This window comes from Pelobates fuscus, chromosome 9, assembly GCF_036172605.1.
Source record: "Pelobates fuscus isolate aPelFus1 chromosome 9, aPelFus1.pri, whole genome shotgun sequence".
NCBI classification, from domain to species: domain Eukaryota; kingdom Metazoa; phylum Chordata; class Amphibia; order Anura; family Pelobatidae; genus Pelobates; species Pelobates fuscus.
The window spans coordinates 153,321,931-153,394,019 of record NC_086325.1 but is presented as its reverse complement, the minus strand read 5'-3'; the positions used below and the strand labels follow the sequence as shown (position 1 = coordinate 153,394,019).

At 43.3% G+C, this 72,089-nt stretch overlaps 2 protein-coding genes and 1 long non-coding RNA gene across 3 annotated transcripts; all 3 read left to right on the top strand.

The window, feature by feature from the left end:
- Positions 1–21,203: 21,203 nt before the first annotated feature.
- On the top strand, positions 21,204–34,997 carry LOC134573213 (histo-blood group ABO system transferase-like). Its single transcript, XM_063432797.1, has 4 exons — positions 21,204–21,247; positions 24,042–24,077; positions 25,253–25,387; positions 34,299–34,997. Exons 2-4 carry the CDS (start codon positions 24,043–24,045, stop codon positions 34,987–34,989), a joined length of 861 nt encoding a protein of 286 aa, XP_063288867.1. The 5' UTR covers positions 21,204–21,247; position 24,042; the 3' UTR covers positions 34,990–34,997.
- Positions 34,998–41,255: 6,258 nt separating this feature from the next.
- Positions 41,256–61,132, top strand: LOC134573209 (uncharacterized). Its single transcript, XR_010085308.1, has 3 exons — positions 41,256–41,295; positions 46,932–47,006; positions 60,926–61,132. It is a non-coding gene; the product is annotated as an uncharacterized LOC134573209 (long non-coding RNA).
- A 2,139-nt stretch (positions 61,133–63,271) lies between these two features.
- On the top strand, positions 63,272–67,484 carry LOC134573208 (histo-blood group ABO system transferase-like). The gene is made up of 3 exons (XM_063432792.1): positions 63,272–63,306; positions 65,591–65,725; positions 66,687–67,484. The coding sequence occupies exons 1-3, from the start codon at positions 63,272–63,274 to the stop codon at positions 67,423–67,425; spliced, it is 909 nt and encodes a 302-aa protein (XP_063288862.1). The 3' UTR covers positions 67,426–67,484.
- Positions 67,485–72,089: the final 4,605 nt, after the last annotated feature.

Sequence of the window (72,089 nt, the reverse complement as noted above, 5' to 3'; positions counted from 1 at the left end):
TGCCCAGGGCAAATGCCTTGTTGGCCTTGTAGCTAACTGACATTTCGATCGGGCGGCGCTGGCGAGGGAGCACTTCCTCTGAGCTGCCTGCTCAGCTCCCTCGCGCGCCGCAGAGTGAGGCTGGGAGCCGGAATATGACGTCTTCTTCCGGCTCCCAGCCTCACTGTGCGGGCGGCGCGCGAGGGAGCTGAGCAGACAGCTCAGAGGAAGAGCTCCCTCGCCAGCGCCGCCTGAACGCCTGACCACCAGCCAGCGCACAGCAGCCTGTTCATCAGCCCCAGGGAGAAAGAGAACCACCCCCAGCATTACCACAGGTAAGGAGGCTGGGGGGAGGGGGGTTAAAAAAATGTGTTAATGTGAGTGAGTGTCTGACTTTGTGTGTTTGCCTGTGAGTGAGTGTGTATGTGTCTGTTAGTGTGTGTGTGTGTATGTCTGTAAGTGTGTGTGTGTGTATGTCTGTTAGTGTGTGTGTGTGTATGTCTGTTAGTGTGTGTATGTCTGTTAGTGTGTGTATGTCTGTTAGTGTGTGTGTCTGTTAGTGTCTGTTAGTGTGTGTGTGTGTATGTGTGTCTGACTGAGTGTGTGTGTCTGTTAGCTAGTGTATGCATATCTGTCAGTGAATGTGTGTATATTTAGAAGCCGCGGGGAAGGGTTGGGTGGGGGTGGCGTGGGGAGGGGTAGGGGGGTGCCTGAGTTTTGTCCTGCCTATGGCAGCACAAAACCTGGATACACCACTGCACCCAGGACACCCTTGCGGCAATCCTGGCCAACCTGCAGACCTTGAACAGCAGGTTAAGCAAGGTGGAGAGTCCCATGGCCTCCCCAGGTAACCTTCTTGACCTCTCAGCCCTCACCCCGGCAGTACCTATGGCACCAACACCCGCCCCTACACTTCCCCTTTCAGCTCCTGCCTCAGATACGTCTCCTTTTGTGTCACCAGCTCACTCCGTCCCAGACTCCATTAGGAAAGAAATCCTGGATGGGAAGGACGTGTGTCTGGTGTCATTGCTTATAGCCTCCCAAGACATGCTGGAGAACAGGCCTTATAACTTTGGGGATATTTCGGTGGTTCCAGAGACCCTATGCTCAACAAAAAACTATCTATTCCCAATTTCGTTTTGGCTTTCGGGATATACTGTGATGTCATCTGCTCGGTATATCCCCACAGGAGAGAGGAACTGGACCTCTATGTCCATAAAGTGGTGAATTTGGGCGTCAAGTACGTGGGCTCATCTTTTTATGAATATCATAAATCGATATCAGCGAAAGCGGCGACACATCTGAAACAATTTAACATAAGAATTAACTGGTGTCAGATGGATAGAATTATTCTGTCGCCACTTCGCTGGTCTGAGGCCCCTGTCTTGTGCCATATGTAATTCTTCAACTCACTTTGCTGATTTGTGCCCTTCTGTGGCTGATCCATCCACCCCCACTCCCACCCCTCAATCCACTTCCACTCCTCACAATAAACATGAGGGTGGTCAGCGGGATAAACTGGGTAGACCCATTTCCTTTCTAGGGAAAGCTCAGGTGTGCAAGAATTTCAATGCAGGTTCCTGCAGCTTCAGCGCCTGTAGATTGTTGCACATCTGCTCTATCTGCTTCAGGGCACATACTAAGACCATGTGCCCAGCCAGGTTGTCCCCTAGCAAGTGACTAAGCGACATTAATATCGACAACCTGGCTTTTTACTTGAAAACTCATCCAAGTAGACATCTAGTGGTTCACCCAGGGCTTTCTCACGGGTAGCCATTCCCTCAGGCACGCTGGAATGCCCCAATCTCCTATCAGCCTGTCTAGAAGGTTTCATGATCGGCCCCTTCACCTCCTCACCGTTTTCCTCCTGGCGCACTAATCCCATTGGCATAGCTGTACACAAATACTCGAATAAAAAGCACATGTATCGATTTATCAGCACTGCACTCTTCTTTTGTACCCAGCATTAACGCACTCGTTCCTGTAGCCCCATGTAGCTAGAGCGCAGCTAAGCGAAAAAAGGCCTTGACAGGGGTTAGGAGGCGGGCTTAGGAGGAAGTAAGCAAGGAGTGGAGTTATGGGTAAGTAGGTCTGGCTATTTAAATAGGCAGCCATTTTAGGTGAGTCATTTCTAATTTCCTACCTGGTTGAGTTTGTGTTCACTTCTGTGTTCACAGATTTGGCTTGGTAGGGTTTTTCTTCTTTTGTCTCCCTGCAGGGCCGATGGACGACGTGGAGCGTCTGCTGGAGGGGATCCGGTCGGCGGCGAGGCATCAGGGTGCAGACTGGCTGCGGGTCATTACACTCCAGCACTTTAGTTAACACACTTCAAGCACTACTCCACTCATTGGGGCGGGGGGTGACATGGGGGGCGGCATTGGTCAGGTATGGGCTCCGGGGGCTGGGGTCACAGGTTCTCGTGTTGGGATTTCCGCGGGGCCTAGCTCGGGCGGGGACGCTGGGGTGATGCCGGAGGCGGCGGAGACGGGGAGTGAGCGGGCGGAATTGTCTGGGGGTATTCCCGACGTGGCTAGGCAGCACGCGTATGTCTCCTTCGCGGGCCCGCTGGGGGTTCACCTAAAACAGGACATGAAGGAGAAGATCTGGAAAGGTGAGTTCTGCGAGATCTTCTCCCTTCTCCCCTTGGAGGACTTTATTGACCTCAAGGAGGACGATAAAAAGGATGAGAAGAAGGAGGAGGAAGAAAAACGGAAGCAGTATCGTAAGATTCCGAAATCCTTTGGTAACTGGTTGAGGGCGTTTTGCGAACTGGCCAGCGTGCTCGGCGAAAAATCGCCGGGGTTATGCTCGTCCCTGTTTTGCTACTTGGACGGCATTTGGGAAGCGTACCGTACCTATGGGGGGTTGGCTTGGTGGTGGTACGACAAGCAGTTCAGACAACGGCTGGCGGCTAATCCAGGTATAAGGTGGGATCAAATGGACCTGTCTCTTTGGATGAAGCTGATGATGGCGCAGTAGGCGCAGTCCTTTCAACACTCGGCCGGCACAAGGAGGCAGTCCGCCTCGTCGCCCGCCTTCCAAAAGGGCTTATGCTGGCTCTATAATGAAGGCCAGTGCAAATGGGGAACCACCTGTCGATTTAAGCACGAGTGCTCCGGCTGCGGGGGAGATCATGGGCTCAATCGCTGCTTCAAAAAGGGTAAGTCTGGAAACGTCGGAGCGGCTGCCGCGGCTGGAGGGGGCGCTTCCGCTGCCCCGGGGCCTAACCCCAGTGAGGCTAGACGCGATGGAGCCGTGGCTAAGCCGCTACGGTAATAGGGCTGATGCCTCAGTACTCCGGGCGGGTTTTGGGCACGTTTTTTTTCATTCCGTTCCGGGAGCGGGGGGGTCGGGGAGGTTGCACAACCTGAAATCGGTTGCGGACTTCCCGGGAGTGGGGCGGGAGAAGCTGGGCAAGGAGGTCAGGCTGGGGCGGATGCCGGGCCCGTTCACAGTACCTCCGTTGGAGGGCATACGGGTTTCCCCCCTCGGGGTGGTTCCGAAGAAGGAGCCGGGGAAGTTCAGGCTCATTCACCATCTCTCCTACCCAAAAGGGGAGTCGGTGAATGATGGTATTAGTAAGGATTTGTGCTCGGTCTCGTATGCATCATTCGACCGGGCGGTCGAGCTGGTTAAGCGGGCCGGGCGTGGGGCGCTTATGGCCAAGGTGGATGTTGAGGCCGCGTTTCGGCTGCTGCCGGTCCACCCGGACTGTCACCACCTGCTGGGATGTTTTTCCGACGGGGCATATTTTGTGGACTTAGGCCTCCCTATGGGTTGTTCCATTTCGTGCTCCTATTTTGAGAAATTTAGTACTTTTCTCGAATGGGTGGTGCTGGTGGAGGCGGGGAGCCATTCAGTAGTGCACTATTTGGACGATCGGGATGCAAAATTTTGCATGCCGTGTCATACCTATGGGGAGGGTCTTCAGCCGCAGCCTGTCGGCTGCTACGGCAGGGGTTCGATCCCCACGCCACTTCATTCGTGTGTCGGCGGCCATGAGGGCCGACTTGGGCATATGGGATGCCATCTTGCGGGATTTCAACGGGACGGTGTTCTTCCGGCAGGAGGGCAGGTCGGCAGCAGAGCTGGAGCTATTGACGGATGCGTCAGGTAGTGTGGGCTTTGGGGCATACTTTGGCGGGAGATGGTGTGCGGAAAGGTGGCCGGAGACATGGGGGTCGAGCCCACTCATTCGCAACCTGGCTTTCCTGGAATTGTTCCTGTTGGTCGTTGCGATGGCGCTGTGGGGCGAAGGGTTGCGCGACCGAAAGGTGGTCTTTTTCTCGGACAAAAGGGCAGTGGTGCACGCGGTGAATCATCAGTCTGCTGCCTCTAAGCCAGTGGTTAGGTTGCTACGGCATTTTGTGTTAATGTGTATGTCACGGAATGTTGTTTTTCGCGCGCGCCATGTCCCTGGGTACTTGAACGAAGTGGCTGACGCTCTGTCTCGTTTTCAGTGGTCCCGATTTTAGACGGTGGCGCCGGGGGCATTGAAGGAGAGTCAGGTTTGCCCGGACGAGATATGGCAGCTGGGAGCATCTTGCTTGGGGGACTTGTGAAGGCTTTGCTGGCTCCGGCCACTTGGGCCTCCTACAGTAAGGTTTGGGATTCTTGGGAGCGGTCGCTAGACGGGTTGGATCAAGTATTAAAGGGGGATTCGCTACGGGATGCTTTTCTGTGGTACACTTGTCAATTGCTGGCGAAGGGGGCGTCCCCGGTAGTGGTTGACAGGTCCATGGCGGCGATGGCGTTTTGGTTCAGGTTGCACGAGAAGGAGGATCTTACCAAGACCTTCGTCATCAGGCAGGCGTTAAAGGGATATCGCAGGGGCTGCAGGCTGGCTGACTCTAGGCGCCTGGTGTCGTTGCGGGTGTTGGGGGATCTGGTGGGAATGTTGCCTGAGGTTTGTTTCGACGGGTTTGAGGTCTCTCGGTTCAAAGCTGCTTTTCTCTTGGCATTTTTCGGGGCATTCCGCATAGGGGAGTTGGTGAGCGCCAAAAGGGTCGTGCCCGGGGGTCTGCAGGTTTCGGGAGTTCGTATTTTGGATGGGAAAGTGGTAGTGCACCTGGGTAAATCCAAAATGGATGTCCGCGGCATGGGCCGGGATGTAACGCTATGGGCCTTACCGGGCGCAGCATTGTGGCGCAGTGGCGGAGTACCTGGCGGTAGGGGGTTCTCTGTTGGTGCATGCGGATGGCTCTTCCCTTTCCCGGTTCCAATTTACGAAGGTTTTTCGATTGGGACTAGGTAAGTTGGGGCTTCAGTCTGAGCATTTTGGAACACAATCCTTTCGCATTGGGGCAGCCACGGAGGCCGCACAGTTGGGGCTGGGGGATGAGGTCGTAAAGTGGATAGGGAGATGGGAGTCGGTGGGATTACGTTCCTATGTGCGGTTGGGTTTATTGGATTTAAAAAAAAAAAAGACAGGGGGCCGGGGTGGGGGTCTTCCTCTGACTTCCCTCACCGTTTGTTTCTTCTCCTTCCCAGGGCAAGTTGCATGGATTGTGGGCCACTCCTTTGTCTTCTGGGCCGAGAGGAGGGCCGCAGCTTGAGCGCAGGGCCAGCAGCTGGGCTTTCCGAGGGACCAGTTGGCAGTCCGATGGTTTGGATATCGGGGATTTTGCTGGGGGGAAGTTTGTGGGGCAATGTTTAGGATGGTTGCAGGTGGGCAAACGCCGGACCTGCTGGTCCTCCATGCGGGGGGTAATGACTTGGGTATAACGCCACAACGCCGGCTGGTGAAGTGGATGAAGCAGGACATCAACAAATTGAGGGACCTGCTTCCTAGAGTTATGTTAGTTTGGTCGGAGATCGTCCCAAGGCGTCGGTTGCGGCACACGCGGGATCCGGTGGCTATCGATAAGTGCAGGAAAAAAGTGAACAGCTTGATGGCAAGCTTTGTTAGGAAGGTGGGGGGAGTGGTGGTGCGACACAGCGAGTTGGAAGGTGGGTTGCCAGGGTACTACCGCTCGGATGGTGTTCATCTCTCAGAGGTGGGTTGGGATCTGCTAAACTTGGGTTGGCAGGATGGTATACAGAAGACGCTATTTCTTCGGGGTGGCAGAGCTCAGACAGCTTAAGGGATCAAGGTCTGAGCTTGTGGTGGGATGGGGAGCTGAAGGAGAAGAAATAGGCTCCCCAGGATGAACGTGATGGGAAACAAACAAGTTGTGGTCATCGGTGGTTGATAGGTTTTGAGTCCTGTCGGTGGCTCAGAACCTGGTGGGGTAGGGGTATCCGGGTATACCCCTGCCGTGGTTAATGAATGGTTGGCACTTTAAATTGGGGTATTGGAATAATGTTGGTGTATGTTATATATATATATATATATATATATATATATGTGTGTTATTTATATGGGGGCCATTGCCTTTTATATGTTAATAGAAGGAATAGGATGCGAGGGGGGCAATGACCCATGTTTTACTTGTTAAGTTATTATTATCATTATTATCATTATTATTATTATTATTATTATTATTATTATTATTATTATTATTATTTGGTTAATAAAGCTGTGGACACATTTTACCATATTCCCTAGTGTCTGTGCGTTATTGAGTTAGGATATGGGGTTGGTTGTCCTGGATTCCGACTGCCCAAATGGCGACTATACACCTGTCATGTAGCCCCATGTAGCTAGAGCGCAGCTAAGCGAAAAAAAGGCCTTGACAGGGGTTAGGAGGCGGGCTTAGGAGGAAGTAAGCAAGGAGTGGAGTTATGGGTAAGTAGGTTTGGCTATTTAAATAGGCAGCCATTTTAGGTGAGTAATTTCTAATTTCCTACCTGGTTGAGTTTGTCCCACCCACCCTCCCTGTTTTTGTTATGTGTGGGGTTATCCTGTTTTTCTTTTCACAGCGGCGGGATGGGGAGCTGAAGGAGAAGAAATAGGCTCCCCAGGATGAACGTGATGGGAAACAAACAAGTTGTGGTCATCGGTGGTTGATAGGTTTCAAGTCCTGTCGGTAGCTCAGAACCTGGTGGGGTAGGGGTATCCGGGTATACCCCTGCCGTGGTTAATGGAAGGTTGGCACTTTAAATTGGTGTATTGGAATAATGTTAGTGTATTTTATATATATATATATATATATATATATATATATGTTATTTATATGGGGGTCATTGCCTTTTATATGTTAATACAATGAATAGGATGCGAGGGCGGAGTATGGGGGGCAATGACCCATGTTTTACTTGTTAAGTTATTATTATCATTATTATCATTATTGTTATTATTTGGTTAATAAAGCTGTGGACAAATTTTCCCATATTCCCTAGTGTCTGTGCGTTATTGGGTTAGGATATGGGGTTGGTTGTCCTGGATTCCGACTGCCCAAATGGCGACTATACACCTGTCACGCAGACGAATTCTCACTACAGTACGTAAGAATTGACGACGCTATACAAACCATCTGTCATGATCTGCTCTGCTCTGCTCTGTTCTGATGTCTGGACTTGGCTTCTGGTATCCAGTACTTTTGTTTCAATTCTTGTTTGGTTTTTCTTGGTTTTTGGTTTTCTATTCTATGTCTGGTTTTCTTTATGCTGGGATTTCTGGGTTCATTCCTATAGTTCGTCCCTGGATTTCCCACTCTCCAGGTTTCCTTTAAATGTTTGTTTTATTTGCCACACCCGTTTGTTTCCATCTTTCATTATGTTTCAGTGTTCCTGCAGGCAGCTGCTCACTGCTTTTGTCCTTTCTTGCAGGTAAGTGCTATATATGTGTTCTGTATCTGTGGTTATTTTAGCATACATTAGGCAGTGTAGGACCTGCCAGATATGGGGTACATTGGCGTTGTTGGCAGGCTTATGCAATGTATGATCATATAGTGTGACTAAATCCCCATGATTTCCCTATGTAGTACTTCGTTATTTCTCCTCTTGTTTTGCCTATGTTATCTTGTCTTGTTTTAGTTTGTATCCCCAGTCCATGTATAGTCCTGTCTAGTCATGCCCATGTTATGTTCATGTTTTCCTCATGTCTTGTGTATATGTTCTGGGTTTAGCTTACTATCCTTCTCTGGTTCTGGGTTTACTAGTTCTGTCTTGTTTTCATGTTTGGTGCCTATCTCTAGTCTTGCCTTGTTTCTAGTACTGGATACAATCCTGCTGCAGAGCCTCCCTATTAAGCTCCTGGAAGGTCTGCTTGTTATCCGCATAAGCTGAATCAGGGTCTTGGTATGTGGCTGCACAAACGCTGGTTCTCAACACCAGGGGGTGTGCGGTTACCCTGCACCAGACCCTGCTAATCCCCCTCCATGCTGAAGACTCCCTCTTAACATCAGGCATAATGGGTCCTGGTCCACGCCCCGCTGCCTGGACACTGTGTCTGGGTTCCGGGCTCCGGACCGCCACCCTGACACCATCATTTCAACTGGTAGCAACGCTTGGCTTAGTAAAACAGACATAACCAATGCATTCAAATTACTGCCCATGCACCCATCACTTTGGCACTTGCACGGTGTTAAATGGCGAAACAGGTACTATTTTTACACACGACTCACTTTCGGGTCCAGAAGCAGCCATAAAGTGTTTGATATTTTCGCAGAAACTCTATGCTGGCTGCTTCTGAACATTCTCAGGTCTCACACCGTCATTCATTACTTGGATAACTTCCTCATAATAGAACCGAGAGCACGCACACCCACTGATATCCTCAGCACCTCAGCACTTTTCTCCACTCTCTCGGGGTACCTTTGTCTCCCTCTAAAACGATTGGCTCCACTACTAAACTTACTTTCTTGGGGATAGAGCTGGACTCTGGTACCTTCCGCGCCAACCTTCCCCCTGACAAACTGGTGCGCCTGAGAGGGGAGATAGACATGTTCCTGTGGTATTATATTCACCAGGAAAGAACTTCAGTCCTTATTGGGGTCCCTGAATTTCGCGATGCGCATCATTCCGCAGGGAAGGTCTTTTGTGTCCAGGCTTCTTTGTCTGCTTCACGGGTTACCAATTGCGTTGTACCAGCACGCCAAAGCTGACCTACTCATGTGGGGGAGTGGAACGGTATCTCCATGTTTATTCCCCCTCTCTCCGACTCCTCACCCTGCATTTACATTGACGCTGCAGCCAACACGGTTTCGCAGCTATATTCGGTAATCACTGGTTTAGGGGTCACTGGCCTGCTTAGATGGATGCCTTGACGGGTTTTAGAGAGACTTCAGCCCTTTTTGAAATTTACCCCATCGTGGCGGCCGCACCTACCTGGGGTCATCTCTGGTCCGGCAAGGCAGTAAAATGCTATTCCGACAAGTCGTCAGCTTGCGATATCATTAACAAGGGGCGCTCTTCCTCCCTTACCATTATGCGGCTGATTCGCAAGCTGACCTGGCTGGCAGCAACCGTCCAGTTCCACTTAATTTGCTTTCACATCCCGGGTATTCACAACACAGCCGCTGTAGCACAAGTAGAAAGACCATTAGGCCTGAATTTGTGGGAGGAGTAAGTCCCCTACTTAAACTCCCAGCCCCTACTCACCTCTGACGTTCGAGTTCAAGTGTTCCCCACCCACCAGCACCCCTAGAACATACAATTCTCCTTGGTGGGCCCTCTTTTATTTACAGGCCTACTCGGACATTGGCTTCGGCACACCACAACCAACTTTCTTCTCAGACACTATCCATTACATATTAAATTCCGAGCACAAATATATATTTATATATTGTCCAAGTAATGTCCGCTCACACAACAAACAGTCCCACAAATAAGAACTCCAAAAGGATATATTTAGCCACAAAATGTAGCATGGTGTTAGCTAAGCACTAAGCTATGTGCATGGGAATACACAGGTGAAGAGCCCCTATGACTATGATATAATTTACTGAAAAACAATAAATAGATTAGCCAAAAATAAGTGAATAAAAAAATTAGAAAAAAGAGAAATAAGGAAGCAACACAGTACAGAATCAACTGTGTGCTAAAAATACAAGAATGAATAAGAAAGAAAAGAAGAAAAGTGATTCTTATAAAAATCCAAACATCTTTAATATATTAGTGATAAAATCAACCATAAATAATCCATAGCCAGATATATAAAAAAAACAAAGAGGTACCAGCAAGACCTCAGAATATGGTGCACAGTGATCGCTGCAATGATTCTCTTGGTGGATAAGATAGATGTGAGATGGAGTCCTCATTGTGTGTGGTCCGCCGGTGAGGTCGGCGTGTGTTCCACACAACGTTCCAGTAAGAGCCTCACTCCTGGTCTGTTCCACCAAAATAGACTAAATCTTTTGTGTCTTGAAGTAAGCTCGTGCACTGCTGTGTTGAGCGTCGCTAGGTAGCGTTCGTCCACTGAATAGTGGATCTGTTCGGCAGTATGCCTGGATGCCTTACGCGTTTCGTGAGGAAATAGCCTCACTTCATCAGAGGCTTGGAATAACTGACAAAGCATATGTAGGGATATTTATATACCCAATTAGATCTTTGAAACAAATTAACCAGCTGTTTCAAATGGCAATGTATCAACTATAATTTGGTTATGTGTCATAAAATTACGGATATCTTAAGAAGCATAAGTATGAAAAATACAATATAAAGATAGGGATTAAATATAAAATAAGATATAAAATAAGAGTATAGTATGAAAAGTATAAATAGAGAACTACAAATAAATAAAAATGAAAAAAAAATATATAGAGAGATAATAATCAAAAAATAAATAAAATGAAGATAACAAAAAATTATTATAGAACAAAAGTGGTAGTGGTGGAATCAGAAATGCATTTGAATAATATGCTAGTAGGAAGGAAAGACATTTTAAGAATAAAAATGAAACATTTTCCTGCTCTTTCTCTTTTTGCAGTGGATAAATTCTGTTTAAGAAGAGGCTGCCTATATGTTTTTTTCATTCTGATTATGTCTTCAATTTCATTCACCTGGTGAGTCTGTGATATCAACATTATTTAAAATAAAGCTCAACAAACACACACTGACCACGGGTGGAGGGACAGAAGGATGTCCCGCCATTTATTTTAAATAGCCTCTACAAGCTGGGAGCAGGGGGGTGAGCAGTGGTCTGTCCACCCCCATTACTTATTTGTAATGGCTGCATAAGGAGTTGTTATTGTAATATGAGGGTCTTATTGACCCCACCCCCCCTGGGCTTTTTATTTATTTATTTTATTTAAAAAACTAACAAAACTTTTTTTAATGTGGTGGCTGCCTACCAAGCACTGGCCAGTCAGCACATACTTTACCCTTACACCATCAAGGTTTTTTAACCCCTTAAGGACACATGACGTGTGTGACACGTCATGATTCCCTTTTATTCCAGAAGTTTGGTCCTTAAGGGGTTAAAGTAACACTATAGTCACCAAATTACTTTAGCTAAATAAAGCAGTTTTAGTGTATAGATCATTCCCCTGCAATTTCACTGCTCAATTCACTGTCATTTAGGAGTTAAATCACTTTATTTCTGTTTATGCAGCCCTAGCCACACCTCCCCTGGCTATGATTGACAGAGCCTGCATGAAAAAAAAACTGGTTTCACTTTCAAATCGATGTAATTTACCTTAAATAATTGTATCTCAATCTCTAAATTGAATTTTTTTTTTTTTTTTTAATTCTTTATTTTGTTCGGGTGATTCAAGGCAGGTAACCAAAATTGAAAGACAGTCGTGATAAAAAACATTGTAAACATACATGAGCAGTTATGTCTTTGTGAGATGGCCCGTTTTTCTTTATATACATCTAGGAGTGTGCTAGTGGTTCCCAGGAGTGGGTTGTCTAAGGGTATAGAAGGTGTCGACTATCATGTAAAGCTATGTGTAGGTTGCGGTCTAACCTGTGAGCGACTGTGCGTATTAGTTATAGCTCCTGTTCTTAGTGCTTTTGCCCCCTAACCTATGGGGTTATGGGGGGGGGGGGGGAGGGAGAGGGTGGTTTACATGTTGCTCGGTTGGTATGGCTAGTCTAGGACATGACGCGGGAGAGCAACGATTGTATTATGCTATAGCTCTCGTAGGCAGATCTTAGTATACCACTGAAGGATAGTGGCGGCAAGTGAGTTGTGTATTGATGTCGTGGGCGGATAACATGAGAAATTTGTATAAAACATTAAACATTTAAAATAAAATATTAAAAGATGCAGAAAGGAACATTATAGGAGGAAACCCAATATAAATTATTGTCCCGTTTTAAGTCAGGTCACTGGGTTACTGGGACCTCTGGGTGTAAAAGGGGTGACTCTGGATACGTCCCAGGTTCGGCTTGTGTCTGTCGTTGCACTTTGGCCTTGTACTCCGAGCGCCTGGAGGAAAGCAGTTCCTTCTGTGGGGTCTTGGGCCCTGAAAGTCTTTCCATCTTGAGTGACCACCAGAGCTCTAGGGAACGACCACCTGTAGGGGAGGCCAGCGTTTTGTAGTGACTTTGTGATCGGCTGCATCGATTAGCGCCACAGTAACGTGGCTCTGCTCAGATCCTGGAAGAACGTGAGCGTGTGTGTCTCGAATTGTAGAGGGGTCTTGCCTTTCACTGCATTGAGGAGCTGTTGTTTGTCGGCTTGAGTTTGGCAACGTAAAATAATGTCCCGGGTGGCCGTTGCTGGTGCCTGCGACGATTTGGCAATGCGGTACATGCCGTCAAAGTTGAGATGTTTTGCGTTTTTTGTGGACATAACGGTGGAGACTAGGCGCCTGACGAAGTGGGGAAGCTCCTCGACTGAAAGGGCCTCCACCACTCCGCAAATCTTGATGTTCCTGTTCCGTTCTCTGTCCTCTAGGTAGGCCAGTTTGACACCTTGGTGAGCCTGAGCCGTTTGTAGGTGTTGCACGGTGTCATTAATGGCGGCCAAATCCTGTTTCAGGTCAGTGAGGGCCTCTTCTGTCGTTTGGACCCTGTTAGTAACCGCCTGTACTTCTGCCCGCACAGTTTTAAGTTCTGCCGCAAACATTTGCTGTATGTGTACCAGCAGATTGTGTATGTCCTGTTTGGTGGACGGTGCATTTCCATCGGGTATTGCCGTGGTCTCTGGCGTGGAGGGGGTCCCTGTTGGTGAGTCAGTTGTTGCTACAGGGTCTGGCTGTGTCACCCCCCTGGGCTTCAGGGTGAGTAGTTGGCCGATATCTTGGCCTTCTCTGGGTGCAGACTGGGTCTGCTTCTGTGTTTTGCGTACCATGTCGCCGTCTGGAGGGGTCGGTCTGCAGTAATCTGTGCTCGTTCCGCTCCAGTAGGGGTCGGTGGTCGGCCGCAGGCTTTCCACGTGGTAGGCCCCGAAGACCTCGGCGCCTGGTTTTGGCGTGCGCGGGGAAAGTGAAGGGCATCCGATTGCTCGCTGGTGCTTCCCCCTCTCATCGGCGGTGAGTGAGCACCGATTTTAGCGGTTTCTGCGGAATTAATCCTTAGTTTTGCCGGGTTTTGTCCCGGAGCTGTCTAGAGATGCGTCTGCCTCGGAGCTCCGCTTAGCTCCGCCCCCTCTAAATTGAAATTTAATCACAAACAGGAGGCTCTTGCAGGGTCTAGCAAGATATTAACATAGCAGGGGATAAGAAAATCTTACTTAAACAGAACTTGCAATAAAGAAAGCCTAAATAGGGCTCTCTTTACAGGAAGTGTTTATGGAAGGCTGTGCAATCTGGTCCAAATTTAGGCCTGTTGGTGGACCTGAATTCCAGACCTTGCTAAATAGCATGGACACTGGCTGAATATTACAGTCCAAATGGCACTGTATGCAGCTGGATGGCTTTTTATGATTCGGTAAAGGGATTTAAATGTTTTTGTTTGATTAAATAGCCTCACCCACTAGCCACAGGTAGGGGCAGAGCATGGACAGTCTTCTGGTCACCCCCATTACATATTTTAAAGTTAACCAAAAAAAGTAAACAAGAAGCGCTTTTGCACAATTGATGATTTTAATTGTGCCAACTTGTTTGTGAGTGTTAATTTGTATTAGTTTTTAATCATCATTGCAATTAAAGGTTACACTATGATTCTTTTCATATTTTTATGTTACATGTGAGAATATATTTCTGCCTTCGGAGTGGTAACTATTCAATATCACTGTGATTTTGTATTTTGTATTGTGTGACTGTGGCGCCCTGTACTGCATTCTAACCTTTTGGGGTTTTTATACAGTTTTTTTTATGTGTTTACATATTTTAAAGTTCCCCCACCCTATCCCCATGGATTGGGGCATTCAGGTAACTATGTCCATTCAACATTAAAACGACTGAAAGGTGAAGTAAATAACAGTGGTTATATAATTACAATGGCACTTGTAAATGGGTGGGATATATTAGGCAGCAAGTGAACGGTCAGTTCCTAAATTTCATGTATTGGAAGCAGGAAAAATGGGCAAGCAATGTTCAAATAGTGAGGTATGGACAACTGGGTCAGGGCATCTCCAAAGGGCAAGTCTTGTGGGGTGCTCCTGGTATGCAGTGGTTAGTACCTACCAAAAATGGTGCAAAGAAGGACAACAAGCATTAGGATCATGAGCTCATTGATGCACATGGGAAGTGAAGACTAGCCAGAAGAGCTTCTGCAGCTCAAATTGCTGAAAATATAATGCTAACCATGATAAAAAGGTGTCAGAACACACAGTGCATCTGTGTATAGGGCTGCATAGACGCAGAGTGGCTACAGTGCGCATGATGACCCCTGTCCACCACTAAATGCACTTTCAATGGGACCTGAGCTTCAAACTGGACCATGGAGCAAGAGAAGAAGGTTGCCTGGTCTGATGAATCACATTTTCTTTTAGATCAGGTGGATGGTCGGGTGTTTGTTGTTTACCTGGGGAAGAGATGGCAACTAGATGCACTATAGGAAGAAACAGTTTGGTGGAGGAAGTGTTATGCTCTGGGCAATGTTCTGTTGGGAAACCTTGGGTCCTGGTATTTGTGTGGATGTTACTTTGACACATACCACATGCCTAGAGATTGTTGCAGACCACATACACCTCTTCATGGCTATGGTGTCCCGTAATGGAAGTAGCCTCTTTCAGCAGGCTAATGCACCCTAAAACACAACAAAAAATGTTAGGAATGGTTTGAGGAACTTGACAAAGAGTTCAAGGTGTTGACTTGACCTCCATGTTCCCCAGATCTGACCCCGATTGAGTATCTGTGGGTTGTGCTAGAACAACAAATCCGATCCATAGAGGATCCGCCTTGCAACTTGCAGAACTTAAAGGACCTGCTGCTATTGTATCGGTGCCAGATACCACAGGGTTCAAAGGTCTTGTGGGATCCATGCCCCAAAGCATAAAAAGTGCTTTGGCAGCATGAGGGGGACCTACACGATATTAGTCTGGTGGCTTCAATGTTGTGGCTGATCAGTGTATATGTGCATATGTCCTACATAAATAGGATCTGTTTAGAGTGAATCTTATTAAAAATGCTGTAACGGATCACCTGGCACCCGACTGGGCACCTCTGTCAAAGGACCGCTTCCTAGCTGGAACAGGGGACAAACCACAGCACTTCTTGCCCTCAGTCGCCATAGCTTGACTGGGGACCTGGAACCGCCACCTCCCTCCTGGAGCCGAAGGGGAAATTAGCTCTGAAACCTCCAGGCACTGGACGACACTCAGTCCTGGGAACTCTGAAACCGAATGGGGAATTAGCTCTAGTCCTTACAAGGATTCTCCCCATTGAATCTCCTGCAAGCTGGAACAGCCGACACAGGAGCAAATCTTCTTTCCCTCCAATAACTGGACGACACACAGTTTTGGAGTGTAAGCAGGAATCTCAATGGGACACACTGGCCTTTTATACAATTTTCCAGGCCAGAGGAACACCACCTGGATCTGATGGGGCACAGGAACACAAAGGACATAAACCAATTAGAACAAACATACAGTCTGTGACACGCCCATGTACAGCACACAATCCCTCAACTCTGCTTAGGAGATAATTGAGTAAAGTCCTGTAAGTAACTCAATTATCTCCAGGCAGAAAAAACAAATTTTCACAAAGTTCAGAAAGTACCCCAAAACCCAACACATCCCCTGATAGCCCCGATCTGGGTGAACAACATATCCAAAAATCACCCAGATCGGTTCAGGGGTTCAGGAATTTCCTGGAAGTCATACTGGAAGGCCCATAGTCTGTGGGCAGGAGGTTGGCACAGGCTCCTCCAGGAGCTCGTGGAAAACTCACTTGAAAAGAGTAGTTTGTCACAAATGCTAACTTGAAAACTATATTTTCCTAATTAATATATAAATTAGCTCACTCTTACAGACGGTTTCTGAGTGAAAACTGTTGATTAATTAATGTGAAAATATATAAAAAGTTATAACTAATGTCAATAAATGAATGCAAAGTGCTGTAATGACATTTACCAGTAGATGTCAGCATTGCTTCATGTGATGAAACCTAGAACTGCTTTAACTGGGGACCATGTCGATGATTAGTTTTCCATATGCATCTTTTGACAAAATACTTGCTGGTGATGCTGTGATGGAGTGGGAAGTGGGTGACAATCCACCAGCTCTATGGTTAATAGGGAGTACCTGGATGCCCCTTGATTTTTATCTCATGCCCTCAAAGATTACCATTTTGTTTGTTTGAAGCTATTAAAGTGAAGGAGGACATCAAGTTCCAAGTACCTCCAAAGAGTCAGACAGGTCCTAATGTCCCAGCTCAATGGCAAGAACAAGATCAATACTATCAACACAGAAGCCATGCCAGTGATTAGGTGCCCAGTTGGAATACTACACAGGCCAAATGAAGAGATGGACATTATGGATATCATGACCCAGAAGCTCTATTGGAATATATCACCAAAATCCAGTACGCAGAGACTGTACACAAGCCAGAAGGAAGGAGGTCCGGGCCTGGTGAGCTTCAAGGCCACAGTCAAGGCCTAGATGAAACACTGAACATCAACAAGTACATTACAAAGATGTCTCACAAAGTTGAACTGTTGAAGTAATATCTGAGACAACAACAGACAGAGTATGCAAAATTGGAGATGGTTCCATGACAGACAGTGATATGGTTCACATTACAAAATCCTGCCAGGGGGTCAAAATCCTGCCAGGTGGGACATCTGAGATTTCTGTCGAGAAGAGTGCAGTTCACAGAAGAGCTAAACTCTGGTAGTAGACCTGAGAATGAGTAGACAAAAATACCACCTGGAGAGGTGAGAATACAAAACAAAATACAACATTAAAAAAAAAAAAAAAATGTAATCTATGCAGCATGATCAGTCCAAAGTGTGTTGCTCAATTGAATGTTCAAGAATTGCCTAACTTTAATGGCCAGTAGTAGTTTGGTTGGCAGCTTTTTGTTAACTACTGAAATTAAACTCGAGAAACACCAGACAAGACATTTTGTAGAGCACGGGTGCCCAACCTTTTGACTTCTCTGGGCCACATAAAAGAAGAATTGTCTTAGGTTGCACATAAAATATATAATATAAGGAATTTATATAAAACAATTTCAAAAGCCCCTTTCTTAATTTTGATATTTCATTTGTTTAGTAGATAACTCCATTATTTGTTATACTTATGGGGATTGCCGTATTTAAGGATACCAAATTAGGTGCTATCTACTATACATATGTATATACATATACAGATAACCACATATTTTCACATACACACACAATCATAGATACACATACACACATATAATCACAGACCTATACACAGACACAATCACAGACTTATACACACACAATCACAGGCATACACATACACATAATCACAGATATACACACATTCACAGACCCACAAACGCACACATGCAATCACAGACACACACACAATCTCAGACCTATACACACAATCACATACATACACATAGACATACACACAATCACACATATAATCACAGACATATAAAACACAATCAGAGACCCACACATACATACAATCACAGACATAAAGACACAATCACAGACCCACAAATGCACACATGCAATCGCAGACCTATACACACAATTACATACATACACACGCACAATCACAGATATACACATAAAATCACAGACCTATACAACAATCAAAAACATATACACACATAATGAGATATATACACACAGATATGCAAATAATCACACACATAATTACAGACCCACACCAATACAATTACAGACACACAATCACATACACACATATTTACAGACATACACACACACACACAAAAATCACATTCATACACACACACATTTAGTATTTAAAAGGTCCACCCAGCCTCCCTACCTTGTTTTGGTAGGGCTGGAGTATCTCCTCTCCCTGGTGCTCAGTGGTTTCTGCTGTGATGGGATCACTATGCTCTTTCTGCACAGGTCCCTTGCACACCTAGCAGTGATGCTGATGCCTGGATGGCATCATATCCCAGCTGCCAGCTCACTGCAGGGCACACAAGGGAGACCGGACGGCAACTAAGCTGCATTACAAGCAGCTCAGGGCCGCAAGTTGGATACGCCTGTTGTAGAAAACTATTATTGGTGCAATAAGGGATTCAACATACAGTTGTGTAGGTAGTTCTCAATCCAGCTTTCAAGACCCACCAGCAGTCAAGGATTAAGGCATTTACATTTTTTTCCAATAGGAATAAGTCAAAACCTGTATTGCTATGTGCTTCAGGACTGGGTCAGGAACCAATGGTTTTGGTAGTGCAAACTGAGAAAACCAACACAAAGAACAGAGTAGGCTTCAACCCATAATTCTTTGGGTTGTCATTCATTGTTCATTGTTCAATGTTCATTTTTCTATGACTTCAAGAAAACTAACCTTTATTTATCGAGCTATGTTGTTAATGCTTGTTAATTAGTGTTTGCAGTGCTATGTGTAACTCATAATTTAACTTATTAGCTCATGAAATTGCCCCGTAAAGTTAATACTGATTTATACAGATCTGATATGTTAGCCTCCAAAACAACAGTTGGATTAGCAAATAATAAGATGTTTTCTTTTTCAGGTATAGCATTACGGCCAATGAATGGCAACATTTACAACTGTTTTCCTGCAATGTGATGGTGTGAGTAATTTTGCATTTGTTCAAATAAAAATGATGCATGTATTCTGCACAAATTTCAGTTATTATTGAGCTTTACTGAATTGGAAATTAGATCAACTCTTTCATCTACCACAACCAGTGGCGTACACACAACCCATGGGGCCCCGGTGCGAAAACTGATCCGGGGCCCCCCCCTTCCCCCGCGCGAGCGCTTACTCTACACATGGCGGCGGGCACCTGGTCGCAGGGCTGCGACCCGTGCGACCGCGGTATGTATGCCAGTGCATGCATAAACACATACACTAAAAGGACCACTACAGACACCCAGATCACATCAGCTCAATGAAGTGGTCTGGGTGCCAGGTCTCTCTAGTTTTAACCCTGCAGCTGAAAACATAGCAGTTTCAGAGAAACTGCTATGTTTCACTGAGGGTTAATCCAGCCTCTAGTGGCTGTCTCATTGACAGCCGCTAGCAGATTTTCTGCGATTCTCACTGTGAAAATCACAGTGAGAAGACGCTGAACGTCCAGAGGAAAGCATTGAGTAATGCTTTCCTATGGGCGGTTTGAATGCGCTCGTGGCTCTTGCCACGCATGCGCATTCGGAGCTGAGAGGCTGATGGGGACGGAGAGATCCCCAGCGTTAAGGGAGTCCGGCGCTGGAGAAAGGTAAGTGCTTAAGACACACACACACTCTCATGAACAGACGCACACATTTACTGACAGACACACACTCAGTGACAGACGCACACAAACATACTCAGTAACAGACACACACACTAACACACACACACTAACACACACACACTCTAACACTAACACACACTCTAACACTAACACACTCACTAACACACACACTCTAACACTAACACACACACACTCTAACACTAACACACTCACTAACACACACACTCACTAACACTAACTCACTAACACACACACTCACTAACACTAACACTAACACACTCACTAACACTAACACACTCACTAACACTAACACACTCAAACGTTTTTTTGTTTTTTTTTAATCCCCCCAGCCTCCTTACCTGTGGGAGAGCTGGGGGGATTCCCTGGGGTCCAGCGGTGTTGCTGGCCAGGCTGTCACCCGGCTGGCTGGCGGGCGCGCGAGGGAGCACTGTCCCCTGGGTGCTCCCTCTTCAGCTCCCTCGCGCACCGCACTGAAACCGGAGCCGGAAGATGACGTCATCTTCCGGCTCCGGCATCAGTACGCGGCGCGCGAGGGAGCTGAAGAGGGAGCACTCAGGGGACAGTGCTCCCTTGCGCGCCCGCCAGCCAGCCGGGTGACAGCAGGGCCAGCCTCGGGGGGCCCGGAGGTGGCGGGCTCCTGGGCCCCCCAGCAGAAGAGGCTGGCCCAGTGACCTACATACCTGGGTCGCAGGGCGGCCGGGCCCCCTGGTGGGCCGGGCCCGGTCGCAGCCGCGACCCCTGCGACCCTGGTATGTACGCCACTGACCACAACTTGTCAATAATTGATGTTATTTTGAAACAGAAAAACAGAAAAAGAACAAAAATGCCATAGCGCTAGCTGTTGTAGAAATAAATTGATGAAAAAACAAAACATATTACAAACAAATTCACATGGTCCAGGTCCAATGCATTAGCTCAAATGTAAGATATAGGAGAGGAGTTGAGGTCACAGGTACTTATTACAAACTCTTATAGCAACAATTTAGACTATCAGTGAAAGGCCTCTTTAATCTAGTAAAATTTTATTACTTACTTGTATTCAGTGGAGCTTTGATCGCTCTGACCCAGGAGTTAATCACTGTAGAAGCATTGTTAGGTAGAATGCATGCGCAGGAATTGCATTGCTTCTCGTAGAGACACTATGAGACACTTTCCACAGGAACTTGAAATATATGAGGCAGAGGCTCCTATTAGTGTCTGACAGCTTGGAGTGTGCAACTTTGGACTGTAATAATAGTGCCAATTTTTCTTGAAATCAATGCTTTTATAAAATGAGAGAGTGAACACTGAACACTTTGAGTGAACACGCTAACAGCTGTAGTTCTTTTGGTTGATTACAGGCCAAAGTTAAACAATAAAAGAAACATTTGACTCTAATAACAACCCAAATGAGATTTATTTTAATAAACATTAATAAATATAGTGGTTTTCTGGCCCAATATTCCAGTGTAATATTATCGCTATATAAAATGCTAGTTGGTGTGGTTTGGAGCAATTGTGTGATAATATACATCCCCAGGAACATACTTGGAAACCAGAGCAACCTGAATGTACCTTTCCTGGTTAAATACTTTGTTGTTATTATTTTATTATAGACTAAACCGGACATTACATCTAGACCAATTAAAGGAAGTGAAACTTCAAAGGTAAAACAGTTTTATTTTGATTGCATGTGCAGATTATGGCACAAAAGGCATGGGTTATGTGTGTATATAGTACTCAAATATACTCTATAATCACAATGTGATGAAAAGTACTAAAAATCACCTTCCTGATAAACTCATTCCTTTTCTGCTTTCAGTATATTTCCTAATGTATTTTCATCTTACAGTTGCTTTCTTTTTTTCATTATGGACTTCCATAAAACTTCTGCTTGTATCGGGTTTTAATATGAATTATGGAGACTGCAAAGGACCATTTTACCAACACATAGTGTTCACAGCTTGTCCTCTTTGACTGGTTTTAGTACCATGACTTTTTGTCCCACCTGGAACGACCGGTGTCGGGCGCCCTCGATATGTACAGTGATAATCTATTCATATATATGAAATCAAATTCCAAAGTGAAGAAACATTTAGAGTTTTCAAGAGAAAGCAAACTAATAATAATAATAATAATAATAATAATAATAATAATAATCTGTATGATTATTCATGTCAGGCATATTTTTGCCTATTTATGTCAAACTGAAAAAGACATGAAGAATTGATTGACTGGGTTTTTTTTTAAATTTCTTCTCTTTTGGTCTAGAATTTGTTATATTTATATTTGTTAAAATTGATTTGTTATATTTATTTCATGAGGTGTTTTTATTCCATGTAATAGTGCATGTATTCCTGTTTTTCATTTCATTTGATATTTTTACTACACATTTTATAAAAGAATCACATTTTTTTGATTAATATGATTGAAGAAAATAGTATTATGCATTATATCTAGGTGGTAATGAAGGAAGGTTATTCCTATGATAAAAATGGGTAATTGTTTTATGTATATTGATAAAATAATGATGACCCCTCTCATAGGAGAAATAATCATGATAATATATATATATATATATATATATATATATATATAACTATATATATATATATATATATAAATATACATATTATATATAGAAATATACATACACCTATATAATACTTATATATATTTATATAAATATTATAATTATGTTACCTACTCCCACTAGAAAATGACTTGTTTAAATGATATATAATAAGAGGGGTATAGAGTTAATGTCATCTGAGATATAAATTATCATATAATTACAAACAAATTGAAATGAATGGACAGGTATGAATTGATCAAGGTACATTGTGTTGATCATAGGTCAATCGATTTCCCTAGCCGGTTACAACATATAATAAAACGTAAAGTTCCAGACTAGGAATTACTGGGGACAGAGAGCCATCTGCTGGACAGGTACCAACGATGCATGAACATAGACTGCGTAAATGTGTGAAAACCAATGAGATGTGGGTAAATAGCTACAAACTGCACTTTTTGGACCTGCCATTAGATAAGGAAAAGGGGGATAAAAGGAGCAGGATTAAGGCAGATGAGATTGCTCTCTAAGGTCAGGTCAAAAAGGAAGAAAAATATTTCAGGAAATAATAATACTGAAGAGGAAATAAACAATTACTTTCCATTTTGGGAAAGTCATTTTAACATACTCTTTAACCCCTTAAGGACACATGACATGTGTGACATGTCATGATTCCCTTTTATTCCAGAAGTTTGGTCCTTAAGGGGTTAAATGTAATCCTTTTCTGCAAAAGGGGTTCAAACACTTAGAGTCGGTGTTGGACAATTTGATCGCTTAAATTAGCCAAGTTTCCATAGTTCCCTGACTGCTTTTCCGAGTGAAATTGTGATTAAGTGCCGTTTTACAATTAGCTCAGTAAAGTACAATCAAAGCTAATGGTTAATTAGCTGATTAGTAATTTGACATACCACTCTCATATCATATATCATATAAAAAGGCTGTTTTATTCTTCGTACGTGATTGAGTTTCTGTGTGACTTTAATTGGATTGCTAAATCCAACTTATTAGATCTGTTGATAAGTTTATATCAGTAATTAATATTGGCTATTGATACTCACCTAATCCAAGAGATTAATCACAGTTTGGGACTGGTTGGTTTGAGACTTGGTTACTAAGGGAGGTGAAAATAGTATATGCCTTAATATTACCTTCCACCTGTCTATGTAATAAACCATTTACTTAATATGCCCCACTCAATCATAGATTTCTAGTTTATGGTATGTCTTTTTACTAACCTTATGTTTCATGATTGTATGTGTGCAGTGATTAATGTCCTATAGGAGGAAATCTAGTTATTGAAAAACATAGGTTATAATATGGTACATGATCTATTCCTTTGAAGGTCAGGCATGGTACGTAACCTGTGTTATTTGCTTTGACCTGCATTGTACGATTGATTGCCTTTTATATTTTTATGTCACTTGATACATTTATTACACTTATTGTAGTTGACTTGATAGTGTGAAAAAAACTATTCTTGGATCGGTTTTACTATTAGAGTCTTTTAGTATTGCAAATAATTTTATGACGTATTAAAATCTATACATAGAATCCCAAAAATTCAGGTGAAACATAAGGTTTAGCGTCATAAATAATAAGGTTCTATGTTAATTGATTTGGATATTTTCTTATCGTGAAATTGATAATATTAAGTATAATAAATAAACCACAATATTATTTAGTGTAAAAGACACAAAAATGTATTTAAATCCAGTTTGCTTATTGTTCAGTTTGATTAACCTAATATTTTTATTTTCTCTGGGTACATAACTAAAAAAAAAATCTCATCTTTACCCCAATACAGAATAATAATTAATAGCTTCTGTACTGCTAATTCGATATTAATTAAAATATGCTATATTTTTTTTTTTTTTTTTTTTTTTTTTCAGAATGTTGTATGACAAGCCGGACACCCTAAAACCTCCGTGAGTTTGGTTAATTTATAATGTGGAATCTTTTTATTTATTGTTAACAAACACAAAATAGACAATCTGAAATCATAGCTGACCTAGATCCGAGTTTTTCGAGACTAAAAATTAGAAATTCACTTTAACCCCTTAAGGACACATGACATGTGTGAAATGTCATGATTCCCTTTTATTCCAGAAGTTTGGTCCTTAAGGGGTTAAATGGCTTGACCTCTTTCTTGCAAAAAATATAGAGTGCGCTAAGTGGAAATAAACCACTTCAAGTAAACCCAGAAAAGATCTAAGGTAGAATTAAAACGTACCCTCTAAAAGGGAAATATATATATATATATATATATATATATATATATATATATATATATATATATATGATGTGGAATTAAGCTGAAACAAAATAAAAATGACAAAATATGGTGTAGTATGTAAAAGCAATCCAGAGTGGTTATAAGTCTGTATATAACACAATCGCATGGGATAGAGCCCTAGAAGGATAGGCTCAGATTACATATGCAGGGGTATATTAAGGCAATTTCAAACCTCTTCTGTGTATTATTATTATTATTACTGGTATTTATAAAGTGCCAACAGATTCTGCAGCTCTGTACAATTAGTGGAGGACGTAAAATATACACAGACAAATACAAAAGGTAGAGAGGGCCATGCCCGTAAGCTGAGATTTAGCCATTTAAGCTCTTTTATACGAAGTGCTTAGCTAGATAGCCCGTGAGTTTACAATCTAAAGGATACTGTGGGGATTTGAGACAAGAGGTAGCATGGGGAAAAACGCAGGTGCTCAGGAAAGTAGATAAAAAAAAGTGAGGCAGATGCTTCTAGTGTCTAATGTACAAAAATATGTAAATGACTGCTCACCTTCTTGAGTGCCAAATGAACTGGGCTCTCAGTGTAATAGTTGTTGTGCCTATAAGAGGGCACAGTTCTTCTTTGCTTTAGGGCAGGAACATACAGGAACTCACTGGACTTGAATAAAATGGCTGTCAAACTTTTATTGAAATATACCCTCAAAGTTTAAAATGAATGAAAACCAATAAAAAAACAAGCCAGATACCAATTAAAATATTGTCCAAAAAATCGGACGATCAGGGCAATTCTTTGTTGTTGATGTTGTTAAACGATATACCTAATTGTCTATGTAAATTGAGTACCATTTCTAGGAGAACGGATGTCCTAATGATGACCCCATGGTTTTCCCCCATTGTTTGGAACAGTACCTACAACATTGATATACTGAATGCCCAGTTCCATCAGCGAGGATTCCGCATTGGGATTACAGTGTTTGCCATTAAAAAGTAAGTAATGTTGATTCATTGAAGATAAGTTTATTATAATCTGCAGTCTGTGGTAAAGTTTCTAGTCGTCAGCAGTATGAATTACATCAGGGACATAAAAAGAATATGAAGACGTCATGCATGAAAATATTTTGGGACCCCATGAAGACTCTTTTCTCAAAACAAATTAATCTTAATGAAGTTGTTTTGATGGCTCATAGAGAAGCATCATGGGCCTACAGGGCATGAACAGCTATTGAAGTGATCTGTCTATTAAGTGCTTGTCTATGAGAAACATTGAATCGATTGTTTCTCAAAGAGAAGCATTGGACACACAACCAGCATCTGGTGTCATCATCCTTTGCATGCTGACACTGGAAGTAAAATAGATTTTAATGGATAAATTTGTGTCTGAAGCCCCTTGTGGCTGTCTGAATTATAACCACCAGGGAAGTGAGTTTTACCCAGTAGTGAGTGTGTCTTTTCAATGCTATTGCAAACCAGAGATGTCACAAACATTTTTCGCAGCACAGCTGATTAGAAATCATCCACATAGATGTTAAAATTCTTGGCAATACTAGTTAATCATAAACAAAAATATGTTTTATTTTATAAGTTTAATTGGTTAATGGTTAAAAATACTTTTATGACGTTTTTTGTTGTTGAATTGGCTAATCGTCAGATGTTACGGGTATGTTCAATAATTCCCTTTGTCAAAAGTGTGATTGCTGAAGTTTGAAAAACGTAATGTAAACTATAGGACCCATTTTCACTGAACCAATAAAAATGGTCTCAAAAGATATTGGGAAGTTTAGGTTGTGATTGATCTGACATTGTATTGATAAGTATCATATCATAGATTGTGATCATCTTCATAGTTAGGTTTAAGAGGTTGAAGGGTAACTGTCAATTCCCACTTTTTTTTATTATTATGTTTACTTATACCCTATTTATAACAAATATGTATTGATGAGGTGTGAAAAATAAAATTTAATATACGAACCCACACCTCTCTATCCTGCAGTCGGGTTCCTCAATCCTAGCTCACTGTCAATCAATGTTAAAAGCTTGGTCTCTTTACACCTGGCAGTCATCGTAGAGAAAGCATATAGAAAAGAGGACAAATGAGACAATGTTTCCAGTTTTCCTCTTCATTAGCAATGGTTACCCTGACTTTGCTGTGTCCGAACTGAATTGTAAGTTCATCTGCTAAATCAGTGGTAGTCAACCTTTTTTTACCTACCGCCCACTAATGCATCTTTTTGGTTGAAAAAATTTCCTTAACGCCCACCAGTTTTCACGCAAATGCGGAATATTTTTTAGAAAGGAGGGTGTTTAAAAAAAAATATATATATATATGTACGAACATTTATCTTTTTATTTCTACTTAATGCAGGTTTATAAGGTTTCAACTTTATAAAGTTTAATGAGAAAACAATAAAGTAAATTGAAATTACCTTTACTAGTGATTAATGAGATCCTTGAGGTTGATGCTGCGAGACTAAATATTTGATATCTGGTTCGATTTTCGTAAGGAACAAACGAAGGTCTCTTTCAGTGATATTCAGACGACTTCTCTGTTTGCGCATAATATGATTTCTCATTTGTGCGTCAGCTCATCTCCTCTCCCTCCTCAATTCCCCTCCCCACCTTTTTTTTCCCTTTTTTCTATTTTTTAACCTTCCTTGTAGCAATGCCCAGTAGGAAGGCTGAGCTAGGTAGCCCACTATAACAGACAGGCACACATACAGACACACACACATGACACACATACAAGACACACACACATATACACACACACATACAGGCACACATACAGACACACGCACACACAAGACACACATACATACACACACAAGACACACATACAGACACACACATACACATACAGACACACATAGACACCCACAAGACACACATATATACAGACACACACACATACAAAGACACACACACATTATATTTAAGTCACCCTCCTGTTTTCTACCTTTAAGGTGCAGGAGGGTGACTTATTTTTATTATTTCACTTTTGATAGGCTGTGTATTGCGTCATCGAAAGATAGCACTCCTCTGGTCATTTTTATTTTCAATGACTGTGTTTTTGTATGGCTTTTAAGGCTTCTGGTTATTGTCTGTCCCAAAGTGCAGACGGGCTTTTACTGCAGATGGAGGCACAGAGCTTATCTATGACAAATAAATGTTCTAAGATGTAATTTCTAGCAAAGCAGACATATCCAAGAGGTTTATATCAGAATGGCGTTGACAATATGGCTGGAATAATTCACATTTTTAGGTTGTGAAAACTTCTAGACGAGGCATGCGTTTGTGATTATTTCAAATGGAAATTCATTGGAATTTCTTAATTTAAAACAGAAACAGACATACACACACACAAGACACACATACAGACACACATACGACACACACACAGACATACAAGACACACACACAGACATACAAGACACACACACAGACATACAAGACACACAGACAGGCACACATACAGACACACAAGACACACATACATACACACACAAAGACACAGACAGGCACACATACACACACACAAGACACATACATACAAACAGACAGGCATGCACACACACATGAAGACACACAAGACACACATACAATGACACATACATACAAAGACAAGACACACATACATACAGACAGACACATATATACAGACAGACACATACACACACACAAGACATACATACAAAGACACATACAGACAGACACACACAAGACATACAAAGACACACACACAAGACATACCTACAAAGACACAAACAAACACACACACACACATTATATTTAAGTCACCCTCCTGTTTCCTACCTTTAAGGTGCAGGAGGGTGACTTTCCCTGGAGTCCAGTGGTGGCTCAGGTGGATGGGAGTCAGAGTTCCCACTCTGACTCCCTGGTCTTCCTCCCGCGCGGCTCTCAGTTTTAGCTGGGAGGAGTGACCGGGAATCACTTCCTCCCAGCTTGTGATGTCATCACAGGGGGCCCGGTCGCGCTGTTAAAGCGCCCAGCGCTGACCGGGCCCCCTTACAATCCGCATCCATCGGGTGGCCCTGACAGCATGGGCCACCCGATGGACCCCTCCATATGCGGCCCCGGCGGTTTGCCGCGCGGGCCGGGGCCGCAAATGGTCACAGCGGTACCCAGTCGCAGGGGTACCGCCGGCTGGCACCCGCCCGCTCGGTCGTCAAAACCTGGAAATCCCTACCGCCCACCTGAAATCCTAAAACGCCCACTAGTGGGCGGTAGGGACCAGGTTGACGACCAATGTGCTAAATCATTAAAATGTAAAGTTAAAACCAATTAAGCTTCTCATATTATTATTATTATTATTATTATTATTATGTTATTATTTATATAGCACCAACAAATTCCGCAGCGCTTTACAGTGGGTGGACGAGCCAACATGTAGTTGTAACCAGACAAGTTGGACACACAGGAACAGAGGGGTTGAGGCAGGGCCGGATTAACATAGGGGCTGATGGAGCTGCAGCTCCAGGCCCAGGCCCATGGAATAGGCCCATTTAAAAAAAAAAAAAAAAATTTTTTTTTTTTACTTTTTTTTTTTTCTTACACACTACTCTTAGGTTTGCCACCTGGCTGGTATTTTAATGGCACAGTCGGTATTTGAGGCTGCCTGGCACAGCCGGTATTGCAGTAATACCGGCAATACAAATGCAGGTCATTTTCTTAGTATAAATGGACATTACTCTGCAATACCAGCACCGGCCAGTAGGGGTCACTGTGTGTGGAGAGAGGCAGGGATAGGAAGTTACAGCATATCCCTGCCTCTCTCTACTACTCACTGATCCGTGGGGGAGCAGCTACACAGCACAGAGAGTCCAGACAGCAGCTGTACAGCTCAGGTAAGTGAGGGATAGGGTGAAAGGCTGCAGGGAGACATGGGGACACTAAGACACTAGAGGACACATGGGGACACATACACTAGGGTACACTGGGAGACCTGGGGACACTGAGATACTTGGGGACACTGGAAAACATGGTGACACTGAGACACTAGGGGGCACTGTGAGACATGGGGACGCTGAGACACATGGGGACAATGAGACATAGGGACATTGGGAGAAGCTGAGACATTGGGACGCGGAGATTCTAGGGACACAGTGTCCCCATGTCCCCCAGCCAGTGTCCCCATGGCTCTCAGTTTCCCCTAGTCTCCCAGTCTCTGTGTCCCCATATCTCTGTGTCCCTATTGACTCAGAGTCCCTATGTCTCCCAGTGTCCCCATGTCTCCCAGCCAGTGTCCTCAGTGTCCCCATGTCTCCCAGTGTCCACAAGTCTCCCAGTGTCTGTGTCCACATGTCTTCCAGTGTCCCCATGTCTCCCATGTCTATGTCCACAAGTGTCCCCATGTCTCCTAGTGTCCCCAAGTGTCTGTCTCCCAGTCATAGTGTCCATAGTGTCCCAGTATCCCCTAGTCTCCCAGTGTCCCCTAGTCTCCCACTGTCTGTGTTCCCATGTCTCTCAGTGTCCCTAGTGTCTTAATTTCCCCAAATGTTTCAGTGTCCCCATGTCTCTGTGTCCCCATGTCTCTGCCCCCATGTCTGTATTCACATGTGCCCCCATGTGTCCCCAGGTCTCTGTGTCCCCAGGTGACTGTGTCCCCATGTCTCACTGTGTCCCCTAGTATCCTAGTGACACACTGAGACATGGGGACAATGGGAGAAATGGGGACACAGACACTGGGAGACTAGGGGACTGGGCTACATGGGGACACTGACACTGTGATACATAGGGACACTGAGACACTGGGTGACTTGCGAGACTGGGAGACAGGGAGACACTGGGAGCAATTCCTCTATACAGCAGAATCAAACTGTGAGTAGTTTGTTGGTGATTTTACAGAATTTTCTTTTATGTCACTCCTTGTGATTTACATCATGTGATGTCACGCATAACTAATTAATTATACAAATGATTAAGGCTGGTATTTTTTTTCCAAGAAAGGTGGAAACCCTAACTACTCTTCACATACTCTTGCTTAAAGGAACACTATAGGGTCAGGAACACAATCATGTATTTCTGACCCTATAATGTAAAAACCACCATCTAGCCCCCCTGGCCCCTTCTTGCCTCCCTAAATATAGTAAAATCTTACTTGTATTCTGTAGTCTGCAGCTGCTGGCTCTGCCTCTGAACTGACTCTGTCTGCTGACAACATCAGAAGTGGTGGTCTGAGCAAATTGCAATGCTTCCCTGTAGGATTGGCTGAGACTGTCAACTAGGCAGATCAGGGGCAGAGCCAGCACAAGTCAAACATAGCCCTGGCCAATCAGCATCTCCTCATAAAGATAAATTGAATCAATGCATCTCTATGAGGAAAGTTCAGTGTCTGAATGCAGAGGGTAGAGACACTGAATGGCAGTGCTGCACACTAGGCAGTACTGCCCCAGGAAGCACCTCTACCCGCCATCTAAGGAGTGGCCAGTGGAGTTATTTTCTCTGAAAAGACATTGTTTACTGCAAAAAGCCTAAAGGGAATGATTCTACTTACCAGAACAAATACAATAATCTGTAGTTGTTCTGGTGACTATAGTGTCCCTTTAAGTTTGTTTAAGAGGGATGTATGGCAACAAAACTTGTATGGACTGGCTGACAATAAAATTAGGTAATTAGGTAATGCAGACTTTGGTTTCTCTAGCACTGTGACATATCCTCTTTCTTCTACACTCACTACACTCACCTTTACTCTGTCCCAGACTATATACCAGGAACGTCTGCCTGCTAATAAGATGATAAGGAGACAATTGCACATGTGAGTGCTAGGGGACAGTCCTTAGAAAGCGTGGGGTAGGCGCATCATTTGATGCATTTATGTCAAGCTCTGGGTGCTGCCTGCATAGTATGCCCTTAGTTGGACAGCATTCATGCCAGGCTGGCCTTCCAATTCTTTGGACAGACATGCCCCCTTTTTGGGCATGTTCACCCCTTTTGGCAGGTCTGGTCACGTGATTTGCGTCAGTGGCACACCCTTTTACCCTTCCCTTTGACTTCCTGCTTCACTGGACACTGCTGTTAGGGGTTCTGGATTTACTTGAAAGATGAAAGCATAAATTAGAGAGATATTGGCATAGAGTATGTGTTTTCATATAGCTGCATCCTTTGAGTTTCCCTCCAACGCCATCTCCATCAGATACATGACGCTTGGGATGTATGTTTGAGTGTTTTTGGTCGATAAGATTCTGTAATTAGGCCCATCATAATTGTCAGCTCCAGGCCCTCTGGGCTCTTAATCTGGCCCTGGGTTGAGGGCCCTGCTTAATGAGCTTACATGCTAGAGGGATTGGGGTAAAGTGACACAAAAGGTAAGGATAGTATTAGACTAATGACAGTTGCAAGAGAGGAATCAGTTAGGAGCTATTAACAGTTAAATTGATACGCTTTTATGAAGATGTGGGTTTTTAATGATATTTTGAAGGAGTTGATACTGGGTGAGCATCTAACGGAGGAGGGAAGTGAGTTCCACAGGAACGGTGCAGCCCTCGAGAAGTCTTGAAGGCGAGCATCAGAGGTGGGAGTACGGATAGAAGGTAGACGTAAGTCTTCAGCAGATCGTAAGGGCCTAGACGGGACATACTTGTGTATTAGGGAGGATAGATAGGTGGGAGCAGCATTATGTAGAGCTTTGAAAGCAAGAACCAGAATTGTAAATTAAGCCCTATATCTTACAGGAAGCTAATGTAGGGACTGACAGAAGGGTGAGGCGAGGGCGGTGCGGGCAGACAGGAAGATGAGCCTGAGAAGAGACTGTTCCCCTTTTAAATAGCCAATACCCAAAATGAAGATATATAGAAAATTAGTAAATTATTTAATTTTCATAGAGTCACAACAACGATAGCATTAGCAACATATTTACAAACTGTGGGGAATATGGTTGCAATCGTTCTCTTTTATTATTATATTTTCTTTAACAGTCATTTTTAATAGTTGCTAATATGTATATTTTTATTTTATGCTTAAATTTTCATTTTTATAAAATAAAGATTCAAGCACATCAGTGATATTTCTGGGTATATTATTATTTTTAAGTTTTCTGGAACTCTTTCACTCTATTGAACCAGTGAATGGGATATCGCTTTCTTGTTTGATATGTAGATTAGAAGTCTGGAAATCAGAAGTCTGCCAAATACATATTATATATCACATATTACATATCACATTTGATTGCACATAAAAAGGAGGTGTGACTACCTGGGCTTCCCTTCAAACCCCAGTATGCGGGGGTTGGTAGTGTGCGGGTGTGAGGGTGCTGGTAGTGTACTATGTGGGTGAGGGTGTTTGTGTGTGCGTGCTTGTGAGTGTGCTGTGAATGTACTGTGTGTCAGGGTGCTGTTTGTGTGTGTGTGTGCACTTGTGAGGGTGCTGTGAATGTACTGTGTGTCAGGGTGCTGTTTGTGTGTGTGTGTGCACTTGTGAGGGTGCTGTAAATGTACTGTGTGTGAGGGTGCTGTTTATGTGTGAGGGTACTGGTAGTGTGCTGTGTGTGTGTGTGTGTGTGTGTGTGTTTGTTAGGGTCCTGTTTGTGTTTGTGAGGGTACTGTTAGTGTGCTGTGTGAGTGTGAGGGTGCTGTTTGTGTAATGTGTGTGAGGGTGCTGTGTATGTGTGAGGGTGCTGTGTATGTGTGTGGGTGCTGTGTATGTGTGTGGGTGCTGTGTATGTGTGTGGGTGCTGTGTATGTGTGTGGGTGCTGTGTGTGTGTGTGTGGGTGCTGTGTGTGTGTGTGTGGGTGCTGTGTGTGTGTGTGTGGGTGCTGTGTGGGTGCTGTGTGGGTGTGTGGGTGCTGTGTGTGTGTGTGTGTGGGTGCTGTATGTGTGTGGGTGCTGTATGTGTGTGGGTGCTGTATGTGTGTGGGTGCTGTGTGTGTGTGGGTGCTGTGTGGGTGTGTGGGTGCTGTGTGTGTGTGTGGGTGCTGTGTGTGTGTGTGGGTGCTGTGTGTGTGTGTGGGTGCTGTGTATGTGTGTGTGTGGGTGATTGTGGGGGGTGGAGGTGGAGGTACATTTCTTAATATCCCCCCTCCCTTCTTACTTCATGTAGGGAGGGGGGATCCTTCCTTGCTGCCTTCCCTGGTGATCCAGTGGAGGTGGGGGCAGATCAGTTATCCCCCCTCCCTTCTTACCTTATGCCTGGGAGGGGGGATCCTTTCTGCTGCTGCCATCCCTGGTGGTCCAGTGGAGGTGGGGGCAGATCAGTTATCCCCCCTCCCTTCTTACCTTATGCCTGGGAGGGGGGATCCTGCTGCTGCTGCCATCCCTGGTGGTCCAGTGGAGAGTGAACTCTAGCCCCGCAGGGCTAGAGTTCACTCACGCGAGATCTGAGCGTTGCCGCGGCAACGCTCAGATCTCGCGAGAGGAACCCGGCGGAGCTGCTGGCAAGAGCTCCCCGGGTCCTCTCCTGCCTCCCTCCCTGCATGTAAGCCGGGGAGGGGAGGCTGAGAGCAGAGCCGGCGCTCGGATAGCGCCGGCTCTGCATGAGCCGGCAGGGGGGATCCTGAGATCTCCCCTGCCGGTCTCAATACATAGGCGTGCCGCGGGGATTAGGGTGTGCCCAGGCACACCCGGCACACCCCGTGCGCACGCCTATGGTTACTGTATTTATTTAACAACCTATTTTTTCAACAGAGAATTATATTTTGCAGCACTAGGGCACTTATAATCCCCAAATTGCCTTTTTTTGCTCAAAATGGAGTTTAGTCTGGTGAAAGAGGGTTCACTTTTCTTCTGTCATTCTTTTATATTATACTAGACCTCATTGAGAATGGGATGTAAAACTCAATGCTGATATATTCTTAAGCACTTATTACATTTAAATCTATCTGTTGATCAAACTATATACTGACCTGTCTGCGTTATATGTAATTCAAATTTGCTGTTTGTATTTTAGGTATATTATGTTTATCAAAATGTTTGTTGAAACAGCTGAAAAATTCTTTATGGTGGGATTTAAAGTCAACTACTACATATTCACTGATCGAGCTGAGGACGTTCGACAGAACAACTTTACTCTTAATGAAGGGAGACGTGTGATCATTCTCGAGGTTCCCAGCTATAAAAGGTGGCAGGAAGTGTCCATGAGGCGCATGGAAATGATTCGAAATTACACTCAAGAGAGATTCATTAATGAGGTTAATTACTTAGTTTGTGTGGATGTGGACATGGAGTTCAGCGACGATGTCGGAGTGGAGATTCTTAGTGATTTATTTGGGACCATGCATCCTAGTTTTTATGAAGCATCTCGACAGCATTTCACCTATGAACGGAGACCAGAATCTGAAGCCTACATTCCAGATGATGAGGGAGACTTTTATTATGCCGGAGGCTTCTTTGGGGGTACAATAGAAGAGGTTTACAAACTAACAAACTACTGCCCCAATGCCATAATAACGGACATGGGGAAAAATATTGAAGCCCGTTGGCACGATGAGAGTTATATAAACAAATATTTTCTGTATCACAAACCAACCAAGGTCCTTTCTCCCGAGTATCTATGGGACAACAGATTTGGTGTTCCAGGGATCCTCAAAAGACGAAGATTTGTTGCTGTTCCAAAAAACCATAACGCAATTCGTAACTAAATCATGGTCAATCTGAAAGTCAGTTTCAAGTTCTGCCTTTTGTAGCAATATTTCTACATCTGATTTTCTATATATATATATATATATATATATATATATATATATATATATATATATATATATATATATATATATATATATAACCAAGAGGGCTGCACTTACCTAAACATAAATACATTATGTGCTCCTTGGGCTAATTTACACAACATACAAGATCCGGCACACTCATTCATTCACTGAACAGCAACTTTAAAGCTCACAACATTTAACCATGTTTTTAAAGGGTTAAAAAAAAAACACACTGAACCTAGGCAACAATAGTTGTGGTTTAGTTGCAGTATATGATCATACATTGCATAACCCAGCCGCAATGCCAATGCACCCCATTTTTTGTCATTCCATGGCCCTATTTAACCTTGTACTGCAGAGAGCCCCAGAAGGAAAAATCTTCTGAGTAAGTGGGTTAATCTCATAAGAGTAGGCATTATTTAGCTAGGATAGTACCTATACCAGATATGGGGTACATTGACGTTGTGGCAGCCTTATGCAATGTTTGATCATATACTGTATCTAAACTCCTTTTGTTTTTGCCTAGGTTAGGTGTTTTTTTTTTTTTTAAATAAAAAAACATTTATTGAATATTGTTAAAACTTTCAATATATTTTTGAGACAGAACAATGCTTCTGTTACTGGTCTGTCATCGTGTCATGCCTATGTTGTCCCTGGTTTTGCCAAAGATGCTAGGGACCATATCCATGTTCCCCTATTGCTTTATCTACAAAGCATAGATCTAAAGGTAAAGCGGACTCTGCAGGACTACATTGTGTCACAGTAAAGGAGTCAGAGACAAAGGTTCATGTATTACCTACCCTCTGCAGTGCAGGCACACCCTGTGTACAAAATTAGGGAGACAGAATGGGGTATGTTAATTGGTCTGAATTTACCTGCACCTGAGGCCTTCTGTTAATTAGAGTTTGATATTTTTTAAAACATTACCTGCTGTCTGGTTATTCAATTACTCAATTACCCATTTTAAATTTACCATGTTATAATTGACTTCCTATTTGTATGCCCTGCTCTGTTTTTTTTTTTGTTCCATTTGTTAAAACAAAAGTTATTTAAACTGTTAAATTCTATTAGATTGAGCAGTATTGCTTCAGACCTGAGGAAGAGAGAAACACTCTTGAAAACGTGTTTTTGAAATATTATGTTAGTCCAATAAAAAAGGTATCATTGCATACTGCAATACTATGGTATTTTGGCATCTTGTCTACTGGACTAATACAGCTAATTCGAAATAAGGACCGAATTTTCAAATTTAAAATCAGATCTATATTTTGATTGGCCGCGTGATGTGTTCAATCAGAATACAGCGGGAATTCAAATCATGGTCCGTGGCCAGAAAGTCTATGAATGGTCATGAATAAACCGAAGCCCCCAGGCGGCTGTAAACTGCTTGCTGACTTTCTGGGACAACACCAGGAGAAATTACCAACACTTTCATGTGTATACAAATACAATAAAAAAAAGTCCTGCGCTCACTCCCATCACTCCTAGGCGGCAGCAACGACCACAATACACATCAGCCCCTATATATACAAACTGTTGTAATTCCTACAACGTTCACCTGATTTGGATGTAAATACCCTCAAATTAAAGCTGAAAGTCTGCAGTTAAAGCACATCTTGTTCATTTCATTTTAAACCCATTGTGTTGGTATATAGAGCCAAAAAGATTAGAATTATGTCGATGTCCCAATATTTATGGACCTGACTGTATATACATCTTAAACAATATGGATTTGTTTGACTTGCTATTAGGAGCTGCCACTTCTATGACACACATCCAATCGGGTGTTGGGAGTCTCGTTTGGGGGCTGTCCCCATGCAATTGGGGAGAGGACATTTGTGGGTTTGTATATGGTGGTCTTTGGGATTTGCATGTCCTTCCTCTTCCGCTGCGATTTGAGATTGAATGTGGTTGGGGATGTATCGTATGTGTAAGGGGGAAGCCAGGGAGGGAGACGGGACAGCGGGAAGCGAGCACCGGGAGCCTTCCTTACTGGCAGAGGAGGCTCCCGACCTACAAGGGGACCCCCCCCAGGACCCTTCAACCCCAACCCTCGTGGGTCCACTCACCACAGGGGCCCCAGCGCCAGCCCCACACCCCCGCTGGCCGCGGAGGACCTGGAATGTTGCCGGGCCCGTGTGGCGCCGGCAGGTCGCGCAGCAGATGAAGGCCTCACCTCAGGCCTTGAGGGAGCAGGCTGCCCACGCGCGCAGTCGTGGAAGGCCGCGAATCCTGGCGATGCCTCGGGCCCAGGCTCCTGCTCCTCAACCGGGCCCGAGGAGTATTATCAGGAGAGAGCCTGGCAGGCGGGCAGGAACCCCTGCCAGTGCTGGTGCGGCCCCCAGGGGCAGGGGCCTCAGGGGAGGCCGCAGGGGATGCTCCAGGGGAGGTAGGCCACGGGGGTGGGGGGACCCACACCGGTAGCCATACCTCCACTAATGCTTGAAAATTGCTCCCTGGTTGCCGGCCACCATCCAGCACTGCAGCAGCCCTGAGGGACGCCAAGATCGCATAAATATCCATCACCTCAAGCTGTGAAGACTACAGGCCCAGGCAAACAGAAGCAGGAAGACAGGAAGCTGTTTGCTGGCCCGAATCCCAAATGGCACTGAGGTAAGACCTCCCCGCCACTAACTCACATAGAACCTAACCCCACCCACACACACTTCCCAAGACACTCCCATGCATCTATCCCCACACTCCTACACATGCCCTTGTCCGCTTAGCTGCGCTATCTCCCCAGGGCCTTTTCAGTTTGCAACCCAAACTTTCATCAGGCTGATGGACTATGGACATTAAAAGTTACGTTTTGCTTTTAATATTTTGGAGTCCTGAGAGTACTATCTTCACACTATTTTGTACATTTGTTGCTGACAAGCACCGGGCAACAACACTAGTAAGTTGGAGTGCAATTCTATTTTTTCTGTATATATATATATATATATAGTTGGAGTGCAATTCTATTTTTTCTGTATATATATATATATATATATATATATATATATATATATAGTTGGAGTGCAATTCTATTTTTTCTGTATATATATATATATATATAAATGCAGACAGCTCTTGCACTCTTCACTATTTGTAAAGTACCTGGTGCTCTGGTAGCTCATGCACAGCAATAGAAAAAATATACCAGCACTCCTAGGATTTTCAAATGAAGTTTTCCTTTTATTCCAAAGTACAATATCGACGTTTCAGCTCTCCCTCAGAGCTTTCATCAGGACATATACAAAATTCTAAAACATAAACAGACTTATATAGGGAGCTAAAATCAAGGTAAGTACTCACTTTTACAGCTGATTGTCATTTCCCATTCCCGCCCGATTGCTCAGGTTGCCTGTGCATGTACTTCCGGGTATGGTCATGTGACCACCATAAGGAGTTCCGATTCGCCGAGCACATCACGTTTCCTGGGCAACCATGGGCATATTACCTCATTGGTTAATCCCCCGTGTACTGGTGCTGTCAAGGCTCAAAATACATCATTGCCACGGACTTCCTATTTACACGTCACCATGGTAACCTGATCGCAGCCGGGCTGATTTTCTGGGAAGGGAAATGTACAAAGAAACATAAACAAAGGGGGAACACACTTATTTATATGTTAATATACTAGGGCTGTGTGAAATCTATTCCTAGAATGTGCATATTAGTAAGGATTATCTACTTAACTGTGCACAGTAGTGTGTCTTATACATAAAGTGCAAATTTTAATCTGCTCATACAAATAAATGAGAAACAATCAAAGTATGTAAATATATTATAATAAATTAGTGAAAATATGCTAAATCACTTAGCAAATGTAAATATGTGAAAAAAACGTGTTTAACAAATGTTGCATGAGTTGTTGATAAATGTGATTATATTAAATATGAGGAATTACTATGTGAAAAAATTGCAAGTGCCACAAACTATTTTACAATCCCCATATTAACAATTAAGTGTCTGATGTTACCTCTATGAATGAGTCATTATTATATTCCAAGAAATCCTGCTTTTGCGAGCCCACCTTGAATCATTATCTAAAAACATTATTAATATGGAATTCTTAGTTAGCAGTAGTAGTAGTATACAAATAAGTCTAAATCACGTCACATATTAAATCACCCAAAAAAACTGTTAAGGAGTATTTTTCGTTCAGGCCCTTGGGTGCCAAGGTGTTCAGTTGCGTTATCCAATATATTTCGCGTTGCATCAGGAATCTGCCTCTGTCCCCTCCTCGGGCCGATATAGGTATATGTTCAATTGCCACACATCTTAGGGAAGATAGTTGATGTTGGTGTTCCAAAAAATGTCGGGCCACAGGTTTGTCCGACTTGCCATCACGATAGGCAAGCCGGATACTAGATCTGTGGCCCCTAATTCTCTCGCAGAGTGCCGTCTCTGTTTTACCTATATAGTTGAGGCCACAAGGGCATGTCAACTTATAGATAACATGATCCGTCCTGCAATGAATTCGTTGTCTGATTTTATAGATTTTACCAGTGTATGGGTGACTGAAGGTTTTGCAAGGAATGATGTGCCCACAAGTGACACATCCCAAGCACCTAACGCACCCAACATTCTTACTCTCTTTAGCTGCAGGATTATAGCAATGTTGCGGATCAGTTCGCACCAACAGATCACGCAGGTTTTTGTTCCGTCTATAACAGAATAACGGTTTTTGACGTAACTCATCTGGGAGAGTGGGATCAACTTCAATTATATTCCAATTTCGACGTATGGATGATGTCAGTTCCTTAGATGCAGTGTTAAAATTCATAGGAAAAATGGGTCTGGTGTTAACCATTTTTTTATTAGAAGATGTTGGTGAGGACAACGTCGTTTTAGCCTTCAATACAGCCTTATCAAGGATACTCCTAGGGTACCCGCGTGCCTGGAATTTCTTATACATGTCCCCCAATTGTAGGTCACCTTGGAAGCTTTGAGAGTTGTTACGTAATACCCTTAGAAATTGTGTATAGGGCAAAGACTCTTTAAGATGCTTTGGATGAGCACTTTCAAATCGCAGCAAAGTGTTGCGATCCGTGGATTTAGTAAACAGTTTAAATTCCAACTTCTTATTGATGTTCATAATTTCCACATCCAAAAATTGGACACTCCTCTCATCAATGTTGGCGGTCAGTCTTACCGGTGTAGGTAGCTCGTTGAGGTTTTCTACAAACTGTATTGCTTCATTTTTAGAGCCTCGCCACAGAATCAAAATATCGTCGATGAATCTAAAATATTTAACAATTGAATGGCCATATTGTTGAAAGATGTGTTTCATCTCGTATTCATACATATACGCGTTAGCATACATGGGGGCCATCGCTGCCCCCATGGATGTTCCCGCTATCTGGAGGTACCATTGTGATTCAAAACGAAAATAATTGTTCTGTAAAGCAATCATAAGCAATTCCAAAGCAAACTCAATTGATGGACCTTTGTAGCTTGGAGAGTGAGTGAGGAGGTCCCGCATGGCCTGCACACCTTCCTCATGTGGGATGATCGTGTACAGGCTCCCTACATCCATTGTAATGAGAACCCCATCAAATTCCTCAACTTGCTTAAGTTGTTGCAGCAGATCAGGGGTATCTCTAATGCAGGTGCTGAGGGACGTTACAGGGTCGATATTGTACTTTGGAATAAAAGGAAAACTTCATTTGAAAATCCTAGGAGTGCTGGTATATTTTTTCTATTGCTATATATATATATATATATATATATATATACAGAAAAATTAGATTTGCACTCCAACTTACTAGTGTCGTTGCCCGGTGCTTGTCAGCAAAAAATATATATATTGGATACCTTCTTAACACTTACTGTGCCTCTCTTTTCTTAATGTAAAGTGCTAAGCATATACAAATAGTGTATAATTACAGTACTTGCTGTAACTGTGTCTACTATAACGTTACCAGTAAAATATATATTTTATATAATTTATAACTACTGGACTTAGTATACCTACTTCTACTGTGATGTACGGTAACTTTTACAAAGCTATGTACACCTGACATAAACATTAAAAACAAAAAACACTTTTAATATCACAATATATAAGTAAAATGGTGCTATCTGTAATCTGTAAGACTTCTTAAATCTGGATCCATACACCCTCCTCTGCAAATCAGGTGTTTAATTTCCTTATGATGGGCGTGAACCATCAATAGTTTGTTAATGAGCAACAACCATCTCCTCTCAACTCCTGTTATTAATACTCTTATCCTGCATAGATGGAGAAATGTAAGTAATTCTCAAGTATTTCTGTGTTATTTAGAGAAATTAAAATACCCGTAATATATAATGCGATGTATATGATATGCAAAAGGAAACATTAAATAGGTACTTAAGCAAGTGCAATCTGGACAGAATGTTCACTATCGACATTTGATGATTAATTACAATGTTCTTTCTCATTTATACGAACAAACTGGAAATGCGGTGTAGAAAAAAATATGGTGTGTGAAATAAATAATTACAATATATATTTCTTTTCTTTTTTTTTCTTGTTAGGAGGCTATTGTAATTCTTCTGTTTGTTAGTTAGATATATCTATATGTATGTTTTTGTTAGGTTTATTCTGTTTATAGTTACTGAAATATAATAAAACAGCAAACAAAATTCGCAAAAAGCTGAACTTGAAAGTTCTATGGATTTTAGATATTCTAAAGTTCTCAATATAGGGAATACAGTCCAGATCTTTATCAGACATCTATTAAATGTATACATTTAGGCCAAAACCTGAATGGTTAGAGATCTCTGTTCAAAAATCCATACAACAAAAAAATGAACATTACACAAATGCACACAATTTAGTTTTTACATTTTTGTATTCATCATTATGGTATAAACAACCTTTTGCATGCAAATAGACTTTTTTCACAACATACGGTATGTAAAAAGAAATATATATATACATCATAAAGGTAAAATACTTTGCTTACAATATTTGCAGGTAATATTATACAAAGTATAAAAAAAATATCTGAGTAGAAAGAAGTATTTTATTTCAGAAGTCTAAAGTACACGCAAATGGTATTCTATTTCCGAGGAGGCTGTACGTGGCAATGTAAGTCCTATAGTATTTTTTGTATTTATGCATACCACATATTAGGTGAGTGTTTTTATTAAGAAGTATTTTTTTTTTTATTGGTAGAATAGATTTCTATTTGTTAACTTAACCTTTAAAATAATATAAATATGCAATTAGTTTATATTTTATCTAAAAAGGAACATAATTTATCAGTCAAAAAGTATGCTATATATCTAATTATTTTTACTTAGTTTATTTTAAAAGCACTTGTAGTTTGTAACTCACTTCGGGAGTTACAAGACAGCACCCCGGCACCATTTAATGTTTTGATCTCACTTGCAGTACTGACTTTAGAACAATAAAAACAATACAGAGGTACATATTTTAACTGTTGAGTTTTTTATTAAAACCTTCAATACCAAAATTGAGTACGTACATACTTTTATTTGCATGTATTGTGTATGAAATCTAGTACATAAAGCCTCACTCACCTTTATTTACAGTCTGCCTACAATATCCATCCTATAGAAGAATGCTTTTACCTGCTAGAAGCCACTAAAATTCTTGTAAATTTTCTGAAAATGTCATCTCACCCCGCTGCTTTTAAACATTATTGTTGAACAAAGTTGTGGTCCAGGCACTCAAGGATCAGTGGAACAGCAGGTTTATTGGAAAAATGCACTTTTTCAATCAACCTGCTGCTCAACTGATCTTTGAGTGCCTGGACCACAACTTTGTTCAACTGTCACGGTAGGGGTAGCCAACCCCATGTCTGGCTGCACCAGGATTTAAATAAGTGTGCGGTATTCCTCTTTTTTGTTTTTTTAAAACATTATTGGACATTTCAATGGATGATATTGAGTTACCACTCGTCTGAGACCCTCATCTGTGGTGACAGCCAGCCAGCAGATGATCCCCCTACACGACACCACACAGATGGCAACATATTCATTCTAGTTCCCCCTCTCTGCCCCTTGACACAATAGTTTTATCTTGGAGAGCCCTTTGCAGGGCTGTGCTTGCTGAGACTCCAAATTATCCTCTATGTGGTGCCAGTGTGGCCAAGAGAGCCCACTGCAATGGCTTGTCACCAAAAAAAGCAGCAGAAGGGTCCACAAGCCCTCTGGCTGAATTCTAGTAATGCCTTCAGGGTCTTTTCAAACTCCTACAAGCAAAGTATTTGACCATTTTTAGTTATCTTTTTTTGGTCACACCAACTGTATGTGAGAAAAATTTAATTTTTGCTCTTATACTCATATTTCAGACCCTGTGTGAACTATTGCAAGATAAATGAGACTGTATTGTCTAAAGCATTCATTTCCCAAAATCGTTTTCTAAGGGATTAATGAAAATAAGGCAAAAATATTCAGAGCTTAGTGGATAACATTGTGTGTATTGTTATAGGGATGTATTCTTGCTATTGCAGAGCTTATTAAAGACCATTATGCCTAAAACATGATGGCAGGAACAGCCCATAGCTGTTGATAATAGAACACACAGTAATGTGGTGGAGCTTTCTACTGATCACCTCATTATGGTGGAAGATAAACAAAGAAGGTTATTCAGTAAACTCGGAATTCTCCAGTGAGGATTAACCAAAATATTCCACGACCATGCAGTGGCATTCAGACAGCATTGTCCTCAAGATTGATCACTTATTTTACAAAGTAGACTTCACATTAAATAAAATGCTGGCCAGACTTTAGCCTGTCTGAATACAACTGACCAGGAGAACTCTGGAATTGAAATGGAAATAGGCAACTGACCTCTCAATGCAATGAAGACTAGACAGAATTGGTCCTACCGAATGTGTACAAGCTGGTTAGACTGAATAGGTAGGCAGACAGTTGCCAATCCTAATTGTAGACATCATTACAAGGAGCTGTTATTAACTTCATATTGCCAACTAATTCCATGGGAGAAAAAAAATACTTCTTACAGGGTTTCAGCATACTCCAATAGTTAAAATATTTTTCCTCTAATTATGTATTTTTTTTAAATTGTCTTATTCGCTTTAGTTTGTCTAATTCCACATTTTCCCACTTTGTGTGTAATAGACACCTCCTTTGTGTGTCCCTTACAACCCCCAGCCTTGTGTGTCTCTTTCTCCCCCCTTTGGACATCTCTTACTTCCTCTCAGCAAGCTTTGTGTGTCTGTCTGTCTCCCTCCATCAATGTGTGTGTGTCTCCCCTTCCATCCTGTGTGTCTCTTTACAGCACCTTATCCCTCTTCTATCCCCTCTGTTTCTCTTTTCCCCTTCGTCAGCTTCTCTGTGTGTCTTTCTCCCCCCAAGCCCCTTTGTGTGTCTCATTCTCTCCACCCCTCTGTGTGTCTCTTTCACCCCTTAGCCACTTTGTGGCTGTTTCTTACACCCAGCACCTCTATGTATTTCTTTCTCCTCAAATCTTTTTGTGTGTCTCTTCTCCCCAACACCATGACTCTGCCCATCAGCCCCTCTGTGTTTCTCATTCTCCCACAAACCCCTTATGCGTGTCTTTTTCTCCCTCATCTCCTCTGTATGTATTTCACCTCTTCCCAGGCCTTTCTGTATGTCTCTTTCTCCAACATTCCATCTCAAGCTCCTTTGTATTTCCCATCTACTGTCTCTCTGTGTGTCTTTCTCCCCCATTCCCTCTATTTGTCTGTATTCCCCACAGCCCCTATATGTATATCAGTCTTCCCCACAGCCCCTCTATGTGTATTTCACCCCAGTCCTTCTGTGAGTCTCCTCTCCCAAGCCCCTTTGTTTGCTTCCTTTTCTCCCACAGCCCATTTGTGTGTCTTTCCTCCAACCCCTCTGTGTCTTTTTCTCTCCCCAGCCTCTCTGTATGTCTTTTACCCCAGCCCCTCTGTGTGCCTCTTTATCCACAGTCCCTCAGTGTGTCTGTATGACCATAAAATAAGGCCCAGAAGCTGAATGTTTACCAAGTTGGACATATCCGCCTATTTTATTATGTATTATCAGTAAGAGATTGGTAATAGGTTGGTCTGGTATGCCTAAAGCAACACTCAGGGATGAGGGAGTCTGACTTGGAATGGAGTGCTCAAAAACTGGGTATAGGCAGAAATTTCACCAAAAAACTGCCCCAAAATGTAGAAATACAATTATATCATTACAGGTGCAATGATATGGGTGAACCCAGGAGCTAATTCCACTTAGAAAGGCTTGAGTCACCAGTATGGATATGTAGTGTGAATACCAGGCAACTACTATGTATATAGTGTGTATACCTTTAAATCTGTCAAAAGACAGGATAGGGTTATGACACACCAATTGCTTATATTAAAACATATAACTAGTGTGTATCCCTTTAAATCTGTATAGGACGGAAACAGTATGCTCATCAAGATAAAACTTCAAAATATATGGATGATTGTATTCTATATGGAAAATTAATTACCGGAATCCAATCGGTTAAAATTAATATAAAATTTATTAGAGAAAAAATAATAACAATAGTTGTAACTATGTCAAACCATAAATGCAGTATAGAATGACAACGAGAAATTTAAAATATATATTGATATCGAAAAATATAAAAATATATAAAAATATCAGTTGGGGATAATTTGCAAGAATATTACCAGCAAGTCTGTGTTGGTATTTCGGAAAAAATCCTTAGGACCGATCAGGATGGCTGTGGATACACTGTTGTAAAAAATGTATCAATTGTTGCCGGCTGTTTGTGAGGTTGGCGTGCGTCCCAGACCTCACTCTGGGTGATGCACGCTGCAAGCCGGTCGGTCGGTCCTCAGATCTCGGAGTGCTCTGTGCTCGATGGAAGGGAGCACAGTAGCCAGCTGTGTGTATTCTGCGTCCCGCTCGATTTCTGCCTTACGCGTTTCGTGGGTGTCAGCCCCACTTCATCAGAGACAAGATGATGGTTCTTTGATATGGCATGGTTTAAATACAGTACTGTATTTAAACCATGCCATATCAAAGAACCATCATCTTGTCTCTGATGAAGTGGGGCTGACACCCACGAAACGCGTAAGGCAGAAATCGAGCGGGACGCAGAATACACACAGCTGGCTACTGTGCTCCCTTCCATCGAGCACAGAGCACTCCGAGATCTGAGGACCGACCGACCGGCTTGCAGCGTGCATCACCCAGAGTGAGGTCTGGGACGCACGCCAACCTCACAAACAGCCGGCAACAATTGATACATTTTTTACAACAGTGTATCCACAGCCATCCTGATCGGTCCTAAGGATTTTTTCCGAAATACCAACACAGACTTGCTGGTAATATTCTTGCAAATTATCCCCAACTGATATTTTTATATATTTTTATATTTTTCGATATCAATATATATTTTAAATTTCTCGTTGTCATTCTATACTGCATTTATGGTTTGACATAGTTACAACTATTGTTATTATTTTTTCTCTAATAAATTTTATATTAATTTTAACCGATTGGATTCCGGTAATTAATTTTCCATATAGAATACAATCATCCATATATTTTGAAGTTTTATCTTGATGAGCATACTGTTTCCGTCCTATACAGATTTAAAGGGATACACACTAGTTATATGTTTTAATATAAGCAATTGGTGTGTCATAACCCTATCCTGTCTTTTGACAGATTTAAAGGTATACACACTATATACATAGTAGTTGCCTGGTATTCACACTACATATCCATACTGGTGACTCAAGCCTTTCTAAGTGGAATTAGCTCCTGGGTTCACCCATATCATTGCACCTGTAATGATATAATTGTATTTCAGTAAGAGATTGGTATTGTTTATAGAGAAAGTATATTACAGGTAAGAACAGATATAATTCTCTTTCTCAAATGTAATGATAACATTGTATATTCTTTATTTCTCTTTGCAGGGCAAATCTGTATCTAAAAAAGGGGATTCTGTTGTTTTTACTTGTGCTGCTTCTGTTCTCGATTTCATACTTATGGTGAGTATAGGTGAATCTGAAGGCTTTCTCATTTGTGTAGCTGATTTTCCTCCAAGTAGTGCAGCAGAATTGGTTTGACCAATTATCACTGCTCTTTGGAAAGATCCCAAATGTAAGTAAATACTGCCATCACCACATCTTCATCAAAATAACATTGTAAAAAATGATCAGTTTATTTAGCAGACGGTAAGTGGTATTGTGCTTTATAAAACACACTTTTTTCTCCACGCTTTCTCCACACACCCCTCCTAAATCCCTTAAATACAAGCTCTCATCCCCAACATTTAAATCTTACTCGCACCTTCTCTTCCTTTCCATCCTACTACTCCTAGCAGCAGGTGATGTCTCTCCAAACCCTGGTCCCTCCACTACTCAGCCACCTGGTTCAAACACCAGAAACCACTACAACCTAATACCCATTCCATGTAATTCTCACTATAATTCCTCTTTTAAAGCTGCCCTCTGGAATGCACGCTCTGTGTGCAGCACCTTTAAATCTACTTCCATCCATGACCTATTTATCTCACACTCCCTAAACCTACTTGCACTAACAGAAACATGGCTCTCTCCCTCGGATACTGCTACCCCTGCCTCACTGTCCTTTGGTGGTCTTCACTTTACCCACAATCCAAGACAAGCGGAGATTAAAGGTGGCGGTGTAGGTTTTCTTCTCTCACCCCACTGCTCCTTTAAAACCCTGCCCACCCCCCCTTCCCTCTCTTTCCCATCATTCGAAATTCATTCAATTCGCCTTTTCAAACCCTTCTCTGCTAACATTGCCGTCATCTATCGTCCCCCTGGTTCCCCTCTCCTCTTCCTTGACCACTTTGCTGCCTGGCTACCCTACTTCCTCTCTTCCAACATTCCATCCCTAATTCTTGGAGACTTCAATATTCCCATTAACCCACCTTTAACCCCAGCAGCCTCTAAACTACTTTCAATTACTTCCTCCCTTGGACTATTGCAGTGGGCTAATTCTCCCACTCATGTAGCTGGCAATACCCTCGACCTTATTTTCTCCTATTCATGTACATTATCTAATATCTGCAATACTCCATTTCCTCTCTCTGATCACCACCTCTTATCGTTTGCTCTCAATTACCCCCTCACCCAACAACCTCAGCCTAACCCCCCTCAGCTCAGGAGGAACCTTAACTCTATTGACCTCCAGCAGCTGTCGGCTGACATTGATTCACAACTGCTATCCATCCCTTCCCTCTCCTGTCCCTCACTGGCCATCTCCACATATAACACTACCCTCACATCTGCCTTGAACACTGCAGCCCCACTCCAAACATGCACCACGAGGAGAACACGACCCCAACCTTGGCATAATAAATCAACACGCTATCTGCAGAGTTGCTCCCGCTGTGCTGAACGCTCCTGGAGGAAGTCCCGCACCCAGGCAGACTATCTTCATTATAGATTCATGTTGCTTTCGTACAGCGCAGCCCTTGCCCTCGCCAAACAGTCCTACTTTTCCTCTCTCATTAGTTCATGCTCCCGCAATCCCAGACGTCTCTTTGACACTTTTAATTCCCTTCTCCGCCCTGCTGTGGCCACCCCCCAAACTAACCTTACAGCTGATAGCTTTGCATATTACTTTACTGACAAGATTGAACAGCTAAGGAAACAATTCTCCCCTCCTTGCCGTTCTCTTTCTCAACCACACATAAATCATGCTTTCCCTACCCTTCAGACTTTCTCCCCAGCTACTGAACAAGAGGTGGCTGCACTTCTCCATTCCTCTCGCCCCACCACTTGCCCACTTGATCCTGTCCCATCTCACCTCATCAGATCTCTCTCCCCTTGTCTTGTGCCTATCCTAACACACATCTTTAACTGCTCTCTCTCTTCTGGCACTGTTCCTGCTGACCTTAAACATGCCACTGTAATACCTATCCTGAAAAAAACATCTCTTGACCCGTCCTCCCCCTCTAACTATCGTCCCATATCCCTGCTCCCTTACTCATCAAAGCTTTTGGAAAGACTTGTCTTTACCCGTGTGTCTCACTTCCTTAATTCCAACTCTCTCCTTGACCCTCTTCAGTCTGGCTTCCGCCCTCTCCACTCTACTGAGACCGCTCTTATCAAAGTGACTAATGACCTAATCTCCGCTAAATCCAAAGGTCACTACTCCATATTAATTCTCCTTGACCTCTCTGCTGCCTTTGACACAGTTGATCATTCTCTCCTCCTTCAAACTCTTCAATCACTCGGTCTCTGTGACTCTGTCCTCTCTTGGTTTTCCTCCTATCTCTCCCAACGCTCATTTAGTGTCTCCTTTTCCAAGGATACCTCCTCCCCTCGCCCTGTCTCGGTTGGAGTTCCCCAAGGCTCTGTCCTTGGTCCCCTTCTATTTTCTCTTTATACTGCCTCTCTTGGAAAACTTGTTGCCTCTTTTGGATTCAACTACCACCTGTACGCTGATGACACTCAGATATACCTCTCCTCACCGGACCTCTCCCCGGCCGTCCTGCAACGTGTCACTGCTTGCCTCTCTTCCATCTCTGACTGGATGTCGTCACGCTTTCTCAAACTTAACCTCTCTAAAACTGAACTCCTTGTCTTTCCTCCTCCTAATACTGATCCTCCTCTCTCACTCTCCCTTCAAGTCAGTGATATCCACATAAGTCCATCCCTACAAGCACGCTGTCTTGGCGTCATACTTGACTCTGGTCTCACCTTTGAGTCTCACATCCAGTTTGTTGCCAAGTCCTGTAGGTTCCAACTCAAAAACATAGCCCGCATCCGCCCCTTTCTTACGCAAGATGCTACCAAGGAGCTTGTCCATGCTCTAGTAATTTCCCGCATGGATTACTGTAACCCTCTCCTGATTGGTCTCCCCAAAAGCCGTACTGCCCCGCTACAGTCTGTAATGAATGCTGCAGCTAGACTGATTTTCCTATCCAGTCGGTCCTCTCACACCTCGCCCCTCTGCCAGTCCTTACATTGGCTCCCTGTATCCTATAGGAGTCAATTCAAAGTGCTAACCCATACATTTAAAGCACTGAACAATTCCAGCCCCTCTTATATCTCTTCACTGATCCAGAGGTATGCCCCTCCTCGTACCCTCCGCTCTGCCCGCGACCACCTCCTGACCGCTGCTCGCACCCGTACGGCCAACTCACGCTTGCAGGACTTCTCACGGGCGGCTCCTCTCCTATGGAATAACTTGCCTACTGCCATCAGACTCTCCCCTAGTCTTCAATCATTTAAGAAGGGCCTTAAATCCCATCTCTTCAGGAAAGCGTATGGCCTCCCAGAGTAATCTCTCCCTTACATACCTGTCCCTATGGGATAGTGCTTTGCTCTCTCCTCCAGCTCTGCTTCACTCCTACTTGATATTTCCTATCCTAATGTTTCTAATACCCCACCTCCTATAGACTGTAAGCTCATTTGAGCAGGGTCCTCTTCAACCTATTATTCCTGTAAGTTTTCTTGTAATTGTCTTATTTATTGTTACATCCCCCCCTCTCAAAATATTGTAAAGCGCTACGGAATCTGTTGGCGCTATATAAATGGCAATAATAATAATAATAATAATAATAAAAGCAATGCATGACTACATGTAGTCCATTAATCCTCAGTAATCTTGATATTTTCTCAATTTCTGGAGAAATGTATTTACTTCCCAAACTTGAACTTTGCAGTGGGATTGTAAGTGCTCCCCATCCCTTTTTCCTGTCATTCTGTACAAAAGCCATTGTAGGTCAACCCACATGGCTTATTGCTAGCAGCTGGGGAAGAAGAGGAGCTCTGCGCATACTAAAGGTCTTCTCTGTGATGCAGTGCATGCAACACCATGTATAGCAGTGTAGCGGAGCTCCTGTACTCTGACTGAGTACCTCCATCAGGTCTGCTTCCTCACCAAAGCTTGACTGGGATCTATGAGGACCTCTTGCACTGGACCAGGCTGCAAGTCTCTACTTCCCCTCTTTTATGCTTTTGCCTCTTCTGTTCCTGTACTGACACCTCTGCCTGTGCTGCTTCCAACTACTGCCTTTACAATGACACTTGTGTACAGGGGCGGGCTGGGCCGGGGGGCAGGGAGGCAATTGCCCCCCAGGCCGCCCAAAATTATTTTAGGACCGGCCGCGGCGGGCCGGCCCTTTAAATGCTGCAGACGGCTGCAGCTGCTTTTGCCTCCCTCCCCTGTAGGTGGCCGAGCTGCACTCCGGTCCGCGGTCCCGGCCGGAGTGATGGGAAGGTGCACACTGAGTGTGCACTTCCTGTCAGTCCGGCCGGGTACAGGAAACAGAAACTCCTTTTCCGCGCGGAACAGGAGTTTCTGTTTCCTGTACCCGGCCGGACTGACAGGAAGGTGCACACTGAGGGGGGAGTAAAAAGAGGGGGGGAGAGTAAAAAAAGAGGGGGGGAGAGAGTAAAGAGGGGGAAGAGAGTAAAAAGAGGGGAGGGGGAGAGTAAAACAAGGGGAGGGGGAGAGTAAAAAGAGGGGAGGGGGGAGAGTAAAAAGAGGGGAGGGGGGAGAGTAAAAAGAGGGGGGGGAGAGTAAAAAGAGGGGAGGGGGGAGAGTAAAAAGAGGGGAGGGGGAGAGTAAAAAGAGGGGGGGAGAGTAAAAAGAGGAGAGGGGGAGAGTAAGAAGAGGGGAGGGGGAGAGTAAGAAGAGGGGAGGGGGGAGAGTAAGAAGAGGGGGGGAGAGTAAGAAGAGGGGAGGGGGGAGAGTAAAAAGAGGGGAGGGGGGAGAGTAAAAAGAGTGGAGGGGGGAGAGTAAAAAGAGGGGAGGGGGAGAGTAAGAAGAGGGGGGGTGACAGTAAGAAGTGGGGGGGGAGAGTAAGAAGAGGGGAGGGGGAGAGTAAGAAGAGGGGAGGGGGAGAGTAAAAAGAGGGGAGGGGGGAGAGTAAAAAGATGGGAGGGGGAGAGTAAGAAGAGGGGGGTGACAGTAAGAAGAGGGGGGGAGAGTAAGAAGAGGGGGGAGTAAGAAGAGGGGAGGGGAGGGAGAGTAAGAAGAGGGGAGGGGGGAGTAAGAAGAGGGGAGGGGAGGGAGAGTAAGAAGAGGGGAGGGAGAGTAAGAAGAGGGGAGGGGGGAGTAAGAAGAGGGGAGGGGGGAGAGTAAGAAGAGGGGAGGGGGGGAGTAAGAAGAGGGGAGGGGGAGAGTAAAAAGAGGGGAGGGGAAGAGTAAGAAGAGGGGAGGGGGGGAGTAAGAAGAGGGGAGGGGGAGAGTAAAAAGAGGGGAGGGGGAGAGTAAGAAGAGGGGAGGGGAGGGAGAGTAAGAGGAGGGGAGGGGGAGAGTAAGAAGAGGGGAGGGGGGAGTAAGAAGAGGGGAGGGGGGAGTAAGAGGGAAGGGGGGAGTAAGAAGAGGGAAGAGAGGGAGTAAGAAGAGGGGAGGGGGGGAGTAAGAAGGAGGGGAGATAAGAGAAAGAGGGGGGTAAGAAGAAGAAGGGGGGAGTAAGAACAAGAGTGGGGAGTAATTAGAAGAAGGGGGTAAGAAGAAGAGGGGGTAAGAAGAAGAAGGGGGAGTAAGAAGAAGAGGGGGGAGTAAGAAGAAGAAGGGGGGTAAGAAGAAGAAGGGGGTAAGAAGAAGAAGGGGGTAAGAAGAAGAATGGGGTAAGAAGAAGAAGGAAGGGGTAAGAAGAAGACGGAGGGGGTAAGAAGAAGAAGAGGGGGTAAGAAGAAGTAGGAGGGTTAAGAAGAAGATGGGGGAGTAATAAGAAGAAGGGGGTAAGAAGAACAAGGGGGGGAGTAAGAAGAACACAGGGAGGGGGGGGGGTAAGAAGAACACAGGGGGGGTGAGAACACACAGAGGGAGGAGTGAGAAGAACACAGGGAGGGTGGAGGGGGGATGAGAAGAGCACAGGGAGGGTGGGTGAGTGTGAGAAGAGACCGCTAGGGGAGGGTGGGGGAGAGGAGAGACCACTAAGGGGCAGGGGAGAGCTCTAAGGGACAGAAGGGACAGCTCTATAGGACAGGGGGCAAGACAGGGAGCTCTTTAACACTACGCGCACACACACACACACACACACAATGCACCCCTATACATACACAGAAACACACAATGCACCCCTATACATACACAGAAACACACAATGCATCCCTATACATACACAGAAACAGAACATGCTTCCCTTACACACAGAGAAACACACAATGCATCCATTACACACACACACACACACAATGCAACCCTTACACACAAAGACAATGCATCATTTGCACACATACACAGAAACATACAATGCAAACCCTTACACACACGTGCAAACACACACACTGTTTTTCTTACATACACACAGAAACACAATGCATCTCTTACACTCAATGCACACACATACAGACACACACCTTGCATCCCTTATGCATACAAACACAGATTCACACAATGCATCCCTCACACACAACCAGAAACACATAATACATCCCTTATACACAAATACACACTGCTTCCACTACACACAAACACACTGCATCACCTGCACAAACTGGCAGTGGCGGCTCTAGACTTTGTGAGGCCTTAGGCGAAACTCAAACATGAGGCCACCACTAACATCTAAAGTTAAAAATAGGGTTTGCATTGTGTGTATAAGGTGCTGTGGCAGAGGGTGGTAGGGTGGCTGTGGCAGAGGGTGGTAGGGTGGCTGGGGCAGAGGGTGGTAGGGTGGCTGGGGCAGAGGGTGGTAGCGTGGCTGGGGCAGAGGGTGGTAGCGTGGCTGGGGCAGAGGGTGGTAAGGTGGCTGGGGCAGAGGGTGGTAGGAGGACAGTGACAGGGTAGTGGGGTGGTAGGAGGGCAGAGGGTGGTAGGGTGGCTGGGGCAAAGGGTGGTAGGGTTTCTGGGGCAGAGGGTGGTAGGGTGGCTGGGGCGGTAGGGTGGCTGGGGCAGAGGGTGGTAGCGTGGCTGGGGCAGAGGGTGGTAGCGTGGCTGGGGCAGAGGGTGGTAGCGTGGCTGGGGCAGAGGGTGGTAGGAGGACAGTGACAGGGTAGTGGGGTGGTAGGAGGGCAGAGGGTGGTAGGGTTTCTGGGGAAGAGGGTGGTAGGGTGGCTGGGGCAGTAGGGTGGCTGGGGCAAGAGGGTGGTGGGGTGGCTGGGGCAGAGGTGGGGTGGCTGAGGCAGAGGTGGTGGGGTGGGTGGTGGGGTGGCTGTGGGTGGTGGGGTGGCTGGGGCAGAGGTGGGGTGGCTGGGGCAGAGGGTGGTAGCGTGGCTGGGGCAGAGGGTGGTAAGGTGGCTGGGGCTTAGGGTGGTAGGAGGACAGTGACAGGGTAGTGGGGTGGTAGGAGGGCAGAGGGTGGTAGGGTGGCTGGGGCAGAGGGTGGTAGGGTGGCTGGGGTGGTAGGGTGGCTGGGGCAGAAGGTGGTAGGAGGACAGTGACAGGGTAGTGGGGTGGTAGGAGGGCAGAGGGTGGTAGGGTGGCTGGGGCAAAGGGTGGTAGGGTTTCTGGGGCAGAGGGTGGTAGGGTGGCTGGGGCGGTAGGGTGGCTGGGGCAGAGGGTGGTAGCGTGGCTGGGGCAGAGGGTGGTAGCGTGGCTGGGGCAGAGGGTGGTAGGAGGACAGTGACAGGGTAGTGGGGTGGTAGGAGGGCAGAGGGTGGTAGGGTTTCTGGGGAAGAGGGTGGTAGGGTGGCTGGGGCAGTAGGGTGGCTGGGGCAGGAGGGTGGTGGGGTGGCTGGGGCAGAGGTGGGGTGGTTGGGGCAGAGGTGGTGGGGTGGCTGCTGGGGTGGCTGGGGCAGAGGGTGGTGGGGTGGCTGTGGGTGGTGGGGTGGCTGGTGGGGTAACTGGGGTGGCTGGGGCAGAGGGCAGTGGGGTGGCTGTGGCTGGTTGGGTGGCTGGGGCAGAGGGTGTTGGGGTGGCTGTGGGTGGTGGGGTGGCTGGGGCAGAGGGCAGTGGGGTGGCTGTGGCTGGTGGGGTGGCTGGGGCAGAGGGTGTTGGGGTGGCTGTGGGTGGTGGGGTGGCTGGGGCAGAGGGTGGCATAAATACCTTATGTTTCCCTGGTGGTCCAGTGGGCGGCCAGGCTGTTTCCCTGGTGGTCCGGTGGGCTCCCTTTACAGTCTGCAGCTCCGCAGGGTGCAGAGCTGCAGACCACGTGGTGAGTTTAGTCTCGCGATCTCAGTCAGTCAGAGCGTTGCCGTGGTAACCCGCGGCAACGCTCTGATTGGGTGAGATCGCGAGACCCACTCAGTCTGCAGCTCTGCACTCGGCGGAGCTGCAAACAGGCTGGCTCTCCCGGGCAGGCATAGGAGGGGCCTCGCACCTGGCGGCATTAAGGGAAAGCCGCCGGGCCCCCTACTGTGTCGGGTCCTCGGTCTCTGACCGAGGACCCGACCTGTCACACTGCCCTAAGGCGATTTAGGCGGCCGCGAGGCCCCCATCAGCGCGAGGCCTTAGGCGGCCGCCTAAATCGCCTAATTAGAAAGCCGCCTCTGCAAACTGGTATCCCTATACACTACATACCATAAGCACACATATGAGAACACATAACACATCCCCTACACACTCTACTCCCTGTGAGCGAGCTCATGGGTGGGTGGAACATATAAGTGGACTTATGAGTGGACCCAGGGCCGGATTAAGAGCCCAGTGGGCCTGGTGCTGACAAATATGATGGGGCTTAATTACAGAATCTTATCGACGAAAAACACTAAAACAGTCATACCTCCTAAGCATCATGTATCTGATGGAGTTGGTGTTGGAGGGAAACTCAAAGGATGCAGCTATAAGAAAACACATACCCATGGCTAATCTCTTTATCTAATTTATGCTTTCATCTTTCAAGTAAATCCATACCAACAGCAGTGTCCAGTGAAGCAGGAAGCCAATGGGCGGGGTAAAAGAGTAGGCCACTGATGCAAATCACATGAACAGAACTGCCAGAAGGGGCAAACATGCCCAGAAAGGGGGTATGTCTGTCCAAAAAATTAGAAGGCCAGCCTGGCATCAGTGTCCCTATGCATCACAGTGTCAGTGTCCCCATGTCACCCAGTCCCCTAGTCTCCCAGTGTCTATGTCCCCATTTCTCCCAGTGTCCCAATGTCTCAGTGTGTCCCGTGTCACTAGGATACATGGGGACACAGAGACACGGGGACACTTGGAGACATGGGGGCACTGAGACACTTGGGGACACTGGGAGACATGGGGGCACTTGTGGATACAGACATGGGGACACTGAGAGACATGGGGACACAGACATTTGGGGACACTGAGAAATGGGGTCTCAGACACTAGGGACACAGAGATATGGGGACAGACACTGGGAGACATGGGGACACTGAGACACTAGGGACACTGACTGGGAGACATAGGGACACTGGGAGACATGGGAACACAGACACTGGCTGGGAGACATGTGGACACAGACATATGGGGACAATGGGAGGCATGGGGACACTGGCTGGGAGGCATGGGGATACTAGCTGGGAGGCATGGGGATACTAGCTGGGAGGCATGGGGACACTGAGACACTAGGGACACTGGCTGGGAGGCATGGGGACACTGGGAGACATGTGTCCCAATGTATCTACCTATGTCTCACAGCGTCCCCATGTGTCTATGTCTCCATGTCTCACAGTGTCCCCTAGTGTCTCAGTGTCCCCATGTCTCCCAGTGTCTCAGTGTCCCCATGTCTCCCTGATGCCTTTCCCCTCATCCCTCACTTCCTTGAGCTGTAGTCTGTCTCTGCAGGCTGGGAGCTGTTGTCTGAACTCTCTGACTGTGCTGTGTAGCTGCTCCCCTGTGGATCAGTGAGTAGAGTGAGGCATGGAGGGATATGCTGTAACTTCCTATCCCTGCCTTTCTCCATACACAGTGACACCTACTGGCCGTTGCTGGTATTGCAGAGTAATCTCAATTTATACTGAGAAACATATTTGCATTTGTATTGCCGGTAATACTGCAATACCAGCACGGCCAGGCAGCCTCAAATACAGGCTGTGCCTTAAAATACCAGTCAGGAGGAAAACCTAAGAGTAGTGTGTAAAAAAAAAAAAAAAAAAAAAAAAGTACAACATTTTTTTTTTATTTTTTTAAATGGGCCTATTCCATGGGCCTGGGCCTGGAGCTGCAGCTCCATCAGCCCCTATGTTAATCCGGCCCTGAGTGGACCTTATGGGCATACTCACCGTCAGGCACTGGGGCCCAGACCTTGAGCTGTGTAAGAGGCCCCCCAAAAATGGAGCTGCTTCCAATTCTCCCAGAATGTTGAATTTTGTGACCACAGTTGCAAACAGCCTCCAGAGGTCCTGTTCTACACCAGACCAGTGGAGCCAAACTGCAGCCCATCATCATCCTCATCTAATTGTAAGTAGGCAATCTAGTATATTATTAGTGACACTAATCTATAATTTACCTCACATTAAAGGGACACTATAGCTTAATGAAGTGGTTCTGGTGTCTATAGCTGGTCCCTGCAGGCTTTTTAATGTAAACACACACTGTGTGCAGCACTGGCGTTAGTTCATATGGCAGATCATATGGGTGGGGCATTGTGATGTCACATGGGGGGGGCGGCAAATTTATATTTTGTCTAGGGCGGCAAAAATCCTTGCACCGGCTCTGATCCTGGGCAGGTGCACCAGTCTACTGGTGACCCACAGGAGGGGAGTGCACTGATTGCACTGCACTCTCCTCCTGCCCAGACCCGTCTTGACCGCAGTGCAAGTGCCCTCTGCCCCTAATTTACAGTGGCTCACACTCACAACAAGCAGTGCCTAGAGCCCTTTGCAGAGACGGAAACAAAGAGGTTCTGCGGCAGCTGGCCGTCCTGCAAGCATTACATTAAACAGCTGTTCCCCATGCAGCCACAGGTGGCGTTGTGCTGGGAGACTGTGATTACTCTTCACTTCCTCCCAGCCTACAGAGCAGCGCATGGGGGAGAGAGGAGGAGGCATGATTTAATCTTTAATAAATCCTCTAAGCAAACCTTTATAAATTTGGGGGGGATCAGCTCTGTTTCCACAGTTTATTGGTGTTTACTCTCATCTCTGTATTAATATTGAGGGATGTCTAAGTAGTAACATCAGTGTGTGTCAGCAGGGCCAGCCGTTAGGGTGGGCAAGCTGTGCGGTCACGAAGGGTGCCATGACAACAGAGGCGCCCGGCGGCCAACACAGCTCACAAGTTGGGTACACCAGCATATTTAATTTAAACGATTCGCTGGTGGTCCACTGGTGCGCACCAGCAGTAGGTGCAGTCAGATCATATCCTCTCCCTCGTGGTTCCGGCGCTCAGTTAGTGAGTCAGAGCACAGGCTCAGAGATTCTCAGCCTGTGCTCTGACAACATTGAAAGTCAGAGCCGTGAAGGAGCAGGTATGGCAAAGAGCTACTGATTAGCATAACATCAATATCCGTTATAAAACCAGAAAAAGGTGGGCATGGACGGTGAACTGATTTGGTGGCGCAATGGGCCACTTGACTGGTTTTGCCCCCCAGGCCTAAGGCTGCCAGCCCTCCCCTGCTTGTGTATCGCATGCCGAGATCTTTCTAAACACATCCCCATGATCAGGGACAAGTGCAGTCAGCCACAAAATACATAGGACAGATGGTAAAAACAATGTAGCCATTTCTTACTTACTGATCACAGTAATCCATTTACAAACTAACTGCAGACTCCTGACAAATAAGGTTTCATTTGGACACTGGTGACACTCCATTGACAATTTGGTCCTATCTCTTTTGTTAATCTGGTCACCCCGGTGACAATCTGGTGGTCCAACACATGCTTTTACTCTGATCCTTATAAATATGTAAAATTGATTAACTAGTTTTGCCTAATGGAATGCTCTAGAAACTACTGGATAAAGGGTTAATTTGTCCAGTTATGAAAACTACTGGAAATTTCCAATTTGTGTAAAATGTGCTACCAGGTGTATACGGTGCTAAACTGATTTGATCTGGTCACTGAACTGAAAAATCTCCACAACGACGGTGTGAACAATTTTGGAACCCTCTGGAAACTTAGAGTTTGCTTTAACCAGGTGGACACGAAGATAAGCTGGCTTATGGAGCTAAACTCAAGACCAGCAACTGCCAAGAGCACTTGCCTTGCAAAGACTTCTCATTGAGCTACATTGAGAAGTCTGTGATTGGACAGCCACAGGAAGTCTGTGTGGAGTTAGAAGGGGAGGACTTGCAAAGGCAGCAGGCAGGAGAACTGCAGCTTTTAAAAGCTGTTTTTAGATAAACCCCCAATAAAAATGCATTATTAAATGTGTACAAGTTTTTGGTTGGGGTTATTTGCTATACAGTGATTTTTTATTTATTTTGTATTTGGTCAGTGCAGTGTGCCTTTAAGCAGGGCCTTCTTCATCTCCAAATATACCCTTTCTATAATTGTAAAATGCTGTTAATATGTTAGCTCTATATAAATGCTAAGAACAAGGCACAGTCAGTCAGATGACCTTTAATAAATGTTTTTATGACATGCAATAGATTGGGAACAGAAAAGGAGGAAACACGATACCAAGGAACCAAGCCTCTTTACATATGTCATGCTCAAAGGCACTTCCTCATAGACCGGGTTTATTGTAGAAGCCACATTGGATTGACTGACGTGTGCTCTTGGCATTCTCAAGATATGACTTATACTTGCCGATTTCATGCTCACTTTCAGTGACCAAGGCATAATTCAGTTTAAGATCTTTCATTTTCAGATTTTTAATGCTTATCCTATCCACTCATTTTGATTATTCTTGCAGGTCAAATCTAATAATTACACAAAGAGTGAAATGTGTTTTCTTCTTTAGGCATACCTGTAGGAACAATGCATGGCATCCCGTCTTACTACTTTCATGCAATGAGGAGTGAGTAAATTTTTAGTCCTTCAAATAAAATAAATCTTATCTGATTGTGACTATTTTATTTCAGCTCAATGATACATCCAGATGCCTGTTCAGTCATTCATTTTCTTAACCCTTTAGACCTATTTTAAATGAACACTACTTATGAAAAGAGACATCTCACATATCCAATGACACTTAAAGGGACACTCCAGGCACCCAGACCACGTCTGCTCATTGGAGTGGTCTGGGTGCCAACTCCCACTACTCCTAACCCTGCAAGTGTAATTATTGCAGTTTTTTATAAACTGCAATAATTACCTTGCAGGGTTAAGTCCTCCCCTAGTGGCTGTCTACTAGACAGCCACTAGAGGGAACTTCCTGCTTCATAGCACAGGAAACCTGTGTGAAGACCTCCAGCGTCGCTCAAATCCCGATAAGAAAGCATTGAAATTTGTTTTCAATGCTTTCCTATGGGGAGACCTAATGCGCATGCGCGGCATTGCCGCGCATGCGCATTAGGTCTCCTTGGCCGGTGGGAGGGATCAGTCTCGCCCACCGGCCGACGGAAGCACAGGGAGGAGCGTTGCGGAGGAGGAGACAGCGGCGAGGGACATCGCCGCTGCCTCAGGTAAGTCACTGAAGGGGTTTTCACCCCTTCAGTAACTGGGGATTGGTGGGTGGGAGGGAGAGGGACCCTCCAGTGCCAGGAAAATGGATCGTTTTCCTGGCACTGGAGTTTCCTTTTAAATTATTCACAAATTAAAACTTTTTTTATTTTTTTAAAATAGGAAATTATAAATGGGCTAAATTTAATTCATTAAACATAGAAACATAGAATGTGACGGCAGATAAGAACCATTCAGCCCATCTAGTCTGCACACTTTTCTAAATACTTTCATTAGTCCCTGGCCTTATCTTATAGTTAGGATAGCCTTATGCCTATCCCACGTATGCTTAAACTCCTTTACTGTGTTAACCTCTACCACTTCAGCTGGAAGGCTATTCCGTGCATCCACTACCCTCTCAGTAAAGTAATATTTAATGATATTATTTGTAAACCTTTGTCCCTCTATTTTAAGACTATGTCCTCTTGTTGTGGTAGTTTTTCTTCTTCTAAATATAGTCTCCTCCTTTACTGTGTTGATTCCCTTTGATTTCCCTTTGCATTTGTTTAATATCCCATAGTATTTTTTAGCAGTCATTACAGTGTGTCCAGTGCAGATCAAATAAAAGAAGCAAAACTTCAAAGGTAACTTAACATCTGCAGAGAGTGTGGTATGTTTTTGTTGTTTTCACTAAAAATATGGTAACATTCGTTTTCTGATTTCATGTGCTTCATCACTTTAATCATTATACAATTTATCACTTTATTAAATACTTGCTGCTGATGCCATTGTGCATTTGTTTAATAGCCCATATATTTTTTTTCAACAACCTGTACAGTGTGTCCAGAGTGCATCAAATAAAAGAAGCCAAACTTCTTCAACGGTAACTTAACATTTGATTTTGCTGTGCAAACAATGATATGATACACTGGGGCAATCACCAGGAGGTACAATTGATTCCTTCTACTGTTATTTATTGATGATACAATATGCCATTTGTACGAGTGTAGTTGATCTCACCCCAAAATCATTACTGCTAATTACATAGTAACATTAAGAAACAAAGCAGGTGCCATGTGATCATATCACGGCTTCCACTGCCTCTCTGTAGAGCTTGTTTTTTTTTGTTTTCACTTTAAATGACAAGCATCTATTGGTGAATGGAGGGTTATTTTGTATCTATGTCAATCACAATTTATCTGGGTGTTTTCCACCCTTTAATTAATTACATACATACATATATAAATGTACTTAAGTTATATCACACACTAGCTTTGATGAAGGCTGACCTATGCTGAAACATTACCTGTCAGCTTGGCACTAGAATCAAGAATCTTATTTTATTTTCTGTATGTTGTGATTTGTCTGTGTGTTAGGTGTGCCTGTATACTAGTGTGGGTCTGTGTTCTAGAGTGTCTAAATCATTCCTTTGGCTTCTGATATCACTTATATGTTGATGACGCTCAACTCTATGTGCCTTCTCCTGATCTTACTCCATTTCTCTTGAATCGTGTCTCTGGCTGTCAGAATCATGTCTGCTACTTCTAGCTGGATTTAAGCTTACTTCCATAAACTCAATATCTCCTTCTTCACACACTGTTACTCTTCTCCTTACATGTTAATGGCACTACCATTAGTTCTATCTAACAGGCTTGCTGCATTGGCTTTCTCCTTGTTTCAAACAACTCACATCCAATCACCAAATCCTGCACGTCGATCTCAAAAACATTGCTCGCATCAACCCGTAGCCAACACTGGATGCAGCAGAGATTCTCATTTGTGCTGCTATTATAACCTGCATTGACCACTGCAATCTACTTCTACTGGTCTTATGCACTTCCAGCTCATGCCACCCCTTTGGACCTCTGTTCCAATCTCCATTTAACTCTTCCTCCAGTCTCTATTCCTTCAAAAAATCACTGAAAACTCACTTTGTCAAGAAGGCATACCATTTAAACTGTTAATAGTTTTTCTTCTCACACCAAACTAGCTCACATGCTCTCCTGCAACTGTGTCATCTAAAAAAACTAAGCCTTTATCGTAAATTCTTTAAACAACCTACTTTTCTCTTACATGGAAAGCATCGTACACTTACCGCTTGTGTCACTTCACCCCACTCCTCTTAGAATGTAAGCTTGTTTGAGCAAGGTCCTCAGCTCCTTCTGTTCCTGAATGTCTAACATGTCTTGTTGCAACTACTTATTTTTTTATCGACCTATTGTACAGCTCAATGATAATAATACCTCTCAAAAGTCCTTGATTGGACCATTGGCTCTGCACCCACTGTCCAGATCTCCTCTTGTTGCTGTCCCCGTCAAGCATGGTGAAAGTGCATCAATAGACGCTCTTGCGCAATATAGCAATATACACAGCAATAGGACCATGCAGAGAACACCTAGGAAGCAATGAATGGGGCTGGCCAGAAAGGCTGTCAAAACAGGCTGACCTGTCAATTCTTTGGGCAACCATGCGCCTTTCCATGTGTTTCCAGGTCATCCATTTAAATCAACCCGTATACTCCGTCAGATAGAGAAGCCTCCAGAGTGTAGGACGGAAAAAAAAAAGATTTGTGTTGTGTTTTTTTCTTTTTTTTTTTTTACTTTATGCATTTTATATTTGCCTAATACATCATTTTAACTGCTTCTTGGAGTCCCATGGTGTTTGGGAAAGCCATCAAGGAAAAAGTTAAAGCTAACATCCTTACTAAGACTTATTATATCTAGCTGAGTATACCGGTTGACTTACCGATCAATACATTTTTCCCCTTATGCATTCATGTACATGCAGCACTCTGCACTACAAATTGTTTTTGTATATTTTTGTAGAGTTGACTCCAACATTATGAACAATTGTTTGATATTTTTTCTGTTGTATACACCTGATTTGATAATAGCTTCAAATGTTAACATATAATCTATTTTTTTCTCTATTTCAGAATGTTGTATGAGAAGCCCCAAGCTCTCACTCCTCCGTGAGTATTATGTATTCAAATTGTACTATGATTGTCTATATTTTTGCTAACAGTGGTGGTAGTAAGAATCCTAGATACTGTGAGGTTTATTGACTAAACTATTAATTATATGCCAATCCAAATTAGAAAAAAAAAATAGTGAGTCATATTTCTTGATCAACAGGTATATCTTAAAATATGAAATCCACTGATCACTTCTCAAATTGTTGGAAATTCAAAATAGTTCAAAATATTTTTCAAATTAAAGACCAAAGTAGCCAAAACTATAGCAGACTTTGAGAATGTTTCCAGTTTACTATGTTGCCTTAATTGTGAAATTAATTTTGAATTCCTGGCAATTCTCAGCAAATAACTGTTAGTGAATAAACCTAGCTATGTATTATGTGACTCCAGATACAATATAACCAATTCCTTCCAAATTTCTAGACATTATTATTACAGAAAACAGGTAACAGAAGGTTTACTGTTTTTTTTTTCACTAAAATGAGAATTGTTGAAAATTTCAATGTGAACTTAAAGAAAATGTAAGTTTAATATAGCCAAACTGTTAGGTATGTGTTTCCAGTTCAGCAACCTTGGGTAACCTCTAAAGTCATGATAAGATTTGCAAAAAAACTAAATCAGGTGCGCGTGTGTATAATATTTATGAATTTGTACGCAATTCTTAAGAATGTAGTTATGTACATGTAAAAAACAAACACACAACAATAATAGCGCAGTTCAGTCAAAACTAGTGATGATCATGTATTGACCATATAATATTCTAATAAAGATGAATACAGGGGTGTAGATTTTTAAAAAAAAGTCTCTATTTTTTTATTCCAAAAGTTGTGTTCAATATTCTTTAGGTGACTACGTACTGGACAGAGAGCCCTAACTTGGCTCAAATAGTGGCACCTAATATGTGAAGCCATTTAAATGTATTGACGGCTTCCTTCTCCAGAACCGTACCGTGTTTCATGGTATGGGACGCTAAACATTCTGCGTCCCTGTGTACCCCTGCTTCTGGTGTGCATAACCCCTGGAGTAAACATAGACTGGTTGAGAAGCCAGGTATTCTAATTAGTCTAACAATTTTAATCCTCTTTGGATTCAATTTCAGACCAAGACAAATTAAAATATGTAAATATAAAAATAGAATTTCATGTCCAGAAGTCTTTGAAAAGACATACAATTAGTATAAAAAAAAAAAAAAAAACTACAAAATATTTATATACATGCATAATCTCTCCGATAGTCTGTAAGCTTATTTGAGCAGGGTCCTCTTCAACCCATCGTTCCTGTATATTTTCTTGTAATTGTCCTATTTATAGTTAAATCCCCCCCTATAATAATATTGTAATGCACTACAGAATCTGTTGGTACTATATAAATGGCAATAATAATAATCTAATCCAGAAAAGCCAGAATACCCAATTCGGTAATATCATCGTGTCCCCCTTTCTAGTGGTTCAATTATATCATGCCAATTCATGTTAAAGTACTACAAATATATTTATACAGTTACAGCAATATCTAGGGACACTAAACTTTTGCTTTTTTTTATTAATTCCATAAAAATGTTCTGCTAACCTATCTTCTAGTTTTTCTTGAACTATACTGTGTATTCATTTAACATCTCAGTGGCTGAAGAAATTTGTTCCAGATAGAATCCTCCATTGGAAGGATTTAGAGGACCCAATGGAGTCACGATCGGGCAACCCACTGTTTGTGTGGCTTCATCAGCTAATTGGACAATCTCAGCCACTGTGGCAAGGTGTTTTTTGCACTTATATAAGTTTTGATAATTTATTTTGCTAATAAATATATTGTGCCGCAATATTTATGTTTGTGTTTTCCTCTCTCTTTATGGGTCACCACATATAAATATCAATAACACTATGTTTCCAGTCTCTTGGAGACTACTATCATGATATATCTACCACAGAGCTTGTCAAGTCACTGGTATCTGGTGCCCCTTTGGCACTATGTTTGGGTAAGCATGGGGCTATTCAGTAAACACTATGGTGAATCGAAAATCTGAATTCCTGGCAATTCTGAACTTCATTACAAAGGCTGCCTTCATAAATATATTTTAAAATCATATTTCATTTGGCATTCCTTATCGACGCGATAAATGAGTAACTTTTCAACAACAAAATAAAGTTCCAGACAGCTTGAAGATATATCTGAGGTTTGCAGTATTGCGCCCGAAATATTTTTCAGAATATGAATCAATAAATACGCATGTCATACAAAAGAGGATAATATTTTTTTTATTCTGTATTAATATACAATAACTTAGGAGAACCGATGTGGTGATGATGACACCGTGGCTTGCCCCTATTATGTGGAATGGTACCTATAACATTGATATATTGAATGCCCAGTTCCACCAAAGAGGAGTCCGCATTGGACTTGCGATGTTTGCCATTAAAAAGTAAGTAGTAATAATTCAACATAATTTATTATAAAACCGGGTTGTTTCTAAAATAAAAGGAAATGTGGTGGAAAACGTTTTGGTACTAGACGGTTGATTTATAAGAGTCTAGCGCCATTTGTTCCTAACATCACAGCAAATTTACAACAATATGCAATTTAATATATTGTATATCTGTGTCACTACCACTGAAAAATAAGCTTCTATCTGGAGTGAAACTTTTGGAAGAGACCACAATGCCATTAGGAATTTTCTAGTTGCATTGCTTTGGTTTCATGGGTGTAAAATTAATTTAAAACACAAACCTTTTTTTTTTTTTTGCATCATGTGTTTAACAAGGCAAGGTGTAAGGCGTTCTATAGACATATGATGACATTTCTGACTGACCATGAATGCCATCAAAGGGCAAAAGCACTTATGGGTTCATGAGATCCCAGTATTTACCTGAGAAAGCTACTGTGCAGTGATGGGGATTTTAAAAATAAATTGTGTGGGGTTCCCCAGAACCAAGTATTAAGTAGAGTGTCCAGTGAATTCATTCTTTCACACTGTGTGCATATACCGTGCAAGGGCATTTTCTCAATGTCCCCTCTTCTTCCACCCTCTGTAAGATGGGATAGAAGGTCATGTAATTGTGGGGAAAGGGGTCCTCAAGCCTGAGTTAGGTTAGATTGACCTGCATGCAAGTCAGCTTCAGCAGCAGCAGGTCAGATAACATTAGAATCTGACCCAGCATGGCTGCTCCAACAGATAAAAAAGTAACATTGTCTCCAATAAAATCAATTATTATCAACATTATTTAAAAAAAAGTATTGTTTCATTAAATGTAATCAATGCTGATAAAATAAAAAACTCTATTACAACTGATCTATATCTTTATAGCAAAATCAAAGTTATCTTAGTTATGTTGAATTTTATTTTATCTACATCTGATTTATCCATCTACGTCCTCTTATTTCAGGTATGTAGTGTTTCTCAAACACTTTATAGAAACGGCTGAAAAATTCTTCATGGTAGGACATAAAGTCAACTATTACATACTCACCGATCGTGTCGAGGAGGTACGCCAGTTCAATTTTACTCTTGGTGAAGGGAGAAAGTTATTTACCCTACAATCTCCCACGTACAAAAGGTGGCAGGATATCTGCTTCAGACGCATGGAGATGATTCGCAATTACACTCGTGACAGATTCATCAATGAGGTTGACTACCTGGCTGTGGCGGATATTGACATGCAGTTCAGTGACGATGTTGGCGTAGAGAGCTTAAGTGAATTGTTTGGAACCATACATCCTGGCTTTTATAACCTATCTCGACAGAGTTTTACTTATGAACGGCGGCCACAGTCTAGAGCCTACATTCCACCTGATGAGGGGGATTTTTATTACGCGGCAGGTTACTTTGGGGGTACAACAGAGGAAATATACAAACTGACCAATTACTGCCATGATGGCATAATGGCGGACAGAGAGAAAAATATTGAAGCTATATGGCATGAAGAGAGCCATTTAAACAAATACTTTATTTATTACAAACCGACAAAGCTCCTTTCACCTGAATATTTATGGGACAACTGTATGGGTATCCCAGGATTCCTTAAAAGACGAAGATTTGTTGCTGTTCCAAAAAACCATAATGAAATCCGGAACAAAAGATCAATCAAAGAAAAACAAGTAGCCAGTCAAAAGTCACAACACTAAGAAATAATAATGGAAAACAAAGTTTGCTTGTTTTCCCTGCCTCCTTTTGCCTCAACTCCTATATTACTGTACATAAGTAGCTTTCTTACTGTCCCTCCTAACCTTCAGTAAATAACATTGTTGCACATATGATCGGAAAATACAGCAAAGCTGTCTGGCAGTGTTAGTTCAGATTATAGGCTTCCAGAAGTTCTGAGCAGAACTCAAGCTGTACAAGTAATAAGTTACAATATTTTTAAACAGTTTGATTACTTAGATCGGGGGAGCCCCAGGACACTCTTGACACCACAACAACAACCACATTCTGTTGTGGTTATGGCTCTGGGAGTATTCTTTTAAATAAACGTTACATGCATTAGAAACATTTAAAAATTGACATTCTGTGTAAACGTAGAAATTTGTAGCTACATTCCTAGTATACAAAAGGTTTGATGGGATTTTGTCAACAGCTACGAATAACAAAACAAAAATGCTTTTTAACATAGTATAGTTATTTAAGGTTTAACAAGCATATAATTAAGTCAGAATTTATTCATAACAGAGAGCACAGAGAGTTCACTTCTGAAAGGCCACCTTTGCTAATCCAAATCATTCATGCTTAAAAATACAAATGCTTCAAAAGGTCACATGAAGATCGATTGCATTAGGTTTTATTGCATATTTTATTTAGATTGCCACGTAAAGATATAAGGCAAAAGGAAACAATGTCTAATCTAATAGCTATTTATTGAAAATGAGATTAGTTATTAATTTCTAGTGTAACAAACAATAAAAAAATGGCACAGATAGCAAAAGCCACGTACAATTACACAGTTTAAAATCATTGAAAAGTTTTTCATTCAGAAGTCTCCGATAAAGTCCCTAAAATAGCTCTTAATATTAATATGTCTGCTGTCCTTTAGTCCTTTACTCACACGTGACTCAAACTTTGTCAGACATTGAAACCGTACCTTCTTTGAGTAGTGTCACAATGGGTTCTTTAGTAGCATCAACAACATTCAATAACATAAAAAGACAATAAAAGACAAAGAATATGGAACTGATACATACTCCAGTGTGAATAAGCAAAACAATAAAATAAAATATACTTTGAGTAATAGTTTTCTGTGATTTTAATAAATTATTTTTTCTTTTTTTATGCTGCCTCTCAAAGTTTGTTGAATGATGTTATGTATTTGCTATTGTGAATTTCTCTATTTAATTAAAGTTCACGTTTTTATTCTTATTCTGTTCAAGGTGCTCATTTATTAAAAAGCTGCTGTTTTATTATTTCTTTTAGCATTTGCTCGAATGTAATAACCCTTGTGCATTTCACCATCCAGCGGCAAGTTTAAACAAAGGTTTCATCTATTCTAAGCGAATCAATTCTGGTGCATTTTATTTGTGTGGCTGTTTATTTATGGTTGTCATCGTCTACCATTTTTATATTTGTACCTGTTTCAACTCAGAAGTCTTTAGAATGGATGTATTGCAACTAACGGTGATAATGACGTTTTTTTTTAGTTTCGTTTTTATTGAAATATTTTTTTCACAGTCAATACAATACAAAGAGTAAAAACTATAAGTATAAGAAAAGAGTGCAATGTGTCGTAACATAAACAAAGTGAATTCTCCAGCAGATTTTGTATAAATGAAAAGGTATTCCAGAAACATGGATATTACAATCGTTCAGTGTTCTATCGAAGTCAAGCAAACAGAACCTTGTGTAATCAGTGTAGTAAGACTAAATTCACATAGGCGTCTATGGCCATGGTAGGGTTAGCCACTTTTTGTCTGAGGGTGATGGACTTAATACAGTGATGATAGGGCATCAGAGAATAGCTTGTGTTTGAGGGGGCAACTCCGACCCCCACTGACTGCAAAGTGAGCGATAGATCATGAGGCATAAACATTCATGGTGTTTAAGGTATCAAAACTATAACCCTTTTCTACAAACATACACCAAAGCCCCACTCCGTGATGACTCATTTGTGTAGTGTTTCTGGTGTAACTTATAGTTAATTTCCCAGTGATTCAGACATATTGAACTAAGATAAGTGAATGATGCTATGTTGTTCTATTCCTTGGGCCGTCAGCATCATTTGAAGGGCCCCTTCCCACTGTGAACTTAAAAGCTGGATACCTATCCTTGGGCATCAGTAGTTGATAGAGTGTGAGTGTAGATATACTGTGGAACATAGGTTCTGCCAATTAGCAGATGTCTTCCAAAGGCAAAGTGAACTATGGAGCTGTAGCTGGTGAGCCACAGAAGAAGAGAAGTGGCAAAGTCGGTGATATCTGAACGATTTCATCGCTTTGGGGTTCTATCCTGGAGTAAGACTTAAAGAGGCATTAAAGACAAGTGCTGTAGAACACCCTGTAACAAGTAACAGGTGTTATATCCTGTATGTTTCTGTCTGTCGGCCTTATTTCCTGTTTTTCTACCTTTGATCATAACTACATAGTAATGTGTAATTTACCATTAGGATGTCACAATAAATACAGTCAACAAACAAATTACAACAAACAGTGAAAAACAACTTTGGGGAATAAATAAGGGACAGTATAAAGGCTATTTATTCTAATCCATCTGCAAATATCTCAGGCCCTGGATTTGCTACCAATTTTTGTCCAAATTAGGAACGGAACGAGGCAGGGATGTCCTTTGGCTCCCTTACATTACATAATTGCTGTTGAACTTCTCCTCCAGAGGATTAGACAAGTCCCTGGAATGTAAATTCTCGGCTTATGCCGATGACATCATTTTAACATAAACCTCCCCACATAGTTTCTTTAAATCTTTATTGAATATCTTAAATATATATGGAAATGTATCTAATTACAATTGTTTTTTTTATATTTATTGTTTATTTGGTTATTTAAATATACAAAACATACAAATATATAACATCGCCAATACAATAATTGACAATCAACCAAGACAGACTAACAATCTCAAGACTATTATAATTTAGATCATACCCTAATCTGTCTTACGACATTGTCAGACTTTAAAAACAACAAAGACGAAAAAGACAAACAAAAAGCGATGGCCAATATTCACAGGTATATAGTTATTTTATTTCTAAAGTGCAAATACGTGCCTCTAATATATAGCATGGTTTTATACTTAATTTAATATTATAAAATCAGTCTATTATTGCGAAGAGAGGAAGTGTAAGGTGAAGGGAATCTTAAATAAGAAATACAAGGGAAATACTCAAGAGAGCAACATAAACAACAATAATATCCACAGGATTCTCCAATGAAAAAAGAGAAAAAAGGTAAGAAGAATAAGATAAAAATGAATATATAATCACATGCAAAAAAATAGACCTCAGAGTTATGCTCTATGCCTCTTTGATATAATTATTCCAAATATTCCATCCATATCTAGTTGTAGGGGAGATCTCTCTTTCCATCCTTAATTGAAATGAGATTTGGATTTTTAATATACCCCACGTTGGAGGCTTGCTCTGCTTCCAAAGCTTTACAATACTTTTTTTTGCAGCTATCAGAATATGAGTTGTTATATATCTATTTCTCAAAGACATTTTGGGCCATCCTAGATATAGTAAAGCTGTTTGGGGAGAGAATGTTAAGAATATACCAGTAGTATTCTCTATAATGTTATATGTTAGTTCCCAGAAAGCTTTTAGTTTCTGACAATTCCACCAGATATGGATATAGAAGGCCTCTAGATGGCTACATCTCCAACAGAAAATAGAATATGTATGGAGCATCCTGTTGATTTTCTTTGGGACTAAATGCCATCTTGTCAATATCTTATATTGTAACTCTATAAGATTGAGGCAATGTATACATTTCTTAACCTCTGGTATGATCTTATACCATTCCAAAGCTGAAATATTTATTTCTAAATCTATTTCCCATGTATTTATTATGTTTTTAGCTGGGTCTGTCATAGGGAGATCTTCCTCATCAAAAAGAGTGATTTTCGGGGGGCGGAGCTAGCCACGGACCAGCAAAGACGCATGGTGCACAGCTCTGCACCGAATAACTAGGAAAAACGCATAAAACGGGCGAACCGGGGCACCTACCTTTCCCAAACTTCACCCACCGACTGAGGGGAAAACGATGGGTAAGAAAAACAAAAAATTAAAGTCGGACAAAGCCCCTTTCAGCCGAGATATATCGGCGAGCTCCTCCGGAACTCACAAATGGCAGCATGGGAGAAAATGGCGCTGGGGGAGGACGAGTTCTCTGATTCCTCTGGAGACTTCTACCCGGACCAGGGAGAAGGGGCTCCGCTGAGTCAGCCCTTGATGCCTCAGGCTAAAGCACCCCCAGCGGCAGGAGAACCGGTAACGGCAGCCCTGCGGACCAAAATGTTTGCTGAGCTCAGGCAGGACCTTGCAGCAGACCGGGCATACTTTAAAGAGGCCATAGAGGGGGCCACCACTAGGCTCACCCAGCTAGAGGCCAAAACAAGCTCCCATGATACACGCTTCCACAACCTGGAACTGAAAATAGCAGTCCTATGCAAACAACAACAGGGCACAGAAGAGAAAGTGGAGATCCTGGAGGAACAAAGGCGTAGAAACAACATTAAGGTTAGAGGGATACCTGACAATATATGGACTACTGACCTCCCACACTATGTGAGGCGCCTGGTGGCGACCCTCTTGCAGCCCAAGCAGGCTAAATTAGTAAAAATTGAAGGA

Coding starts and splice junctions, on each gene's coding strand:
- LOC134573213 (XM_063432797.1), top strand. CDS start 24,043: ATGTTGTATGACAAGCCGGACACCCTAAAACCTCC. Junction 24,078..25,252: donor CCGGACACCCTAAAACCTCC/GTGAGTTTGGTT, acceptor TACCATTTCTAG/GAGAACGGATGTCCTAATGA. Junction 25,388..34,298: donor ACAGTGTTTGCCATTAAAAA/GTAAGTAATGTT, acceptor TTTGTATTTTAG/GTATATTATGTTTATCAAAA.
- LOC134573208 (XM_063432792.1), top strand. CDS start 63,272: ATGTTGTATGAGAAGCCCCAAGCTCTCACTCCTCC. Junction 63,307..65,590: donor CCCCAAGCTCTCACTCCTCC/GTGAGTATTATG, acceptor ACAATAACTTAG/GAGAACCGATGTGGTGATGA. Junction 65,726..66,686: donor GCGATGTTTGCCATTAAAAA/GTAAGTAGTAAT, acceptor CTCTTATTTCAG/GTATGTAGTGTTTCTCAAAC.